The following is a 72089-nucleotide window of genomic DNA, read 5'->3' as shown; positions in this document are numbered from 1 at the left end:
ACGATCAGCACTGGTCATTTACCTCAGAATTCTGCTTGTTGAGATTACACCATTTCACAAATTCCATTGATATTTTACAGACCTCGTCACATGGTCACTGGATTACAATAATAATCACACTCTGTTTATGAGTCAGCTGAAGAAACTCAATTATGACCCCGTAATTACTGGTCTGTGACACAAGTGGAATCATCCGGCGTGTCTTTTAATATTTATGAATGACATAAGTGTGTGCTGTTAAGCAGTGCAGGCATGAGGTTCCTCTGGGAGCGTGAGTCATCAGCTGCTGTGATTTCTCTCCCTTAATTTTGAAAATGTGATAAACTGGGAACATTTCAGTGTATCAGAACACTGGCTAATTAACCTCAAGGGCCTCTTTCTTTATCCGCAAGGCAAATAAAGTTCATAGTTGGAAAGAAAGAGCAATGCCACATTCCAAAAGACGTAGAGGAGCACAGGCATCTTGAGAGTGGCAGTAATAAAGGTACAACCCTTTAGCCTTGCTACTGACAGATAGAAAACAAGACTCTGAAGCTGGGAGATGCATCAGTGCACATCACAAAGTCACACTAAAATAGAGATATTTATGGTTTTATAGAAGACCCTACAGCAACTTCAAAGCCCCAGTTCACACTCCTCTTCTATTACAAGGGCGGTTCAATAAAGAATTGCCCTCAGCTACTTCCTCATATCACAGAAACATGACATTTTCTCTGGAGTAGGATACATATCTCGGTGCTAAAACTATGAAATCTCATCCCTGTGACTCATTTTGTTTTTTTTTCTGTTGTGAAGCTGAGCTTGTGATGAAGTAGCATTATGGATAAAACTGAAACCATAGTGTTAATCCACTATCTGTTCTTGAAGGGGGGATCTTCTAAGAAAATCCAAAAGGAGATGACTGCTTTTGGTAAGGAGTAAGTGCCATACTATGGCATTCTGAAACACCAGAATAGGCATTAGTAGGAGGAGCAGATACAAATGGTGCAGGAAGAGTGCCAATAAAATGGGTGACCATCACGGGTGGCAATCGTAAAAGCTATGATTAGTGGCAAGGAAGTTAAACTATAGTGCCCGAAAAATAGCATTCGCTATTTATCAGGCACCATAATTTTACCTCCTTGCCACTAATTGTGGCTCTTTCTATTGCCACCTATGGCGGCAGGGCATAGGTACAATTTGGCAAGGAGATAAGGGTTAGGCATGGGGGTGGAGTGGTTAGGGTTATACAGCAGGTGTGGAGTGATTAGAGTTAGGCACAAGATAGGGTCTTAGGGTTAGGCATAGGTAAAGGGAGGGTTTGAAACATCAAGATAGGCATTGGTAGGCAGAGCAGATACAAATGATGCAAGATGAGTGCCGATAAAAATGGCTCCACCTCAGGTGGCAATAGTAAAAGCCGTGATTAGTGCCAAGAAAGTTAAACTATGGCACCCGATAAATAGCACACACTATTTATCAGGCACCATAATTTAACCTCCTTGCTGCTAATTGTGGTTTTTACTAGTGCCACCTATAGCAGCAGGGAGTAGGTAAAATTAGGCAAGGAGATTAAGGTTAGGCATGGGGGTGAAGTGTTTAGGGTTAGGCATGGGGGTGGAGCGGTTAGGGTTAGGCAGTGGGGTTAGAATGATTAGGGTTAGGCACCAGGTGGGGTCTTAGGGTTAGGCATAGGTAAAGGGAGGGTTCAATGTGAGAGTAGGCAGGGGTGAAGTTATACATTACCTGGTCCCGGTGATCACGTCTTCTCCACTTCAGGGTCGTAACTAGAAATCACTGGGCCTCCTGCAATATGTTGGATGGGCCACCTCCTCCTCGCTTTCTGCACTGGTAAACTAAGGACCAATGTTGATCAGTTGGCTAGTGCACACTAGAATGTGTTTTCCCCATGCAGATAAAAACAGACAGCAGTCAAGCACTGCATGCATGCATTTTATTTATTAGTTACATTAGCTTTTGTGATAAAACGTGCATGTTTTCACACATACAGACACAAATGGTTTGCAGAAAACACATACAGAAAACTGACAGACAAATGTGCTCCCAGCCTCAGCTTATTACACTCACTCTGTCCATCTCTGATGGAGAAGAACAGGCTCTGCAGACTCCTCCAGCATCACTACAGTACATAGCACTTGGGGAGAAAGTGGAGAGGCTGGGGGCAGGGTGCTGTACATAAGACCTTGCTGAACACTGAATAGGGACTGTCTACAAATCGTTGTCTGCAAAGCTTTGTATGATTCATCATCAGTGTCTGAGCTGATGCAGTCATTAGAACAATTGTAAAGGGAGCAGAAAGTTGATTCACTCCATGCCCTTAGTTGTCAGTCTCTCAGGACAGGAGGGGAAATAAACTTCTCCCCCCACCCCAGGCCCCCTGCAGCTTCTGGGCCCCCCCTGCAGCTGCATTCCTTGCAGGGTCTCTTGTTACACCCCTGCTCCACTTCCTAATTAGTTTTCAGGAGACCTGCAGCCAGCCAATTAAGTTGCAGCTTCAGTCGCCCCCATGGTGATTGGCTGGCTGCAGGACTCCTGCAAACTAACCAGGAAGTGGAGGAGAAATGATCGCTGGGACCAGCTAATGTATAATGCTAGATGCTGATAATGTCACCCTGTTACTAAGGTTATTTAATGTTTTAGAACATTTCTAAAGTAACCTTAGTAGCAGGATGCCATTATCGTTATCACCTTGAACCATGTTTTTTTTTTTTTTTTTTTTTTTCAGCGCTATTCTTAAATGTATTTATTGGTAGGACAATGGTTGAACATGAGTCCTTAATTAAATCCATTCAGCCATTGTTGACAACTAGTGATGGTCATGTCTAGGAAAATTCATGGAGAAACGTGATGTTTGGTCAGGTGATAGATATGTAAGTCTCTGTTTTGCTAGTCATGATCACATGCTGAAGCAGGATGTGATGACCGAAAATCAGAACTTTTCAAATACAGTATATCAGCTGATCGAACAAACATGCTTCTCCATGAGTTCCCCCGAGATATAATTATCACTACTGCAAACAAGATGCCAATCATTTCAAGTTCATACAGGATCATGTCAACTCTGTATGCAAACATATGCAGTTTGAAAACAGACCAATCAAAATGCCACCTTGCTGAGTTTTGGTTGGTCTGTTTTCAAGCTGCATACATTTGCATACAATGCAGTGCATTAAAAGGTCCTGGAGCCATTAAGAGGCTCTAGCAGGATGTTTTAATGCGGCGGTGTGTCACTAAGTTGTGAAGCTGTGAAAGAAATCAGTTTCACTTACCTGGGGCTTCTTGCAGCTCCCTGGAGTCATCCTGTGCCTGCAACTTCCTACCGAGACCCTCTAGCGAGCAGTGGTGATCCCCTCAAAGCTGGCCGGTTGTGGGGAGTTGGAAGCTACTGCACATGCATGGCCCCGAGCCGCACACACCAAGATTGCGCTCCAGGGTGCGTTCTACACATGCGCAGCAGTGATTTTCCTGTAATGCTGCAGTGCATGGGGACGTGGTGAGGTGGTGCATGGCTGGCCAGCTTTGAGGGGGTCACCGCTGCTGGTTGGAGGGTCTCAGAAGGATGGCCCCAAGGGGCTGCAAGAAGCGGCAGGTAAGGAGCCCCAGGTAAGTTAAAATTATTTTTTTCCTCTCTTTCTGGTAAAGTCCTCTGCAATCTGCATAGATGGTTCTGTTGAAAAAAGATTGAACGTATAATTTATGAGTGCCACGGAAAACGTTTTGACATAGCTTTGACCCGAGCATACAGTAAGTTTGCCTTATTCTTTGTTGATACTTTCCGTTCATCTACATTTATAGTCGTAGCTGCGTCACACAGATAACCTGTGCTCATTATTGCAGCAAACCTGACATTTATAAAGGAAATGCCCAAAATACAGAACAAAGCATGGGCATTGGGATATAATTTTATGAGAATAAAGGTCTGTTGAATTGAATGGGACCTTGATTGCAAGGATGCTAAATTGCCTGACAGTATGTGACTCCCGGTCCACATTTTCAATGAACAAAACAAGACCATTAGCGAGACAATGCTCAATCCACTCCACATCCCGTACATGAAGCTCTACTGACACATGCTGTGTTCCAACCTTTGAAGTCAACATTTTTATATTAGAATGTCACTGTGTTTTTGATCTGGAGATCACGTTTTCGCTGGAGTCCTTTTTGGGCTGAAGTGAATGAGACAATTTAGTACAAGGTGGCGCCTTCTTTTGAAGATTGAGGAATGCTATATCTTAATTACGGTTACCATCATAGACATAACTTATCAGCACAACTTCAAAGAAGCAGAAAAGTCTGTACTGACCATAATGTGAATTAGATCAGCCCAATTTACAATCTCACTGAGTAAGGCAGGGCAAACTTTTATTAAGTTTGCTTATGAATATCTCCAGATGACAGTAAGTCGATATGACGTCGGTCAAGATGGACCAAGATGTAGGACTAAGGCCATATGCATTTTGAGGTGATAAGAAGCACAAAATGTGCAAGCTTTTTATCCCATGACATCCCTCGGGATTTACCAGCAAATTAAATTGCCAGCTTCACCTGAGCGATGTCTGAGCATAAAGAGCATAATAGTGTAACGATTGGTGTCAGCACCCAGAGTGTATCTGATTATTGATGATCTGCAGTATCACCAATAATACAGATGTTATACCTGATTATATGGTGATCTGCAGAATCACCAATAATACAAGTATAGCTTGACACAGGACACCTAATGTAGTGTGACTGTTTGGTGCAACAGTAAGAAAGGATATATCGAAAACTGTTATTGCCTCTAGGGATAAGCTGATTCAGGTACGTTGGTTCCATCAGATTTATTACACCCCTATTCGTCTGAATAAATTCATCCCCAACTCCTCAAATGCCTGTTGGCGCTGTGGCACTGTCCCTGGAACATTTAAACATATGAGCTGGGATTGCCCCCTCATTCAGGCCTTTTGGTCGAAAGTCCTTACTTTCATGCAAAATAATTTACATCTTCCGTTTATTCTTTCTTATAAAGTCTGTCTGCTAGGTTTAGTGGAAGACTTACATATTAATAAGCATAAGAAATTGATGATGAGGATTCTTCTCTTCTATGCCAAAAAAACTATCTCCTTAGAGTGGAAAAAACCCTCTGAACCCCCAATCTCCTTGTGGTTTCGCCTAGTCAACCAAGCCCTTCCCTACTTTAAGCTCACCTGGGACAGACGTAGTGTCATATCCAAATTTTCCAATACCTGGGACCCTTGGCTCAACTGCACTGAATCGGCTTCTCCTGATCTTGATATCAACCCTAACATTCTGGACCTTTTGTAGTCTCTATATAATCTTGTGGGGTCAGACCCCTGTTGTGATGGCCCTTTATACTGTGCCGTTCATACCTTTCATCTCACAGTTTCTCAAACCATGTATCGGTTATTGAAGAATTTAACCTGGAAATTTGCCTCCAAATGTATTATTCGTATATTAGCCCTGTTATATGGACGATTGCACTCTATCTAACAATGCTGGACTGTATTCTATCATTACTGATCTCTAGTAATGGATATCTTTTGACATTGTCATGTGTCTATGTTATTGTTTGTATTTTTCTGTGTTTAATAATAATAAAAAGAATTTGAAAAAAAAAGAAAGGATATATCTTGAGGAGCGGGAGATACAGACACTACTGCAGCCAAGGATTCAATGAAGAGCAGGGAATTGGACTGCGCTGCAGCCAGTGGAGCAGGTGGCCTCTGACTGTGTAGACACTAACCTCCTTAAGAGGAGGAGATGGAGATTGTACTGCAGCCAGGGATTCCCTGATGGATCGGGAATTAGACTGTACTGCAGCCAAGGATTCCCTGATGGGCTGGGAATCAGACTGTACTGCAGCCAGTGGACTCCTATAGGTAAAGTCCCCTGACTGGACTGTAAGGAGGACTTCCTGTGGAGCAGGCAGCCTTTACAGCTAATGGACACCTATAGAGTTGGTGTCACAAGGAGTACAGTGAGGCTGCTCACTCAAGGGACAAGTGACAGCCAGAAGGGTCATACAGGCCAGGTTGGCAACACACGAGCAGATAAAGTACAGAGACAGAAGACTGATACGGTATCTGGGTACAGGCAAGGTTGGCAACGGGTAGACAGATAGGCAAGGTACCGAATCAGTAAGCAGGAGAGTGGTCAGCAAAGCCAGGGATCATAACAGGTATCAATATAGCACAATCTTAGTCTGAGGTGTGAGGTCCTTGGTCTCAGCACCTGGGAACTAGTCTGAAGTATAACAGTACAATAACATAATAGTGCCAGAATCTGGCTAAGTGTGAATTCCCAGTTCCAACTGGTTCTAACACACTGTAAGATCTGACTGAGGTCTGAGTGCTCACACGTGAGTATTCGCAACGGCAGACAACCTGCAACTGACAAGCAAGTCCTAAATATACTTGCAGCGCTCCGCAGTGCCGCCCCAGCCCCTCAGCCAATCCAGAGTTGAGCTGAAATTTTCGTAATTTCGCATTACTAAAATTACGCATGCGAAATTTGCGATTACGATGCGAAATTACGGTAGCGTAATTGCCATTAAAATCGTAATTGAAAATACCGTAAGCGTAATTTTCAACGTGTAATTTCGCGTTTCGTTCATGCCGTAATTTCGCATTAAACGCTACCGTAATTTCGCGTTAAACCGTAACGCTCCGTATAATATAAAAAAGCCGCCGAATTTAAGGGTTAATCGCAAAGCCCCCTTAAATGCTAAGAGCCTCAAATTTGGAGAATATATTAAGGAGATCAGGAGGAATAAGAGGAAAATTTTTTTTTTTCAAAAAGACCTTATAGTTTTTGAGAAAATCGATGTTAAAGTTTCAAGGAAAAATGTAAACATTTAAAAACCCGCCGACTTTAACGGTTAATAGCAAAGCCTGCTTAAAGTTTATAAACACCAAATTCCCAGGGTATATTAAGGGGATCAGTGGGAATAAGAGGAAAAATTTTTTTTTCAAAAAGACTTTAAAGGTTTTTGAGAAAATCGATTTTTAATTTTCAAGGGCGAAAATGTCTTTTAAATGCAGAAAATGTCAGTTTTTTTTTGCACAGGTAACAATAGTGTATTATTTTCATAGATTCCCCCAAGTGGGAAGAGTTTTACTTACTTCGTTCTGAGTGTGGGAAATATAAAAAAAAAACGACGTGGGGTCCCCCCTCCCAGACCGCTCTAACCCCTTGTCCCCCATGCAGGCTGGGATAGCCAGAATGCGGAGCACCGGCCGCGTGGGGCTCCGCACCCTGACTATACCAGCCCGCATGGTCCATGGATTGGGGGGTCTCGGAAGGGGAGGGGCAGCCAAGCTTTCCCCTCCTCCTCCGAGCCCTTGTCCAATCCAAAGGATGAGAAAAAGAGAGAACACCAAGAGCCCAATATAGTGTAGTATGTACTGGTAAGGTATAATTGATAGAGTAATAATATTAATTTAATACTCACAAACCAGGGTTACCAGGTAGGCAACCACTGTCAAAGCAGGTGGGGAGATTGTCCTGACCCCACTCAGGATTAAAAAGTCGCTCTCTGTAGTTGAAGAAGGAAGGGTACAACCCTCCACCAAGGGTGGACTTGATGTAGATAATAGGATAACAGAGGCGCCAATAGGATAAAAAACACTAAAAGAACTTAAAAACCCATTTTGGTAATAGAGGAGGCAGTGGTGGACTCACCCCCTCCAAGCAGAACACACGACTGTGGATTTTCAGTCAAAACAATTTTATTGGATACTCCAAATAAAGTGCAACGCGTTTCACGGGATACAAACCCGCTTCATCAGGCAATAACAGATAGGAGTAAACAGCTGTAACAGAGACAATAGAGTAAATGAAACTGTAGTGCTTTGGCAAAATTCATTCTGATTATTCGGACATTGATTTGGCTATGAATATATTTCAATAGTGGCATAAAAATATGTTGCATAAATCTGCATGCATATGCATGAACCTGTGTTTGAAATACATGCAAGCAACAGAGAATTGTGGTATACAATAGCAAAGATTATTTCCCCCCCCCCCCCCCAATAATCTTTGCTATTGTATACCACAATTCTCTGTTGATTGCATGTATTTCAAACACAGGTTCATGCATATGCATGCAGATTTATGCAACATATTTTTATGCCACTATTGAAATATATTCATAGCCAAATCAATGTCCGAATAATCAGAATGAATTTTGCCAAAGCACTACAGTTTCATTTACTCTATTGTCTCTGTTACAGCTGTTTACTCCTATCTGTTATTGCCTGATGAAGCGGGTTTGTATCCCGTGAAATGCGTTGCACTTTATTTGGAGTATCCAATAAAATTGTTTTGACTGAAAATCCACAGTCGTGTGTTCTGCTTGGAGGGGGTGAGTCCACCACTGCCTCCTCTATTACCAAAATGGGTTTTTAAGTTCTTTTAGTGTTTTTTATCCTATTGGCGCCTCTGTTATCCTATTATCTACCTTGTCCAATCCAAGGACAAGGGGCTCTTCTCCACCTCCGATGGGCGGTGGAGGTGGAGGCCGCGATTTCCTGGGGGGGGGGGGTTCATGGTGGAATCTGGGGGTCCCCTTTAAAAGGGGGTCCCCTGTGGTGATATATTGGGGTGCGGATGCTGTTAAGGATAATACAGTAATATATTTTCATTTTCCCATTTTTATATCTGCTGTGGTATGTCAAAGGTGTAGATATGCAGGCTAGATTCATGGACTGTTCATGTATTTGTGTGGGTGGGTCACTAGACCTACATTTGCATCTAAAGAGGTCTTCAGCGAATAAGACCAGTCACCTTCAATAGGCAAGGAAGCGGCTCATTAAGCCACTAGCAGTCACTTTTGATCTGCTGTCCCAGGTGTGATTGTCTGCGTCTGTCTACAGGATTACAGGCAAACTGCTACCTGTAACCAAAATTCAATCTTTTCATGGATGTGCTAAAATACACTTTAACCAAGGAAATAATGTGGAGGAAGCTTTTTGATGTCTGCAGAGTTCAATGGGTGAGATTGTATCCTGCCAAACTTCAAGAAGCTAAAACAGGAACCCCCTTTGAAGTTTGCATATCACAAGAAAGATTATGACAAGCGTTCGGTGATGTCACAAATGGGGAAACTGCATTAGTTCCTGGGGGCTGGACATTAAATGCCCCAGGGGACACTTCGGACTATTTAAGCTGGCCCAGGACAGCCACCGGTATCTTCTCTCGGAGGTAGCGAATAGCTAGGGATGATCGCGACTCCTGGTCGAAACGGCGTCCTCCCGTCAAACAACGTTCTAACCTAAGCTGGTAACGTTCTTTTTTCCCCCGTTTATTTTTACGCAAATATCCGTGTGTTTTATCTTTGTAACTTTTATCTTGTAACTATTTTTACTTTGTTTTTTGTAATCTTTTTGTATATATTAAGTTCTGCACTGTTCCATGTTTTCTGGAATATTAAATTATTATTTAATAAGCTTGACTTCTGCCGTACTAAACTAACACTCATAGCCTAGAAGAGACTGAAGTGTAACCGTGTATAAGTTTCATGCCTAATTGTACGCTTGAGCAACACTACCGTATGAAATTGTAATTGCATTGTGTGTGGGGGCGTTTGTCATACGTTGGCCTAAGCGCACAGCTGACCCAACGTACGAACAACGCCAGTGCGAGTAGCGACAGCAGAGGGACTAGCAGTATCGTTCGGAACGACTGTTAGTGGGTCTTTGTTTCACGACAGTGTAAGATTGCAACTGTGTGTGTGTGTGGGTGCGTGGCGTTCCCGTATTTGGCCTAAGCGCAAAGCTGACCCAAATACGAAAACGCGGAGTGCGCGCTGAGGACTCGACAGCAGAGTGGAAGTGTCTAGCGAACCGCTAGTGGTGGCAGTGAGAGGTGTTCTGAGAGGGCCTTGTTTTAGCTTGACTAAGGCTGCTTCCCCTCTCAGTCTGGTCAAACCCGCAGTCGGGAACCGTATGCGCAGGCGTGCCGCGGGCCGGTTCCTGACATAATTGGCTGGCAGTGGTGGCATCGTTTAGTACATTAGTACGCAGTTTAGCTTGCTATTCTGAGTACTAAAGGCTGGAAGCTTGCTAGAAGCAACTAGCCTACAGAAGTCTACTCAGTGCAGAATCTATATACGTTTTTTTTTTTGTTCAAAGATACACACTTGGTATTTGCTTTCCCTCCCCCCTTTTTTCTTTTTCTTTTGCAACACGATGGCTCAGAAAGCATCCAGCTATGCAAGGCAAAGCAAAGAGATACTACTCAACCTGTGTGAGCACAAAGGCATCGAGACGGTGAGCGGCCAGACTAAGGAGCAGTTAGTTCGTGCGCTCGAGGAGTATGATGAGGCAGAGCAAGCCCGTGCTTCAACGTCAGCGGATGCAGCTCACGACACGCCAGAGGAGGAATCGCTCCCGCTGCAGAACGCGAGTGGAGACGATGTCCTGGACGATCTGCCGAACACGGAGATGACATCTCTGGAAGCCGATCTACAGCTACTGAACTCAGCGGATCCTGAACTGCGCCTAAAACTGATCCTACTGCACCGACAGGCAGAGAAGGAACAAGCGGCACAGCGACACCAGGCCGAGAGGGAAAGTGCTGAACGGAGACACCAGCTGGAGCTGGCTAAACTTCAGCAGCAGAACCGGTCTGCTGGACCCGCAGAACGCGAAGGTGAGCGAGTCCACAGAATCCCCCTGGATAAGTTCCCCGCTATGGACAAGGACTCTGACATAGACACTTTCCTACAGGGGTTTGAAAGGACTTGTCGGCAGTATGGGGTGCCCCGTGAGCAGTGGGCAAGATACCTCACACCAGGGCTGAGAGGCAAGGCCCTGGAAGCGTTTGTGAGTCTCCCCCAGGAGGAAGAAACAGACTTTGAGGCAATTAAGAAAGCCATTATTGCGCGATACCACCTCACGCCAGAGGTGTATCGCAAACGTTTCAGGACAGTGCAGCGAGGTCCTAATGACAGTTACCTGGATCATGCGTGCAACCTGCGCACTGCCTTCCAGCAGTGGTTAAAAGGACTGTCAGTCAAAACCTTGGATGCCCTGCAGGAGCTGATGATAAAAGACCATTTCCTACACAGGTGTCCTGTTGATGTCAGGCTGTTTGTGCTGGATCAAGAACCAAAGACAGTGGATGAGGCTGCGGAAATGGCCGATTCCTACACCGCCCATAGAGCACCTGAGTCCCGGAGGACTACTACGCCCAGCTGGAGGGGAGAACAGATTGCTAAACCTGTGTCACCCAGCACCCAGAGGAGGCAAGCACCGCTGTCTCCTGGATTCAGGCAACCAACCACTGACACTCGGAAATGCTTTGTATGTGACAGGGTGGGTCATATCAGCATGACTTGCCCAGAGAGGAAGAGGGAGGCCCCAAAATCCAGTGAGGCCTCAAACCCCTGTGAAGTCCCAACTGCTCTGTGTGCTACCAGGAATGCCACTGGCTATGCAGAGAATCTGCAGCTTGTCACGGTTGGGGATACAGTTGCCACTGGGCTGAGAGACACTGGAGCAGAAGTGACTCTCATACATCCCCAGCTTGTGAACCCGGAGCAGTACATACCTGGGAAAATGATTGCTGTCAGAGGAATTGGGGGTGTCACCCCAGCCATACCCACCGCCTTGGTCCACCTGAATTGGGGGGCCGGCAGTGGACTGAAATAAGTTGGGGTAACTGACAAAATCCCCACCAACGTTTTGCTGGGTACTGACCTGGGACGGTTAGTGGCCCGGTATGAGCCTACCCCAAACCCTGTGGGGCCTGCATCCCCAGCAGAAGTTCAGGACTCTTGCAAGGTACTGTTTGATAATGCTGTGCAAGTGGGGAATGCTGGCGAGGCCCCAGGGGCTATGGACTGTGTACTAGGAGCCAGCCCTAGTGATTCTCCAGTGCCTAGGCCTGGAGGGGGACATGTTGATACGGAGAATGCAGAAACTGATGATGTCATTTATGACGCACGGGCTATCGAGGCGATCGATGCAGGAACTGTTGATGATAATTGTGAAGTGCTGAGTAGAAATGAGTGTAATGATACAGATAATGTGGATGTTTTATGTGATGTTCTAAATGTCAATATGTATAAGACGGATAATGTTGATGTAATATGTGATGTGTTGCATAATGAAATGTGTCCTGTGGACACTCCGTCGGCTGCAGGAGTAGCCAGCCATGGTCGCTGGGCTGCAGCAGGTGGACTGTCCACTGAAGGGGCAGATGGCACCAGGCCAGATCTTTCCCCTTCCGATGGTTTCAAGACCAAAAGTGATGTGGTTTACGATATGTGTAAGGTGGGCGCTCCCTCAGCTGCCGTGGTAACCCGCAGCGCTAGCAAGTCTACAGCAGAGGGACTGTCCACTGAAGTGACAAATGTTGCTGGGTCAGCAACATCCAGTTCGGAACCTGGCCCTGAGGGCCCAGGGGCCTCTCCGTCTGCAGCCTTCCTGGAATGCGTGTCAGGCAGCACTGAGCTCTCTGGGGCTGTTCGATTTGACAGCCGCCTGGAACAGCTCAGGGGTCTGGCCAGCAGGTCACCAGCTGGGAGGGGCGGACTGAGAGGGTCCTGGGAAGTTATTCCCTCAGAGCTGTCCGAAGGGGAAGAGGCAGACCAGCAGATAATCATTCCCCAAAGGGACCGAGAGATAACTCCTGTCACTATAGAGAAAGTGCGTGTAGCGACTGTTGGAACCCTTCCCCAGCTGCAGCACCGTCTCTATGGTTGCGAATTCACGGTCGTCACTGACCCTCATTCCCCTGGTTGGTTACGTCCGGTTGCCAGGGGCAACGACACATTGCAGCAACCTGACCTAGCTTTCCGGTCCTGTAGCTTGGAGCTAAAGGGTTACCCCACCCGGCCAGGCCGTCAATGTAGGCTTTGGCAGGATGATTCGTTAGACTCACCTGCAAGCGCTATTAGGAAGGGGAGCAATCATGGGAATGCGGACGGGTTGTCCCGTCAATCAGAACCAACAATGTAGGCGCAGGCAGGATAATCTGGGAAGATCATCTGCCTTGCCCCATTCTAAAGAGGGGAGGTGTGGTGATATATTGGGGTGCGGATGCTGTTAAGGATAATACAGTAATATATTTTCATTTTCCCATTTTTATATCTGCTGTGGTATGTCAAAGGTGTAGATATGCAGGCTAGATTCATGGACTGTTCATGTATTTGTGTGGGTGGGTCACTAGACCTACATTTGCATCTAAAGAGGTCTTCAGTGAATAAGACCAGTCACCTTCAATAGGCAAGGAAGCGGCTCATTAAGCCACTAGCAGTCACTTTTGATCTGCTGTCCCAGGTGTGATTGTCTGCGTCTGTCTACAGGATTACAGGCAAACTGCTACCTGTAACCAAAATTCAATCTTTTCATGGATGTGCTAAAATACACTTTAACCAAGGAAATAATGTGGAGGAAGCTTTTTGATGTCTGCAGAGTTCAATGGGTGAGATTGTATCCTGCCAAACTTCAAGAAGCTAAAACAGGAACCCCCTTTGAAGTTTGCATATCACAAGAAAGATTATGACAAGCGTTCGGTGATGTCACAAATGGGGAAACTGCATTAGTTCCTGGGGGCTGGACATTAAATGCCCCAGGGGACACTTCGGACTATTTAAGCTGGCCCAGGACAGCCACCGGTATCTTCTCTCGGAGGTAGCGAATAGCTAGGGATGATCGCGACTCCTGGTCGAAACGGCGTCCTCCCGTCAAACAACGTTCTAACCTAAGCTGGTAACGTTCTTTTTTCCCCCGTTTATTTTTACGCAAATATCCGTGTGTTTTATCTTTGTAACTTTTATCTTGTAACTATTTTTACTTTGTTTTTTGTAATCTTTTTGTATATATTAAGTTCTGCACTGTTCCATGTTTTCTGGAATATTAAATTATTATTTAATAAGCTTGACTTCTGCCGTACTAAACTAACACTCATAGCCTAGAAGAGACTGAAGTGTAACCGTGTATAAGTTTCATGCCTAATTGTACGCTTGAGCAACACTACCGTATGAAATTGTAATTGCATTGTGTGTGGGGGCGTTTGTCATACGTTGGCCTAAGCGCACAGCTGACCCAACGTACGAACAACGCCAGTGCGAGTAGCGACAGCAGAGGGACTAGCAGTATCGTTCGGAACGACTGTTAGTGGGTCTTTGCTTCACGACAGTGTAAGATAGCAACTGTGTGTGTGTGTGTGTGGGTGCGTGGCGTTCCCGTATTTGGCCTAAGCGCAAAGCTGACCCAAATACGAAAACGCGGAGTGCGCGCTAAGGACTCGACAGCAGAGTGGAAGTGTCTAGCGAACCGCTAGTGGTGGCAGTGAGAGGTGTTCTGAGGGGTCCCAGCCTTGTTTTAGCTTGACTAAGGCTGCTTCCCCTCTCAGTCTGGTCAAACCCGCAGTCGGGAACCGTATACGCAGGCGTGCCGCGGGCCGGTTCCTGACATCCCCCAGATGCCCACCCCCCCTACCAGGAGAAATGAGTATAGAGGTACTAGTACCCCTTACCCATTTCCTTTAAGAGTTAAAAGTAAATAAACACACAAACACTTAGAAAAAGTATTTTAATTGAACAAAAAACATAACCACGAAAAAAGTCCTTTAATATTCTTAATTAACCATTAATACTTACCTGTCCCTTTAAATAAATGATCCCTCGAAATAGCCTCGGAAATGTTCTATCAGTTACAATGTAACAAAGTTATTACAATGTAACAACTTTGTTACATTGTAACTACGCCGCACCCGACGTCACTCGCCGCCGCCGCATACGCGTCTGCGCTGCACGGACCCGACAGAGCTCTGAGCTATATAGCTCAGAGCTCTCTAAAGCATCTTTGTATTTTGGCTCCAAGGAGCCCCATTGGTCCTTAGCAGACCAATGGGGTTCCTTCAAATCAGAAGGAACCCCATTGGTCTGCTAAGGACCAATGGGGCTCCTTGGAGCCCAAATACAAAGATGCTTTAGAGAGCTCTGAGCTATATAGCTCAGAGCTCTGTCGGGTCCGTGCAGGACGCTAAGTCCCCGCAGCTCCCGCTGCCCTCCCCGCCTCTCCCACATGTCACCCACATGTCACCCACATGTGGGTGACAGATGTGGGCGGGGTGGACAGCGGGAGCTGCGGGGACTTAGCGTCCTGCACGGACGCGTAAGTGTATGCTGCGGCGGCTGAGCGGCGAGTGACGTCGGGTGCGGCGTAGTTACAATGTAACAAAGTTGTTACATTGTAATAACTTTGTTACATTGTAACTGATAGAACATTTCCGAGGCTATTTCGAGGGATCATTTATTTAAAGGGACAGGTAAGTATTAATGGTTAATTAAGAATATTAAAGGACTTTTTTCGTGGTTATGTTTTTTGTTCAATTAAAATACTTTTTCTAACAGTTTGTGTGTTTATTTACTTTTAACTCTTAAAGGAAATGGGTAAGGGGTACAAGTACCTCTATACTCATTTCTCCTGGGAGGGGGGGTGGGCATCTGGGGGACCCCTTTTTAAAGGGGACTCCCAGATTCCACCATGAACTCCCCCCCCAGGAAATCGCGGCCTCCACCTCCACCGCCCATCGGAGGTGGAGAAGAGCCCCTTGTCCTTGGATTGGACAAGGGCTCGGAGGGGGAGGGGAAAGCTTGGCTGCCCCTCCCCTTCTGAGACCCACCAATCCATGGACCATGCGGGCTGGTATAGTCAGGGTGCGGAGCCCCACGCGGCCGGTGCTCCGCATTCTGGCTATCCCAGCCTGCATGGGGGACAAGGGGTTAAAGAGGTCTGGGAGGGGGGACCACACGTTTTTTTTTTTATATTTCCCACACTCAGAACGAAGTAAGTAAAACTCTTCCCACTTGGGGGAATCTATGAAAATAATACACTATTGTTACCTGTGCAAAAAAAACTGACATTTTCCGCATTTAAAAGACATTTTCGCCCTTGATACTTAAAAATCGATTTTCTCAAAAACTCTAAGGTCTTTTTTGAAAAAAATTTTTCCTCTTATTCCCACTGTTCCCCTTAATATACCCTGGGAATTTGGTGTTCCTAAACTTTAAGCAGGCTTTGCTATTAACCGTTAAAGTCGGCGGGTTTTTAAATGTTTACATTTTTCCTTTGAAACTTTAACATCGATTTTCTCAAAAACTATAAGGTCTTTTTGAAAAAAAAAATTTTCCTCTTATTCCTTCTGACCTCCTTAATATATTCTCCAAATTTGAGGCTCTTAGCATTTAAGGGGACTTTGCTATTAACCCTTAAAGTCGGCGGCTACCTAACATTGATCCATGCGTCAACTTTTCCGCTTCGGGAGCATGGCCATACGCATTAATTTCGTAATACCCGTTGCAATGCGAAAATTAAGCGAAAATTACGCTTACGCGAAATTTCGCGAAATCCTTCTTCATTACGATTATGTACTTACGGCCATAAACGTAATTACACTAATTACGCGAAATTTTGCGAAATCGTAATTACGCCATTACGCTCATCTCTAATCCAGAGTCCAGCTGGGATCAGCTGATCGGCCTGATCAGCTGATTCCCCTTCTGCTGGCATAAAGGTCCTGTCATCTGGCACGCACGCGCGTAGCTCTCCATCTGTGTGCACTAGAAGGACCAGGCGAACCAGAGACATGCTGCAGCGCGGAAAAGGCCGCCGGCTTGTACGCGGAGACAGCCGCCCTGCCGCTTGCCCGTGCGGCGGCATCTCCGCTATTCATTACAAATAGTATCTATAATGTGATGCTGCTGTGTCCTGTGCAATGTTGAGTGATAGGGACAGAGGCACTTGTACCTTGGAGCTTTCCTTCAGCACCACTGCACTGCTGCCCAGTGATGATCGGAATTAACTCATTACGATTACGCAACATTTTGTGTAAATTTTCGCATTTACGCTTACATGGAATTACAATTTGTAAATTCAATTGATTTCATATAGTGAATCATAATTTTGTCTGAAATTTTGCGGCATTTTTGCATAATTTCGTGTCAAATTTGGCAATTTGGCCCCCATACATAATAGTGACACCAAAATTGCTCAATAGCAATAGTAAGAGAATAGTTGGTACAAGTCAAAAAAAGAATTTTCCAAAAAGACGTAGTTTTTGAGAAAATCGATTTTAAAAATGCAAAGAAAAAATTGTTTTTAAAAAAAAAAAAATAGTTTAAAAAACATTTCTTCTTTGCATATTTAAAATCGATTTTCTCAAAAATTACAATAGCTTTGATTCATAAAGCATTACCGCAAGTGTTATCGCCCAAGTGGTAAATTACCGCATGGTATGTTGTTGATGGTGGATTCATAAAATTTAACGCACGATTTCAGATGCGGTAATAGTGTGGTAATGAAAACGTTGTTCGTGTCGGTAAACTGAATGAAGTGTATTCATGTAGGAAAAAAAAAGGGGGAGTAAGGAAGCGATAAATAACATGTTGTTATCGCCAACAAAGACCTGGCGAGTTTGCTCTACACTGTAGCATTTTAGGTGACAAATGGAGCCCTTTCAACTTAATGTTATGGAATTTTTAAGGATACAGAGGGGGAAGGGTGGTTGTAATATCACCCAGGCTTTTAGAATTCGTACAGAGTTAGATAATTTATAAGAATATATATATATATATATATATATATATATATATATATATATATATATATATATATAATTTATAATTATAAAAAATAAGTCATGTGTGTCTAAAACTGCCGACTTCTACCCAGCATGCATCTTGTCATTAGGAAGTCAGTGGCAAACTACCGCACTCAGCAAATAATACCGACAGCTTTCCGCACACTTACCGCACACTACCGACTGTTATTGCAATCACCTGGAACTCAGAATTTTTTTAATGAATTCACTGCAAAAACCCTCATTTACCGCTAGCGGTAATTTTCCGCCCGTCTCTGAAGTACCGCACTCACTTTTATTAATCAAGGTCAATGTCTTTTTGAAAAATTCCCTTTTCAACTTGTACCCAATATTCTCCTCAACATAAGTACCAATTTTGCTAGCAATAGCATGTATGGGGGCTTTGCTATTAACTGCTAAAGTTGGCAAAAAAATTTGCAAAATTATGAAATGCTACTATTACATATGAAATGAATTACTGTTTTCCCTGAAATTTTGCATTACGATTACTATGCGTAAATGCAAATTTCGATGTGAATGCCCCACCACTGCTGCTGCCCTCCTCACCTGGAGATTTACATGTGCCCAATGGGCCCATTGCCTAATTGTAGAAATCGCCAACGCTCACTGCAGGTAAGATAAATGTATTAACTTAAACAACTGCAACTCAAGGCTTAAAGCCTGGCACACACTTTCAATTGTCAATTTTACCACCTCCATGTAGTATGAGGGGTTACCCTTCTACTTCATAGAGGTGGTAAAATTCATCAGTGATTATTATTATTATTATTATTTAGTATTTATATAGCGCCGACATATTACGCAGCGCTGTACAATGTATATATATATTAGCCAATCATAAATAAATGTGTGTACCAGGCCTAATAATTTGCCTACCCTGATTAAATATTAAATATATATTATTCTACTAGCAAACCTAAGCCCGTTTAAAAACGGGCTCTAGGTCTAAGCTTCTCGCTACGCGCGCCCGCCACCCGCCGTGTGCGTATGCTGCACAAACGCCCGCTCAGCGCTCGCACGCGCCGCACGCCTGCCCGCCGTGCGCACTGACTGCGTGCACACCTGCCACACTCCTGGCCACCCGCACACCCGGCCGCCTGCTCACACGCATGGCTTTCTGGCCCCGTCCATGTCCTACTGTCTCTGTGAAGCTGGCTCCGTGCTGCGCACTTGCGCAGTAGCAAAAAGCATGGACCCAGCTACACAGGGACAGCGTGACGCAGGGACACTTTTTCTGCATGAACTGGCAGCGGCATCTATAGATGCTGTGCCAGTTCATTGCCTGCAGCCCCGCTCCAGCCTTCTTAGTCTTCCGGTGTTCCGACACCGGCAGGCGAGCAGGACTACGGCAAGATGGCTGCCGAAGCCCTGCACTGGAGACTATTTGTGTCTCCAGTACAGAGCTTTGGGTGCCATCTTGCTGTAGCCCTGTCAGCGTGGGAGACAAGATCATGAGCAGGAGCAAGATGGTCCCGGGAGCAGCGCACCAGAGGCCGGAGACTTTTTCCAGCTGAGTAAATGCTTTCTTTTCCAGGTGAAATGTGCTCCCATTGCATTTATTTTCTAGTGAAATGTTTCTCACATTACGTTTATTTTGTACTGACATGTTTGCCCACATTGCGTTTATTTTGTACTGACATGTTTGCCCGCAGTGCGTTTATTTGTACTGACATGTTCCCCGCATTGTGTTTATTTTGTGCTTACATGTTGCCCACAGTGCGTTTATTTTGTACTGACATGTTGCCCACATTGCGTTTATTTTGTGCTGACATGTTGCCAATTGCGTTTATTTTCTGGTGTCCGGGGTAACTATTACTGCATTTATTATTTAATGGTCATAGATGGCTATGTTTGCTGCTTTGTGGTTACGGTATACTATTAGCATCACACAGTTTCTGCACACCCATGGTGCGAAGTCTCGTTTGACCACATCATGGCGTAAACACTGCTTTCTTATGCCTCGTTGTTACATAATTACGTTAGCTCTGCCCATACAATGTCATGGCCATGCCCATTTTTCGCCGCGCCCCCCCCCCCCCATCTCAAGTTGGACCCACAAAAATCCAGTCACTCTACTTGAAGGGATACTGTAGGGGGGTCGGGGGAAAATGAGTTGAACTTACCTGGGGCTTCTAATGGTCCCCCGCAGGCATCCTGTGACCACGCAGCCACTCCCTAATGCTCCGGCCCCGCCTCCAGTTCACTTCTGGAATTTCAGACTTTAAAGTCTGAAAACCACTGTGCCTTCATTGCCGTGTCCTTGCTTCCCCTGATGTCACCAGGAGCGCACAGCGCAGGCCTGCTTAGTACGCTCCTGGTGACATCAGCGGGAGTGAGGACACAGCAACGCAGGCACAGTGGTTTTCAGACTTTAAAGTCTGAAATTCCAGAAGTGAACCGGAGGCGGGGCCGGAGCATTAGGGAGTGGCTGCGTGGTCACAGGATGCCTGCGGGGGACCATTAGAAGCCCCGGGTAACTTCAACTCATTTTCCTCCGACCCCCCTACAGTATCTCTTTAAAGGGAATCTGAGATGGGGGATAGAAGAAATGTATACATGCCTGGGGCTTCCTCCAGCACCTTCCGGCTTGAATGCTCCCACACCTCCATCCTCTGCCTTCTTTATCCTTGGTAACGGGTTGCATATGTTTTGTCAGTCGAGGCTTACTGCACATGCGCGGCCAAGCCTTGTGCATCCCCCGTCGCGCTTCCGTGGCTGGGAACATTCTGTGGCTGCACAATACTACTGCACAGGTGCAGAATGCTCCCAGCCACGGGAGCTAGATTAGGAAGCACGCGCAGCCGCACTGCTCATGTGTCGACTGGCCAAACATGCAGGACACGATACCGAGTATCCAGAAGGCGGAGGATGGCGGGGTGGAAGCGATCAGACCGGAGGGGGCTGGAGAAAGCCCCAGATATGTATACATTTTTACTATCCCCCTGTCTCTGGTACACTTAAATGTATTTCTCCTTTAGTAAATCACCCCCTGAGTTGATCTGATATTACCTTTACTATTCAGAACACTCTGATGTACTATAGATGATCTTAAAATGCTCTCAAATCCCACTAGTTAAAAGTCAAATGCATGGAAACTGACATTCTTCTGAAAGGTTTGTTATAATAACCATTACCTGGAAAATGTCAGATACCCAGTTCAGTCAAGTCCTTAATTTCAGCTCCTTTCAAAGGATCACGGTTTGTGCAGATGGTAGTAAAACATCATATATATATTTCCAAATTCACAAAAAGGACATTAATATTCAAACTCTGCAATTGGCAAGCACATTCATATCAAGAGGAATCTGGAGAATGTATCTTTCACAGTCACTCCAGCCATGTCTCTCTGCAATTACATCTGAGCAAAAAGAGGTTAAAGGGACTCCGAGCAGTGCGGAAACTATGAAAAGATGCATATCATTTTAAAGCTCTTTTTCTCCTCTTTCCAATGATATATAAACCGCCACCCTACGCCTTTTAGTTTTCCCTATTTTCTCGATTGAATTTGCCGCGGCCGCGATTTCAATCGCGAAAATACAGAAAACTAAAAGGCGTAGGGTGACGATTTAGGTGTCGCCAGAAAGAGGAGAAAGAGAGCTTTAAAATGATATCCAACTTTCCATAGTTACCTTGTATTACCCACACGTACTAGTTGCCTGGAGCACACACTGTGAGACTCCTCTGGATCTCCGGAGAGCCGGTGCCTTGTCTCAGCCGGATTGCTCCTACGGCTTCAGGGTATTTTCCATAAAAACAAAAAAGAGACGGCACACCACTGGCTGCAATAAACTTGGCTGTATTGGGAACAAGTGTACACTACATGTTACGGATATTACATCCTTCCTCAGGTGTATGTCAACAACTGAAGATACATACAGCTTTATAGACAATCAAGGTGAGTCGCCACACCTCCTGTGCTCAACCCCACCCGTTCTCTTAACCCATTGTGTAATGTCCATCAATCCATCTTCACGGTCACATGGCACTCCTGATAGGCTACCAAAAACAAAAATGTAACTGACCGTACTCTAGGCACTTCCTTCAATGGACTGCCACTGACCACCTGCGAGAAACATGCAATACACAACATGTAAAAATTGCCGCAACATTAACATCAACACATATTGTTAGCGTTATCATAAAAAACATTTGAGAGGTAACCTCTCATTCATTCCTCTCGGGGCCACCACGTCCAGCATGTGGATCCATCTAGCTTCCTTCTGTTTTAATATTTTTTCTGTATCGCCCCCTCTGTTAGATGGGCTCATAGATTCCAATACGCACCACCTCAGCTGCGCGGCACCGTGCCCCATAGCAGCAAAGTGCCTCGCAACTGAGGTGTCGTAGCCCTTGCGCTCACCTTCGGCGTATTTAGTAATTGCTCTTTTGTGTTCCTGTATCCTTGCACGGACTGGCCTAGTGGTCTCGCCCACATACATAAGCCCGCACGGGCATTTCAGCCCATAGATGACCCAGGGTGTCGAACAATAATGTCTACCCCTAATAGCAATTTTCCGGCCTGTGTGTGGGTGACACACGGCCTCACCTTTGATGATTCCATTGCACACATTGCAATTGAGACATGGATGTGCCCCCCCTTTTCCTGTGACAAACACTCTTGGTGTGGGGGCAGTATCTGTATGCCTCACACTATCCTGAATAGTTTTACCTCTTCTAATAGCAAACACAGGTTCCTCTTTAAAGAGTGGGCCTAACTCTTTATCAGTGCTTAACAGGGGCCAAAACCTACGAATAGACTTTTTAATCAACTCAGTGTTCTTACCAAAATTAGTGACAACTGGTATTCCCTTGATCTTCTTATCACCAATTGCTCTATGCATCAAGGTGGATCTATCAAGGGCTGACACCTCTCGTCTAATTTTCTCCACTTTGGCGCTGTTGTACCCCTTCTGTTCAAACTTCCTACTTATGACCTGACTAGCATGGTTATAATCTTCCTCTCTAGTGCAAATACGTCTGGCCCTAAGGAATTGCCCCCTCGGTATGGCTTTGACCACATGGCCATGATGATGGCTATCATATCTCAATAGATTATTGCGGTCGGTAGGTTTGCGGTACAACTTAGTGACCAACCTCCCTCCAGATGCCTTAATGGAGACATCCAAGAAATTGACACTCACTGCGGATATCTCCGCCGTAAACTTAATCGTAGGATGTACCCGATTAGCTTGGTCCACCATCTCAAGGAGCAACTCCCTAGGGCCTTTCCATAATAATAAAATATCATCAACAAAACGAAAATATTGCACAATGTGTTTCACATATACAGGATTCTTTAAAAACATGGCCTGCTCCAATGACTCCACAAATATATTCGCAATTGATGGAGCTGCTGGTGACCCCATACTCGCTCCCTGCCTTTGCACATATAAGTCTTTGTGGAACCTGAAATAATTTGATTTCAGTGTCAATTCTAAAATGTCCAATAAAAAATATACCAGCCCATTGGGCAGGCTGGTTTCCAACAGCCTATCCTCTATCACGGTAATCGCCTCGTCCTGCGGGATGGCTGTAAATAAACTTTGAATATCAAGACTGCAAAAAAGCAGATCATCTGGGATGTCACCCATATTTTCTAACCTTACTAGCAGGTCCGTAGTGTCCTTGAGACAATGGGGAAAAGATGCTACAATAGGTTGCAAATGCACGTCCAGAAACCCTGCTAGAGGATACAACACTGACCCCCTACTTGCCACAATCGGTCGTCCTGCTGCTTGTGAACTTTAGGCAACAGGTAAAGTAAAGGAACTATCGGATGATCGACCGTGAGGCCCTTTGCTGTACTGCTATTGATAACATCATCTTCTACAGCACATTTTAACAAAGTGTCCACTTTTTCTTTTATTTTAATGGTCGGATCTCCGTCACATTTCACGTAGTGTGCCTCATTCTGCACCTGGCGTAATCCTTCCCGCAGATAGTCTTGCAGATCTTGTACTACAGTGGCTCCCCCTTTGTCTGCTTTAGTGATAATTAAATTGGAATCTTCACTAAGTCTTTTCAATGCCTGTCGCTGTGCATAAGTGAGGTTAGCCTGCGTGTATTTACTACTATCCCAATTATATTTAATCTCCTGTTTAACTAGTTTCTCGAACAGATCAATCGCTGGGAATTGCTCATCAGGTGTCCAATTGGATCTTGTCAAATACCTTGAGACTCAGAACACTGAGTTGATTAAAAAGTCTATTCGTAGGTTTTGGCCCCTGTTAAGCACTGATAAAGAGTTAGGCCCACTCTTTAAAGAGGAACCTGTGTTTGCTATTAGAAGAGGTAAAACTATTCAGGATAGTGTGAGGCATACAGATACTGCCCCCACACCAAAAGTGTTTGTCACAGGAAAAGGGGGGACACATCCATGTCTCAATTGCAATGTGTGCAATGGAATCATCAAAGGTGAGGCCGTGTGTCACCCACACACAAGCCGGAAAATTGCTATTAGGGGTAGACATTATTGTTCGACACCCTGGGTCATCTATGGGCTGAAATGCCCGTGCGGGCTTATGTATGTGGGCGAGACCACTAGGCCGGTCCGTGCAAGGATACAGGAACACAAAAGAGCAATTACTAAATACGCCGAAGGTGAGCGCAAGGGCTACGACACCTCAGTTGCGAGGCACTTTGCTGCTATGGGGCACGGTGCCGTGCAGCTGAGGTGGTGCGTATTGGAATCTATGAGCCCATCTAACAGAGGGGGCGATACAGAAAAAATATTAAAACAGAAGGAAGCTAGATGGATCCACATGCTGGACATGGTGGCCCCGAGAGGAATGAATGAGAGGTTACCTCTCAAATGTTTTTTATGATAACGCTAACAATATGTGTTGATGTTAATGTTGCGGCAATTTTTACATGTTGTGTATTGCATGTTTCTCGCAGGTGGTCAGTGGCAGTCCATTGAAGGAAGTGCCTAGAGTACGGTCAGTTACATTTTTGTTTTTGGTAGCCTATCAGGAGTGCCATGTGACCGTGAAGATGGATTGATGGACATTACACAATGGGTTAAGAGAACGGGTGGGGTTGAGCACAGGAGGTGTGGCGACTCACCTTGATTGTCTATAAAGCTGTATGTATCTTCAGTTGTTGACATACACCTGAGGAAGGATGTAATATCCGTAACATGTAGTGTACACTTGTTCCCAATACAGCCAAGTTTATTGCAGCCAGTGGTGTGCCGTCTCTTTTTTGTTTTTATGGAAATTACCTTGTATTACACAGGGTGACTTTTTCTCAAAGTCAGCAGCTCCATTCAGCAGAAAAAGTCGCCCTGTGTAATACAATATAACTATGGAAAGTTGGATATCATTTTAAAGCTCTCTTTCTCCTCTTTCTGACGACACTACGCCTTTTAGTTTTCTCTATTTTTGCGATCGCGGCCGTGGCAATTTCAATCGCAAACGTAGCGAAAACTAAAAGGCGTAGGGTGGCGGTTTATATATCATTGGAAAGAGGAGAAAGAGAGCTTTAAAATGATATGCATCTCTCCATAGTTTCCGCACTGCTCGGAGTCCCTTTAAAAGAAGTATATATATAAGTATATAAAATAAGTATATATATATATATATAAACAAACATGATAGGGACTGTAGGTTCATTCTTAACCTGAATCAGTTCTTAAGTCAGAACACTGTGCCATCTCTGTCCCCTGTACCTCCTCTGTGCCCCCCTGTGCCTCTACATTCCTCTCTGTACCACCTTTGCCTCCACTGTGTCCCTCTGCCTCCACTGTGTCCCTCTGCCTCCACTGTGTCCCTCTGTCCCACCTTTGCCTCCACTGTGTCCCTCTGCCTCCACTGTGTCCCTCTGTATCACCTTTGTCTCCACTGTGTCCCTCTGCCTCCACTGTGTCCCTCTGTACCACCTTTGCCTCCACTGTGTCCCTCTGCCTCCACTGTGTCCCTCTGCCTCCACTGTGTCCCTCTGCCTCCACGGTGTCCCTCTGTACCACCTTTGTCTCCAATGTGTCCCTCTGCCTCCACTGTGTCCCTCTGCCTCCACTGTGTCTCTCTGTACCACCTTTGCCTCCACTGTGTCCCCCTGCCTCCACGGTGTCCCTCTGTACCACCTTTGCCTCCATGTAATGAGCTAATTTCACTTATTGAAAATGTAATGTAAAAATTCTTCCAAACTTCCAGAGAGCCCCAGCACTGGATCACAGGTTTGCTTTAAAATGTATATAAACAGAACTTGGATCTCGCTATAGAGTGAAGTGTACCACAGGAGCATATCAGTTTACCGAGTTCAAAAAAATATATATCTTTGATTTTTTTAAACTATTTTCTCAAAAACAAACAAAAAAAGACTTGTTCCTGCAGAGTCAGAATTCAGTCCATTCAAATTGATGGGTCACTCGGAACTCCGTATATATACTCCTGTTATCCTATTTGTATGTTTTGGGAAAGTACACCGAGCTGAGCCAATCTGGGGTCAGTCCTATAACCATGTAAATTCCATACAGGCAGAACCATTGGTGGGATTTAGTCCCAAGGAGCTTTTCCCACAGAGTTTGGCTTAGTTGATAGGTTTACACAGTATAAAGTGAATCATTTACCAGCATTGTTTCTTGTATTATGTAGTAGGTAAAATTGACATCCTCCCACCCAATCAATGAGACAACAGCAGCAAGTACTAATCTTGGTGTTAATTATTATTTAATATTTAATTAGATGTTCCAGTTAATTGAAATTGTATAAAATTTGGGCATTGGCTCAAACCAAAAGATTTGTCATTATCAACAGGCTGGAGAGACAGTGTTAATTATCCATTGATTTTTGTGCTTGCTGCAACATCAGCTAACTGATCATCCTAAAATAGTTCATTTTTCACACTGCGGAAAAAAATTAAGAGAAAACTACATCCAAGAAAAGACACCAGGCTGGGATAAAGCAAAAATACAGTATTAATAGTGTTGGAAGTGGTTCTGAATCAATTTACAGAACCCCATTCTCCTGTAAACAGCCTCCAATACAGATCCAGGACAGGGTCCTCCAGCACCCAAGGCTGAGACACCAAAGTGCGCCCCTCCATCCCTCCCACCCCAGCTGTCACACACTGATTGCTATTAGACTAAAAGGCGCCCCAGAGCCTCCAACACCTTAATCTCTAGTTATCTGGCTTGCAGTCACTGCCATGTCTCCCCTTTTCTTATTTCTATTTGCTTCAAACACAACAGGGGAATGATAGCTGAATGAGTTGTGCGCTCCCTTCTACACTGCGCCCTTAGGCTGGAGCCTCTCTCTCCTCTGCCTGGCTCTGCCCCAATAAGATATACATTGAAAAGGGCAGAATGGTGATTGGGGGTTTGAGATATTGCCAATAGTAGAATATCTGTATTATTACAAGCATTCTACTGTCCCCTGATATTGACAGTAAAATATATTGCTATTGTAACCAATATTCAACTATACTCACACTCAGTTCCCCCCTGTCTATGCTTAACACTAACTGAACACCTACTTACACCTAACACTAAGCTACCTCCTACCTAACACTAACACCAAGGCTATCCAGCACTGCTAACAGGACTCCCTGTTGCTACCTAAAGTTTGGCTACTGTGCATCCAAACTCTACCATCACCAGTTTGAAACTAACTTAAAGGACAACTGTGACAAGAGGGAAAAGGAGGCTGCCATATTTATTTCCTTTTAAACAATACCAGATCCCTGGCAGCCCTGTTGATCTATTTGGCTGCAGTGTCACACCAGATGTGTCTGTGCCGGAATCACACCAGAAACAAGCATGCAGATAATCTTGTCAGATCTGACAATAATGTAAGGAACACCTGATAGGCTGCTGTAACGATTAAGGAATCGTCTCCATGGTCAGCGCACCAGACGTGCGCTGACACGGTGGATTTCCTCCACAAGCGTATAAATTTGCAGGAACCCAGCAGTGGGTGCAATGAACCTGCAGAGGGAAATTCCTGTCGGCAGGTGGAGCTGTGGAGTGCAGAGGAACAGCTCCTCTGCCCTACCACACACGCCAGACAGGAATTGTACGAAGGCAAGAGAAGCGATTGAGAGTGAGCACAGAGACAGATTGTATGTGTGTGCATAAAACTAGTCGCCAACCCGCGACTGTGCACACACCACAGCAGGTATGAAGTAGGAACGCGATCGCGAGAGGTGCGATCGCCAGACGTGACACAAGGCTACAGCAAGGCGGAGCACGAGAGTAGCAAAGGCACAACAAAACATACAATGAGAAGATACGGAAAATAACAAACGCTAGCTAACCGAGAACACCGCACTCATTTGCAACAGTGCACGCGGTTATGCGCGGTCTCCACGTGATAAGCACAATAGAGACAAGCACGCCTAACTAACCATCGACAGACAAACATGAAACAGAGGACGCGAACGCTTGCTTAACGGTTACCTCACCGAACCTCCAGCAAGCGTCCGTAGCAGACAAGACAGACACACGAAAACAGGGACAAGCGAGAGATAGGATCCACAGCACTAGCGAAAGTGGCTAGCGCGATCCAGGTACAGAGTAGCAGAACAGAAGGATCCACAGCACTAGCGAAAAGTGGCTAGTGCGATCCCAGGAGACAGAACAGAAGGATCCACAGCGCTAGTGAAAAGTGGCTAGCGCGATCCCAGGTGACAGAACAGAAGGATCCACAGCGCTAGCGAAAAGTGGCTAGCGCGATCCCAGGAGACAGAACAGAAGAGATAGCTGGTAGCAACCGCTGCACCAGCTATACTCCAAGAACAGAGATCAGAACCATTTCCTGTCGACCACTGCTGGGACAGGACAACAGCAACAGAACAAACAAACAGATAAACAATCCTAACTGCCTTAGGGAATCTGCCTAGCACAGTTTCCAGGAATTACTCTAAGCTGATCTTCAAACAAAGAGCATGGCTGACACTCCCCAGAGTGGTTCACAGGAAGACTGCTTATGACCAGCCAAGCATTGTGGGAAAGACATAGTACTTATAGTACACGCCTCCAATCAATGTGGCCAGGCAATTTGCATGACAACGTATGCAAATTCCTCTGCAAGCACAAGCTGCAAAACTGACAGAAGCTCTTCTTTCCAGAGTCCTGCAGCATGCAAATCTACACAATGGTCAAAAAGCTGCCTGCCTGCACAGGCAGCTGAGCAAATCATCACAGCTGCATGCCTGTTCAGGGTCTATGGCTAAAAGTATTAGAGGCAGAGGATCAGCAGGATAGCCAGGCAACTGGTATTGTTTAAAAGGAAATACATGTGGCAGCCCCCATATCCCTCTTGTTGCAGGTGTCCTTTAAATCAAATGTCCAGGTTAGTGATGCAAACTGTATCACCTACCTAAAATATATCTACAAAAATGTTTCCTGAGATCCCCTGCAATTAGGTACAAGTTAGCAATAGCAAAAAATATTTGTCAGGGAGACATGCCCAGTCCCTTAACAAGAATGGTAAATGTCAGCATTTTGTGCTGAGATTCTGAGTACAAGATTCTGCAGAATCAGATATCTTACATTAGCATGCAAAGAACATTAATTATGTTTTCTGAGGGTCCCATGTAAACACTGAGCTTAGTAAGTGTTTTCCAACAAGCCACAACCAAATATGCTGCAAGAATCATCTCATTAAGGCTTGATCAGGTCTAGTTCGCCAGTGCACAATCAGACCCGGATTTGTACTTTTTGCCGCCCAAGGCCCACTATCACCAGCCGCCCCCTGACCAACAGCATCGCAGGTACCGGTGTTCCGAATGCCTCAGGACAGAACTCAAATTTAAACTGTTGCACATGGGTGGGGGAGTTAACTCCTCCTTGTCACTGCTTCTGCACATTCTCCAGCTACTTCCTCCTTCAGCCAGAAGGAGGATGTAGCTGGAGAGCTGATACCCAACATGGAGGGCAGCACACGGAGGCAGCAGCAAGGGTGAGTTAAACCTCTCCTGCTACCATGCACAATTTTAATTTGAGATCTGTTCAGAAGCATTTGGAACACCAGTACCAATCAGAACACTCATCCCTACTCCCAACAAAGGAAAACCGTTAGTCTGATTTTAAAGCATACCTTAGATGGGAAAAAGATTTTACTTACCTGGGGCTTTTTTCAGCCCCCACCTTAGTCTTACAGATCCCTCTGTTTCCTCCAGGTCCTTTGTTGTCACTATCCCCATCTGAAAGATCGCCAGTCGTGAGCTACAGAGCATGCATCTCCTTGTTTGGCCTCCCATGGCTGGGGGCATTCTGCTCATGCACAGAATGATCCAGGTCACGGGAGCATGATTGAGGAGGCACACAGCCTGGGTTGGATCCTGCGCAGTAGCCCATCACTGGTCTAGTGGGTGTGCTTTTGGAAGGGGACAGTGGGACAAAGTAATGGCCCGGGAGGAAACCCAGGGACCTGTAAGGCTACAAGGGGCTGGAAGAAGCCCCAGGTAACTAAAATAGAACTCCCCTTCCCCCCGATTCAGGACAAAAAAGCCATTACCCTCACACATGCGATTCATGGGGTTCTTGCAGCTTAATGGATATGCACAGCAGCTGCATCCTGGAGTGTCACGAGCATGCGCAGTTTGGATCCTCTCAGCCATAGTTGCTGTGTACACCTGAGTAGAATTGTGATATCACAGGGCATGGAGAGGATAGAGCACAAAGGACCACAGAAAATCAAGAGTATGGGGACTAGTAAGATGCCCCCAGGGTGGGAGGGAAGGAGAGAAGTCACAGTAATCACTACTAGAATAAATATTGTTATTTTAACGTGCAGAAGAAGTTCACTTACAGCTGCCTAGAGGAGGAAACACCTAAAGGCTGGAGGGCTGTGCGCAGCCCAGGCAGCAAATACATTTTTCAATAGAGGCCAGGGGTTCTCTATCTCCTTAGTGCCTGCACACTGGGGCTCTCAAGTATCCATCAGCCCCAGGGGCACCGTGAGACCTCCCATCCACTACACACTCCTGTGAGCCAGGCGCAGTCATGTCATGTGACTTGATTGACTGCGGACACCAGGCAGAGATGTGCCCATTGCTTGCTGCTAGAAGTTGGACTGCCTGGGACTCAGAGTGAGAGTCAGCCTGCAGGGTTGCTCGTTCGAGCCTACAGTCCAGCTTCACTTCATGCTGCACATACTCCTCACAGCCGGCTACCATGACAGCCCCCACCTGACCTGCTGCTCATGTGACATGACAGTCACTCACAGAGCAAAGGGGGTGGGCAGCTGCGGACTTGAGGCAGAGTGAAGGGCCATGGTTACATCACGTTTATGGAGGGTGACAAGTGCATTTAACCTGTCACCCGCCCCACAGACTTTAGGTAATTTTGGCGTAATTTTGGCTTTGGGGGCCTTCCCACAAATCCTGCCCTGTGCAAAGTCATACTATGGGTCACCACTCCACACAACAGTAAATCCAAAACAGAAATAAAAGAGGCACTCCAAGGACTCACATTTATCAAATTTAATGCGGAACTGAAGAGTTTGTAAAATCAAGGTGTTTCACTTACCTGGGTCTTCTCCAAGCCCCCTGCAGCCATCCTGTCCCGCACCGGTTCTCTATGATCCTCCGTTCTCCTGCCGCAGTGCAGTTTCATTGCCACCGACTTGTACATCAATGGCAACTGTGCCTGCGCAGCCCTGGCCACGCGTATTCTTCTTTGCGTTCCTATCTTGCAGGATGCTATTGTGGACAGAAACGCAAAGAAGGATACCCATGGGCAGGGCGCACAGGCACAGTCGTCGTCAACTTGAAGTCAGCGGTAATGAAACTGCACCATGACAGGAGAAATGAGGATAATCGAGGACCGTTGTGGGACAGGATGGCTGCAGGGGGCTTGGGGAAGTTAAGTGAAACAGTTTGATTTTACCGAATCTTTGGTTCCGCTTTAAGCAATTACACAACATGTTTCAGGGTTAACCTTGTCATCAGGTGTACAAGCTTCAAATAAATCACAGTGAATATAGACAAGTGTTAATGCACCACGCCCAGTACTGGGCAGCCCCTTCCTGTTCAACTGACCATAGTGACATCATCATCCAAGTACATTTTAACCCCTCAGGTTTAAGTTCCAGTAGGCAGTGGCGTACCTACCGAAAGGCTGCAAGTGCGCACAGCCCCTGGTGCAGCCATGGCTAGGGGTGCCACTGTGTTGCTCAGCCATTGTGCTCTTCTACCGGGGACCTTTTTTCATAGTTCAGCAACATTCAGGAAAATAGCAGCAGAAAGTGCATGAGACTGTACTACGTCCTGTACTAGATGGAGCAGCCCTCCCCCTTCCTGTCCCATGGGCAATGTGTCTCCTCGATCTCTACACACAGGCTGTAGTGAGTGAATGTGCAGCGTAGCAGGGTAAGTAGAGAGAATGATTGCTGTGCTGCAGCTGGGACTTTAGCAAAGAGAGGTGGCAAGATGTGTTTAGTGCTTCAGAAGTTCCCTGTCATTATAAGCCATGTGCACTGGATGCTGTAATACCAGAGTGCCCAGGACTATCTATTGATTATTTATCCTGATCAGAGTAATTAATCAATAATGCAGGGTAGTCTGCTGTTGCAGAAGCCAGTGATACAGGTGCTGACAGCCAACTTCTGTGGTGAGCAGAGAAGCAAGCTCCAGGCAAGCTAATTTAGATTATCTTAATGTCAGGTAATCATATCTCTTTTCCCAATTCCCCCTCCCACCCTGTTGTCTTCCCCGTGACCCTTATGCATCCCCCTCTTCCGTATGTCCCCCTTTTCTTACTGTCCTCAGATGAGCTTATAATCTAATCGTACCATACTCATAGTCTAATGTCCTACCATATTATTATTGTGTATTTTTATAAAAACATCTTCTGCAGCACTTTATAGAGTTTCCTAATAGTTAGCTCCGTCCACATGCTGATGACTTATTTTCCCAAAATATTTGCAGCAACATGCCCCAACTCATCAACCCCTCATCAAAAAAATTGTTTTTGTTTTTTTTGTGGGGTGTTTGTCTGTAAATAATCAGCACCAGGGGTGCTCGGATACCCCTTTTTAAAATCTAAATTGATTCGGATCCGATACCCAGATATACGGATCCGAATCGGATATCAGAATCCGAACTTTTTAGTATCCAAGTAAACTCGGATATCTGAACCCAATGTCCGGCCGGATTCGAATATCTGGATAGAAACCCGGAAGTGACTTGAAATTGGATTAAAATGGCAAAAATCCCTTTCGGATCTCTCTCTCTCTCTCTCTCTCTCTCTCTCTCTCTCTCTCTCTCTCTCTCTCTCTCTCTCTCTCTCGGCCTGGGTGCCTTCAAAAGGGATTTTTTTGCCATTGAAGGTGATTTTAGCTTCTGCTCGGATATCTGAACTAACTATCCGCTCGGATTTCAGATGGGAAATTTGAGTTTGCTCGGATAGTCTATTCGGATTTAAAAAAAAAAAAAAAAATCCGAATTGCTATTCAAAGTTCGGATAGTGGAAAAAGATCGGATTATCTGGGTAGTTCGGATATCCGAAATCTTGCTGAGCACCACTGATCAGCACCAGGTGTCAAATTCCCTAGGTACGCCACTGCCAGTAGGGCACAAGTTCCAACAAGCCACAGTTCTGAGACCAGGTCTTGAAATAAATGGTGTGTAGGCCAAAACAAGCTAACTCCACAAGTATTACAAGTCAATACAATACAAAGAAGCCTATAAAAAGTCTTAATATATTGTGCAGGTTATCTGTTTAGCATTGCAAGTGTTGCTGAACAGTGAACATATACATTTTTTTCCTATTTGTAGAAGTTGGGATATTGTTCAATTGTTGGAGTAATGTGCTTTTTACTGAGTTTATTTAAAGAAAAAGTCTAAAGGTGGCCAGCAATACTTCTAGTGATTTGGCAGCCGATCTACCATCCAATGTAATAATTATTATCAAATCGAGTGAAAGTCGGTGCCACCACAAGCATTCAAATGACTTTGGCCAGCAAAGTGGATCGGGTGTGCAGCGGTAAAGATGTCTGATATCACGAGCAGCTTAACTCCAAGCCACTGTCCCTCCCAAAAATACTTTACCTGCCATGCCGCCCTAATTCCTCATTCAAGTCCGACGGCCTATAGCATTACACACACACACCCCACATGGTCAAATGTCAGCAGCCATGTGGGGCACCAAGGAAGAAGTACAGCAGGTGGCATGACAGATAAAGTATCTTTAGGTACAGGCATATAGAACATTTGGGGGGACACAACTGGGGTAGTGTGGCAGCCAACAGTCGTCTCTCTGTTTGGATTTGACCAGAGACAGATCTGTCTCTTGGTCGAATCTGCCCATACATCGCTAGATGTATGAGCACCTTTAACGTGAATGCAACTGCAATCAGGGATGCTCAGCAGAGCTTGAATATTCGAGTAGTTTAAATATTCGAGCTCTTTTTCAGCTATTCAAGCTCGGTATTCGAGCTCGAACAGCTGCAGCTATTCGAATGGGCTATTCGAGTTCACTCGAATAGCCCATTCACTATTCGAGCTATTTGAGCAAACAGCGGTATTCGAGCTCGAATACCGAGCTCGAATAGCGTCATAGCCCAGATTGATGTCCCTTAGAGCCAATCAGAGGGCTCCCAGGCCCTCTGATGGCAGCCAATCACAGAGGGGGACCCTGGCCAGCCCCTACCCTATAAATAGCGGCCGCCATGTTAGTTTTTTCCGTCCTTGCTTGAGACTTATACAGAGAGAGATCTGCTCCTTTGTGCTTTGGCTTAGCAAGTGCTCTATTGTGGTCAATCACCTAGCGTTTTTGCTCACATACACCTGCTATACACACCTATATTGTTGTTAGCTAGATAGGGATTGTATTTTAGTTAGTAGTTTGTGTGTCACATAGAGACAGCTGCTGCTGCAGGCAAGCTTACAGCTTTAGGCCTCAGGGCCTTGCCTGTGTGGGCAGCTGTCCTCCTGTACTGACTGTTCTCTGTTTATTTCTCATCTATTTCTGCTGTGTATTCTACCCTGTGTTGTCCTTTACTACTGATTATTGTAATTTGTAGTTGTACTGTACTAGGGACACTCACTGTCACTGTTCATAGCTCCTGCGTGTGTGTGTGCGTGCACTGTCTGTAGTGTACAGTACACACACTCTATTTCCTTCTACTGAATCTGATTACTACTGATTGATTATTGTATTTTCTAGTTGTACTAGTGTACTAGGGGACACACTCACTGTTCACTGTTCACACTCACTGATTACTGATTATTATATTTTGTATTTGTACTGTACTAGTAATCACTTAGCGATCTAATCACTTAGTGATTAGTGTCACCTCACCCACCAACCCACTCCATTAAAGTACCCCACTTTTTCACCCGCCCTTTTAAAAAACTTTTTTGTTTATGCCAAAAACATCTAGGATGTCTGGAAGTGGCAGCCAGCGCGGTTTGGGCAAGGGGAAGGGCAGCAAGGGAATCAGGAGGAGAGGGAGCAGCATTGTGGCAAGCCGTGCCACCATGCACAGTTCCGCAGCAGCAGCAGCTGCATCAGTGGCTAACATTCCGCCTATAGCCACTGGCCGTGGACGCCTTGGGCGCCCAGCAGGACCATCTGCAACTCACGCTGCAGAGACACAGCAGCAGCAGCGTGTAGTACCTGCTCCTATTTTCCTCCAGCCGGGTCGGAAACGTCCCATTGAGGAAAAGGATGCAGCCACTGTGGTGCAACTGATGACGGAGGATGAGCAGCCCGCCATCAGCTTTGCATCCGAGGCCTCCACCCTCACCACCACCACCCCTTTTCGCAGCAGCCACCCAGCAGGGCCTGGGGAGGAGGCCAGTTCACCATCACAAGTTGGCGACCTGTCATTCAGCAGTATTTTGACCCCCAGGTATCATGAGGGAATTGTCTGCTGTTGTTGGCGATTTTGAGGAGGAGATGCTGGTGGGCACTTTGGGGGAGGAGGGATTGGACAGCAAGACTGTGGCGACAGTCAAGCAGCCCATCCAGGCATCAGGAGAGGAGTTTGGGGGGTCATCATCCCAGCAGGACATGTTTCAGGAGGGGGAGGATGATGATGATGACAGGGTGACGGACAAAGACTAGGTGCCACCACCTCCTGGGGATGTCATCATCATCAGCTCTGAGGAGGAGGAGGAGGATGCGTTTGCGGGCCTTGCAAGGAGGCGCATCATTGCAAGCATTGGCAGCAGTAGGCAGGTCCCACAGCCTGCTGGTGTCTCAGGCTCAGCAGCAGCAGCAGCATCTGCCAGTACCACCACCGGCCGCACCCAAGCCCCCCCCCCAACCACCACAGGGAGACAGGCAGCAGCGGCTCCAGTCCGTAGGGGGTATTTCACGTCACCAATCTGGCAATTTTTCACCATGCCCACAGTTGACAGCAAGTACGCCACTTGCAACCACTGTCAGCGGAAGCTGAGCAGAGCTGCAGACCCCTTAAAGTTCAGCAGCAGCTCTCTTCTAAACCATCTTGCTGCTAAATATTACCACCAGCATGAGGAGTTCAAGAGGCTGAAGGCATCTGGCGCTGGCAGTGGCACCACACCCACCTTCAGCAGCAGCAGCAGCAACAGCAGCCACCCGCCCTCCTGCTCCTCCAGCACCATCAGCAGGAGTGCGGAAACACACTGCTCCTCCCCCGTCTGCAACTCCTGCCGCCGACACTGAGGCCTGTTCTGGCAGCCAGTCCTCAGTGGCCTCCTCTGCTCCCTCCAGTGATTCCCATGCCAGCAAAAGGCGACGCCAGAGCCTTTTGAGCGAGTCCTTCCAGGGGGTGGTTAGGGCTCTGCCTCCCAGCAGCCGTCGCGTGCGGCAGCTGAACGGCTTGCTGGCACGGGCCATGTGCTCCCAACTCCTGCTGTACACGCTCATGCAGGAGGGGAGCGACATGCGTGTGCTGCTTGCTTGTGCAGCCCCAGACTGGCAGCTCCCCAGCAGACACTTCTTTGCCCGCCAGGTCATGCCTGCACTGCACCGCTTTGTGATGGCCAATGTGGAGCGAGGGCTGGAGCATGCGGTTGGTGAAAGGGTCCACGTCACCATGGACTCCTGGAGCAGCAGCTGCGGGACAGGCTGCTACCTGTCCTTCACTGTCCACTGGGTCAGCTTGGTGGAAGGGGGTGAGGATGGGAGAGCAGCAGCGGGCACAGCAGCAGCAGCAACACAGTGGGTGGTGCCACCCCGCAGGGTCAGGGGAACTGCAGCAGGTTCCTCCGATCCTCTGCCATCCTCCGGCACACCTGGCCAAACCCCCCGCCTCAGCAGCAGCGTGAAGTCACTCCACTGCCAAGCGCTGTTGCAGTTGGTCAGCCTTGGGAAGACCAAACTGACGGCAACCCATGTGTTGGCCAAACTCCAGGAGCAGGAGAGGAGTTGGCTGACCCCCAGAGGCCTCAGAGTCGGAGAGGTGGTGGCCGACAATGGGGCCAATCTGGTTGCCGTAATCGACAGGGGAAACCTGACCCACATCCCCTGTCTTGCCCACGTGCTGAACCTGGTGGTGCAGAAGTTCTTGCGCACCTACCAGGGGATGGGTGAACTGCTGGAAATGGCAAGGAATGTTGTGTGTCACTTCCGGCGCTCGCCTGCAGCCTCTGCGAGCCTGGAAGACGTGCAAAAGGAGCTGGAGCTTCCACGTCATCGGCTGATCCTTGATGTTCCAACTCGCTAGAACTGCACCCTGGCGATGTTGGATCGTCTTGTTGAACAGAAGCACGCTGTCAACCAGTACCTTGCCCAGGCCACTGTGTCCGCCGCTCAGAAAAGGGACAAGACCAGCAACATCCCGTCCATCGTCCCTGATGACGACTGGGGGCAGATGTAGCAGGTGTGCTTAGTGCTGGCTCCCTTTCTGCAGGCCACCAACATGGTGAGCAGGGACCATGCTATGGTGTGCGAGTGGGTGCCCCTGGTTTGTCTGCTGAACAGGGCCCTCGATGCTTTGCTGGAACAGGGAGCGGCAGCCTTGGCCCAGCAGGAGCGGCATGCAGCTGCACAGTCCACCTCTGAGGGGGAGGAGGAGGAGGAGGACTTGGTGGAGGTCCCTGACCTTGCTGCTGATGAGGGGGATCAGCACAGTGCAGCTGAGTTGGTGCGGGGGTGGAGAGAGGATGAGGCGGCAGAGGAGGAGGATGAGGACAGCACTGCCGTCGATGTGCCAGCACACGTGGCCCGCCTCTTCCCAATGGCAGCGCACATGCTGACGTGCCTGCGCAGGGACCCCAGGGTGATCCAGATGAAGCAGAGGGAGGACATCTGGATCAGCATGATGTTGGACCCGCGCCTCAAGGGGAAGTTGAGCCAGTTCCTGCCTCCTGCAGGAGGAGACCCAGCGCAACAAATAAGGAGCTTGCAGCAGGCCCTTGTTGAGCGCTTGGAGGAAGCCTTCCCCCAGCCTTCCACCCCCCCCCCCCCCTGTCCAGCCAGCACAGAGGCAGCAGCAGGTGCCTGCATCCAGCAGCAAGCGCACCACAGACCTGCTGTCTCTCAGCAACGAGCTCTACAGAACTGTAGAGGCTCCAGCAGTGACTAGAGAGGAGGTGCATGCAGCAGCATCCTCCTCCGGTGACAGCCAGCATCTGACCCGCATAGTGGCTGACTACATGGGGTCCTACAGCGGGCTTGACAGCGATGCCCCTGTTGATCCCATGGAGTATTGGGTCAAGCGCCTGGAGATCTGGAGCGAGCTGGCACAGTACGCCCTGGAAGTGCTGTCCTGTCCCCCTTCCAGCGTGCTGTCCGAGCGCTGCTTCAGTGCAGCTGGTGGCGTGGTCACCGAGAAACGCTCAGGTCTGTCTCACAAGTCTGTAGACAGACTGACGTTTCTCAAGATGAACCAGGTGTGGGTGGAAGGCGAGTTCCTGGCCCCTGTTGTCGGCGAGAGGGGAACATGAAGTGGCTGCCGGAACCATCGTTAATATGCCTTACCACCCTTTACCACCTCCTGGCTCCTGCTTACTAAGCCAGCCTGGTTCACTTTGACTATTACGTCGCCTGAGTAGCCACACATTTTACAAGTACAGTGGGCTGCTGTGTACTGCCCTTCTGCTGTCTGTCTGTGTTTCCCACTGCCAGGGTACACAGAATTACCATCTGCTGCCACTCTGCCACCAGCTATTACGTCCAACAATAGCTATATCTGTGTAATTTGCTGTAAAAAAAAAAAGAAAATAAAAAAAAAAAGGTTTAATTTTTCTGAGGTGCCCAGGTTGAAAACTGTGTTGTCCCAGTTGTGTATTGGACACGATGTGGGCTGCACGACCGCTGTCTGGGACCTCCTGTTGTGTTTAGTTACGCCCTGGTATCACCGCTAGGTACCAGGGCTATTATGTCACGCTGCCTGCCTGCTGCCACACTCACACTACTCCTCCATTCCTCCTGCTGCTGCTTTCTGTCTGTCTGTGTTTCCCACTGCCAGGGTACACAGAATTACCATCTGCTGCCACTCTGCCACCAGCTATTACGTCCAACAATAGCTATATCTGTGTAATTTGCTGTAAAAAAAAAAAAAATACAATAAAGAAAAAAGGTTTAATTTTTCTGAGGTGCCCGGGTTGAAAACTGTGTTGTCCCAGTTGTGTATTGGACATGATGTGGGCTTCACGACCGCTGTCTGGAACCTCATGCTGTGTATTTACGGCCTGGTACCACCGCTAGGTACCACAGCCTATTATGTCTCGCTGCCTGCCTCATTGACTGCCTGCTGCCACACACTCATCCTCCTCCTCCTCCTCCTGCTGCTGAATTTACCTCCTGCTGTCTGTGTGTTTCCACTGCCAGGGAGCACATACAATGGCGCTTCCACCATGCGCCACCAGCTATTTATTACGCTCAAAATTAGCTGCATTTCTTAAAAATTTCTAAAAAAATATATATATATAGAAGAGAAAGAAGTGAAGAAGAAGAAGAAGAAGAAGAACATATAGAAGAAGAAGATATAGAAGAAGAAGAAGATATAGAAAAAGAAGAAGAAGATGATATAGAAAAATAATAAGAAGAAGAAGATATAGAAAAATAATAATAATAAGAAGATATAGAAAAAGAAGAAGAAGAAGATATAGAAGAAGAAGAAGAAGAAGAAGAAGAAGAAGAAGAAGAAGAAGAAGAAGAAGAAGAAGAAGAAGAAGAAGAAGAAGAAGAAGAAGAAGAAGAAGAAGAAGATATAGAAGAAGAAGATATAGAAGAAGAAGATATAGAAGAAGAAGAAGAAGAAGAAGAAGAAGAAGAAGAAGAAGAAGAAGAAGAAGAAGATATATAAGAAATAGAAGAAGAAGATGAAGAAGAAGATGATGATAAGGAAGAAGAAGAAGAAGAAGAATAAGAAGAAGAAGAAGAAGAAGAAGATATAGAAGAAGATATAGAAGAAGAAGAAGATATATAAGAAATAGAAGAAGAAGATGAAGAAGAAGAAGATGATAAAGAAGAAGAAGAAGAAGAAGATATAGAATAAGAAGAAGAAGAAGAAGAAGAAGAAGAAGAAGAAGAAGAAGATATAGAAGAAGATATAGAAGAAGAAGAAAAAGATATAGAAGATAAAGTAGAAGAAGAAGTATATACAGTACTGAACAGAATTTTGGACACACCTTCTCATTCAAACTTTTTTTTTTTTTTTTAAAGGAACATCCCCACATAATCACTTGCTGTTGTTACTTGGAAAAAAGGATGTTTCTTGCATCATTCACCCCCAAAACAAGTGTTGGAAGCTATTTAAGGCCAATTCGAATAGTCAGCTCAAATAATGAGCTCGAATACCGACTCGAATAGTGAGCTCGAATACCGAGGTCGAATCGAATAGTAAAAAATATGCGACTCGAATATTCGACCTAACTCGAATAATTTACTATTCGAATTCGACCTAACTCGAATAATAAAAAGGGGTATCCGAGCATCCCTGACTCCAATCACACATGCACTAATTCCCACACCTTTCCGCAATCTTAACTATGATCTCTTAGAATTTATGCCAGGGTGGCACATCCTTTCCAATCAATAGCAGATCTGTTTTAATAATCTAGTCCAGTTTTGCTAAAACATTTATGGTATTTCAACTAGAGATCTTTGGGGATGAATCAAAAGTCTTAGTAACTAGAGATGGCCCGACCAGTTCGCCGGCGAGCTGTATTCTGCAAACATCGGCTGTTCGCATTTCCGGCAAACATTTGGCATGTTTGATTCGCCTCCTATACATCATCATTGAGCTAAACTTTGACCCCTTACCTCACAGTCAGCAGACACATGGCAGCCAATCAGCTAGCACCCCATTCCTGGACCCCCCACCCACCTATCAAAAAGCAGTTGCGGTGGCCATATTGGATCAATTCTCTGCTGGCTGCTGACTGTTAGTGAGAGCAGGGTCAGACTTGCTGCAGATAGGTAGGGAAAGTATTAGCTAGGCCTGTATCCTTGTTCCTTACTTGCTGTGAAAGCACTCAAAACAGCTCTTTTGAGGGCTAGCACATCAGTCTCCTGTGGTTTTTTTGTGTGTGACACTCCACCGCCCACTGACACCCAGAGCTGTGTGCACACTACTGCTATTGCCTCATTAAGTTGCAGGCACAGAACTACTCCAATGCATTATTATTTCACTGTATTCTGATAGTACTATTGTATCTCTCTGTGTGAGACACTCCACAGCCCACTGACACCCAGAGCTGTTCATAATGCGATTCCTGCCCATTAAGGTTTAAAACCCGACGTTGCATCAACTCTGTTATTTTTGGTGAGACTTTTGGCATGGATCCCCCTCTGGCATGCCCCAATCCAGAAGTTAGACCACTTGATACAACTTTTTCATCACTTTTGTGGCAAGAAACAGTGTTTGTAGGTTTTAAAGGAAACATCCAAGATAAAAAAAAAAGATCCACTTACCTGGGGCTTCCTCCAGCCTGTGGCAGCCATCCTGTGCCCTTGCCGCAGCCCCAGAGGCTCCTGGTCTTCTCCGCTGCAGAACCCGATGTCGCCAGGTTGGGTTCCGGGTCTGCGTCTTCTGCGCTCCACCGCACGGGTCATGTGGTCCAGCCGACGTCATCAGGAGGAAGCCCTGGAGGTGGATCTTTTTTTTTTTTTTTGGCTTGGACCTTTACTTTAAAATTCGCTTGCCCATTGAAGTCTATGGCAGTTTGACTGATTTGCCTGTTTGCAAACATTTTCCTGAAGTTCGCGTTTGCCGTTCACAAATGGAAAATTCTATGTTTGTAACATCTCTATTAGCAACTCAGGTTTCATAGTAATGATTGGCAAATATGGCCATTTTTTATTTTGCCAGGATTTTCATAAAAATGTCATGTTTTCCCACAAATAAGAACATTTGCAAAAATTATATGGGCATGAGAAAATGCAAAAATGTCCATACATTTTTGCATTTTCTCAAGAACACATATTTCCCAAATTCATTCAAGTCAATTGATATGAGAAAAAATGTTTCCAAAAAGTTCTTATTTTTGCAAAAAAAATTCCATTGTATGTTTGCAACATTTTCAGGAAAACATGCAAATTTTGATGCAAAAAAATAGTTTGGCAAAAATGTTGTTTATTTTACTGTATAGGTCAATTTTGATTCAACTCTATAGGGAAGAAAAAAAAGTGAGAAAGGGAGAAAAAAGTATAATGAAAGGCAAGACAAGGAAAATAAAAGAATGTTAAAAAATGGTATTAATGCAAAACCACAATTTGTGCTTATTTTTTTCTTAACTAGAATTGTCTTTTATCAAGTACACAAAAAATAAAGATTAAATAATAGAGTAGAGATACTGGATGTCAAGAAGACAGGCTGTGGTTTCTGCTACATCTACAGACATGTTAACACTTCCAGTTCCCCGTGGAGAAATCATCACAGCAGTGGACCTGGAGGAATTTTGTGGCCAGAAGCAAACTCCACAATTTGGAACATCAAGCATGCTGAAAATCAGCTTCCCTTGTTGTGTTAGTGCAGCAAGATGAAAGTTTGTAAAGATGAAAGAATTAGCATGAAAGATATTAGAACAAGTCATTTTCCTCAAACGCAGCATCTTGTTTTCAGGCGACATAAAAGATAATCCAAAGAGCCAGCATGGTCTGTCACCATCTGCATATTCTAGACACTCCAGAGATAACCTGCATTGACATTTGCATTTCATGCACAACATTTGATACACCAGTCTGATAAACTCTGGCACTGTTAATGTATACGGTGTCTTGGCTATTCCACATGTCATGAGTAAATAGTGAAATTATAGGAGAGGAAGGCTAAAAATATTTGCATATTTTTTTTAAAAAAAATTACACAAAAACAGGGGTTTAACAAGTACCGTATATTCCGGTGTATAAGACGACTGGGCGTATAAGACGACCCCCCAACTTTTCCATTTAAAATATAGAGTTTGAGATATACTCGCCGTATAAGACTACCCCTCTTCCAACGCATACCAAATAAAAATAAAAATTAAAAAATCATGTACTGGTGCTGTGTATGAACAGATACTGGTGATGTACTGTATGTGTTACCCAGTATATAACAGTATATAGTCAATTGACTTGTTGCATTGGTCAACTCTCCTTAAGTAGACTGGTCAGCTCTCCTTGTCTACCTGTTTATCAGAGCGGTAAGGAAGAATAGATTGCGCTCCCTCAGCAGGGAGATCTGAGAGGCGGTAACAGGATAGGGCGTATCACCCGGCATCAATGACACCCGGCATATAAGACGACCCCCAACTTTTCAGAAGATTTTCAAGGGTTAAAAAGTAGTCTTATACGCAGGAATATACAGTACATACATTTTCTGTATAGTTTTTCCTTTTTGATGCACTTGATCCAGTGGTCCAAAAGTTTGCCTACTCCCTCCAGGAAGGTTTTAGGTTGGAAACGCCACCATTTAGGCACTCCATATTCCATGGCCCATATGCAATTAGCTTTTTCTCCTGAGTTATCTCCTAGGAGATAATGTTTATATTATCTTTAACATAACTTTAAACTAACGTTTAGACATTTTACAATTGAAAAAGTACCCCAAATTCTTGCCTGTTGGAGGCTTAAAAGACATTTTATGACAAGGTGTGAAAATATCACCTAGGAGATGTATTCTGACTAATAGTGATGGGTCCTCAATTCATCAAATCCTGTGACTATTCTGCTGAAAAAAATACCTTCATTGTTGTAGTGGTTGAGTAAGCGTTGGTAGATTGATTGTTTGTGCTTGTGTTCTTCAATAAGCTCTCTTGGCAGAAGCAGTTAATTTGAACGCTTGCGGTTTGTGGCCAGTATCGGCACAACCATAGACGCAGGGCCGGCCCGCTCATGAGGCGGGGTGAAACTTTTGCCTCAGGCGGCAAAGTTCTAGGGGCGGCATCCGCCCGTCCGTGGGTGCGAGGGGGCCGGCTGCCGAGCTGGAGGGGTAGCCGGCAGGATGGGGGTATTGGGCCTAGCGGTGGGGAGGGGGGGTCGGACCCCCCCTCCCTTGCCTGGGTCCCCCGATCTGTGCCCCCCTCCAGCTTTAAATGTAGTGTAAGCAGCCGACAGTTGTCACGATTGTGGAACTTTCCCCGTGATCAGCGCACAACGCGTGCGCTGACACGGCGGAAATCCTCCACAAGCGTATAATTTGCAGGAACCCAGCAAAAGGTGCTACGCACCCGTAGAGGGAAAATTCCTGTCGGCAGATGGCGCTGGGGAGTGCAGAGGAACCAATCCTCTGTACCTCCACAAGTGCCAGACAGGAATTGTACGAAGCGCAGAACGCAATCGCAAGAGAGGCGATTGCGAATGAGATTGAGCAAAGGGATAGGTTGTATGTGTGTGCGCCAATCCAGTCACCACCCTGCGACCGCGCACACACAACAGCAGATACAAAATAGGAACGCGATCGCGAGAGGTGCGATCGCCAGACGTGACACAGGGCAGAACAGAACAGAATACGAGGTTAGCAAAGGCACAGCAAATAATACAATGAGGAGATACGGAAAATAATAAACGCTAGCTAACCGCGAACACCGCACTCATTCGCAACAGTGCACGCGGTTTATGCGCGGTCTCCACGTGATAAGCACAACAGAGACAAGCACGCCTAACTAACCATTGACAGACAAACATGAAACAGAGGACGCGACGCTTGCTTAACGGTTACCTCACCGAGCCTTCAGCAAGCGGTCGCAACAGACAAGACAGACACACGAAAACAGAAACTAGGCAGAGAGGATCCACCGCTCTTCCGCCAGAGCAAGTGTGATCCGAGCAGGAACACAGATCAGAAGGATCCACAGCCGCTACCGCTAGAGGCCAGTGCGATCCAAACAAGACAGAACGATTCGCTATCAACCGCCGCTGGTGACAGCGCAATCGCGACAGACAAGACAGAACAGAAGGATCCCCGGCGCTAGCAAAAAGTAGCTAGCGCGATCCCAGGAGACAGAACAGAAGGATCCCCGGCGCTAGCAAAAAGTAGCTAGCGCGATCCCAGGAGACAGAACAGAAGAGATAGCTGATAGCAACCGCTGCACCAGCTATACTCCAAGAACAGAGATCAGAACCATTTCCTGTCCACCACCATAGGGACAGGACAATGGCAAACAGGCAAGACAAGACAGAACAGGCAATACAGATAATACAACCTGACTGAGCTAGAAGGGGAGCCTAAAGCAACCCCCAGGAATTAACTATACTAGATAGCAATGGCTGACACTCCAGCAATGTCCATCAGGAACAGACCACGGAAGGGAAATGACCAGCCAAGCATTGTGGGAAAGACACAGTACTTATAGTACATGCCTCCAATGAATGTGGTCAGGCAATTTGCATGACAACGTATGCAAATTCCTCTGCAAGCAAAAGCTGCAAAACTGACAGAAGGACCCCTTTCCAGAGTCCTGCAGCATGCAGACCTGAGTAATGATCAAAAGGCTGCCTGTCTGCGCAGGCAGCTGAGCGGATCATTACAACAGTAAGAGGCAACGGGCGGGGATCACTCACCTCTTCCTCGTTCCAGCGTGCGCTCCACTGACGTCACTTCCTGCAACGCCGCCCACTGTATTGTACGTGGCCGGCGTTGCAGGAAATGATGTCAGTGGAGCGCACGTTGGAACGAGGAAGGTGAGTGATCCCCCGCCCGTGCCTCTTACTGTCTGTCGGCTGCTTACGCTACATTTAAAGCTGGAGGGGAGCGCAGATGGGGGGACCCAGGCAAAGGAAGGGACCCCCCTCCCCACCGCTAGGCCCAATACCCCCGACCTGCCAGCTACCCCTCCAGCTCAGCGGCCCCCCACGGGGGGGGGGGGGGGGCAATTTTTTCAAAATTTGCCTCAGGCGGCAGAAAGTCTAGGACCGGCCCTGCATAGACGCTAATGCAAATATCAGCTATTGGATGACAAAAGCAGAATTTTGGGATACCAATAATTAGCTACTGTATTTATCGGCCCTGGGCCTGTCCAACCAAAATTTTTCGTTTTTGAAAATCATAGTTTTGAAATTTTTCTTTTTCAATGCGTATTGCTTTTTAAATTGATTGTTTTTGACATCCAGGATTTTTTAGTATTTGCATTATTTGCGGCAAGGGTAGGGATGGGAGGGGTGTTAAAGCTATGCATCAGAAAGGAAGTTTAAAGGTTTAGCTTTAAGAAGGGGGTTTTAGCATTTGGCGTCAGGAAGGGGCATTTTAGGATTAGGCATCAGGAAGAGGTGGTTTAAAGTGTCCCTGAGACCAGGGGTGTAGCTTGGGGTGGGCAGGGTAGGACATATGCCCCCAGGTGCTGACTCCCTAAGGGCGCCCAGCTGCGTTTTCTTTTTATAAATCTCCTCTCTGTGCTGGAGTCTGCCGCTGCTGCTGCCTTGCTCGGGGCTCTTCCTGTGTGACATCACAAGCCGGATGGTGAGTGAGGAGGAGCGCCGAAGGCAGGCAAAGAAGTGGAGTGCAATTGTGGAGGGGAGGGGGGGCGGATGAGTAGTGTGAGCGTAGCTAGCACTGCCTGCAGCCAGCCAAGTCCAATTTGTCTCTGCACTGGCTGGGACCTCCCTCCAGGCTCCTGCAATCTACATTATGTGGCTACTGTGGAAGAGGTTCTGCAGAGTGAACAGCCAATGAGGAGAGAGTAGCGGCTGTGCCAGCGCACGTCATTAAGTGCTGTGCACCCACGTGCAGGATGCTGTCACTGTAGCCCCGGGAAGTTTGAGTGCTGGAGGCCTGGCTGATTGGCCTGTGCTGCCTGGTATAGCCGTGTGCGGCATCCACATTGACCAGAAGGAGCTGCGTATGGTGTCCAGATGGAGCCGTGTGTGGTCGCATGGATCGGAGGGAGCCCCGGGTGCTGTTGTATGGATCAGAGGGAGCCATACACTGGAGACCAGTTGAAGCCGGATGAAGAGGGAGAGACGAGGGGAGCTGACTTTTTGGAAAGTGCTGTGCCCATGTTGGATGCAGAAGCTGTAACCCCGGGAGAAGTGTGTTGAGGGAGGCCCGGCTGACTGGAGCAAGGATGGACATGTGTGGAGTGCTGGAGAGACTGCTGCTGCTGGGGCTGGCCGTGTGGAGTTATGAAAAAGTGGAGACCAACGGATGGACTGAACCAGGGGCTGAAGGAGCGTAAGTGAAGACTTCACCTTACTGTACTGTATCTTAAGTGTATGCGAAGGAAGAGAGAACCGAGAGCCCAATATGGTGAAGTAAGTATTGACAATTGATAAATTATTTAAGAGTAAAATAATACTCACAAACCAGGGTTACCTCCAGGTAACCACTGTATAAGCAGGTGAGGAGTTTGACCTGTCCCCACTCAGGATTAAAAAGTCGCTCTCTGTAGATGAGAAAAAGGGTATCCCCCTCCACCAAGGGTGGATGTAAAGTGCAATATAAGCTGAACAGAGGCGCCAATAGAATAAAAACAGTAATTAAAACGTTAAAAGTTCGCTGAGGAGGCTAGGGTGGCTCCGCCCCCTCCAAGCAGACACAGAAAACTGCGTAATGTAAACAGAACAAATTTATTGGTACACTCCAGGGTAATAATATACAACGCGTTTCGCGGGTATGGGCCCGCTTCCTCAGGCAGTAGAAGTTGGAGTAAACTAATGGGGGGAACAAACAAAGGCACGTATTGGTGTGTGGTAAGACAAAAATGCTCAAATGATCGTTAATCTGCTTGTACTTAAATGTGCGTTATTTGCTAGAAGGCTATGGGAGAGTATTAAAGTGATTGACATGCTGCAGGGGATTTAGGGTTTTGATGTGCAGTTAGATATACCCGGGGTGTGGGGAAGGTATGGGGGGAAGGTGAACTTTGGAAGTAGGAAAGGAAAGGCTCGGATAGAGTGGGTTTGGGTAGCCGGGGGGAGTAAATGAAGGAATGAATCTATCTGCAGTTTAAAAAGGGGAAGATGGGCTGCTCAAGTGGATAAACTTAATAATTTTCAAACAACAAGCATCAAAAGTAGAAAAGTTTAAATAGTATGTCCATAAAGGAGGGATAGGGTTTTTTATTCAACACTTTTTTGCATAAAAGAGATACATGTGAAGGCAGAATAAAATGAAAAAGGAGAATGACTTACCAGCAATCTGTCAGCAACACACCTGGCGCCAAAGTGCCTAGGTGTTGCTGGCTGGTCTCTTAAATAGTGACTGGATTGCTCCTAATAGGTTGTGCGGGCGGGCAGTGTGATTGTGGTAATGATGCGTGTCATCAAAGGGCGCTGAGGTGTTGCCCTGACAACGCATATGCGGAAGACAGAGGCACACAGCCGTGTCTAGACTGTGCGTCTGCTTCCGTGATTGGGCGGAGCTGGAGGGCCAGCGTCACCACTATCCAGCTGGAGTCCGTCTGTAGACCGGGGGTGGGCGCTCGAACTGCGCATGTGTAAGGCAGTAGACGCCATGTTAGGAGAGGGCAAGACGCCAGGAGGGGTGTTTGTCGTTACGGAGCAGGGCTGAGGGGAGCATATGCCCATAGTGCTGGGTAGGGGCCTTCGGTGGGGTTGTGAAAAATTGCTTATTACAGTGTGTTTCAATATATAGCATTAAAAGATATGTACGTAGTTGGTAGCTGTTGAAATAGTGACCCCATGTGGCCAAGAACGGTACTGTCATTGGGGGAAACATACTTCAGCTTGTAAAGACACAGATGTTTATCCATAAAATAATGAAACAGGTGATGTGTATAAGTACAGATGCATACATATTTTCAGGAAAGTAAGGACCATGTACAGAATAAAATTACATAAAAACCATTAGAAAAACAACCTACTTAAATTTTTAAATACAAACATGGATACCAATAATGGAGTATTCCAATGATTGGATAAACAAGCGTTCTTATAATGTTATAAAAGCGATGCTTAACATATGTGGTTGAACATGGGGATCCGTGTTATGGGAGGAAAGCTGTTAGTGCCAAAAAAGTTACACGTGTATGGTAGAAAAATAAATAAATATAGCGAAAAGATTGTGATCTTCTTTGGAATTAATAGACCATCAAGTAAAAACAACATACGTGAACAGAACAAGTAAAAATGTACCAATATTAATAAAACAAAGGATGATAAAAGAGGCGACTACTCGAAATAAAAATATTTATGGTGTTGTTTAGTAAATTTTTTCTAACTGTTCATTGAGGCCCTCAGGTGTGAGGGTTTTTAATATTTGTATCCAGAACATCTCCCTCGCCCTCAATTTTTCAAAAGCGTCCTTTTGATGTTGTGAGATGGATTCGATAAGGGTGATCCGGAGCAAGGAAGGGTCGCTGTGGTGGTGAGTGCCAAAGTGTTTTGATACGCTGTGGAGTGGGAAATTTTTGAGTATATTTCTTTTGTGTTGTCCAATTCTACTACGTGCTGGTTGAGTGGTGCGCCCCACGTACTGAAGGTGACAGGGACAAGTGATAATGTAGATGACGTATCTGGAGGTGCAAGTTAAGTAGTTTTTGATAGAGTATTGTAATTTGGTGTTGAGGGATTGGAATAATGTGGTGGTTTGTACGAATGGGCAGGCCATACATCTAGTCTTATTGCAGGGTGAACATCCGGGTTTGGGTGAGTCGTTCATGTCACTGTCCGTTGTTGGTATTCTTAACCGGCTAGGTGCTAAAATGCTTTTCAGATTAGGAGCTCTTCTGAATGTGATGGCGGGGTTGGGGGGGATGATAGGACGGAGGTATGGATCTTGCAGCAAGATGTCCCATCTATTCTTCAAGATAGAACGGATTTGGGGATGCTGGGCATTGAATTGTGTAATGAAACGAGGGCAATCAGAAGTGGGTGATGGTGTGTGATCAGGAGGGGGGTTGGTGTTCTTGGGTTTTTTGGCTTTGAAAATAGCATCCTTTATCAGTTTTTTGGGATATTTGCGGTTATGGAATTTGTCTGCAAGTAATTTTGATTGTGTGTTGTAGTCGGTAACATCAGTGCAATTCTTGTGAATTCTTCTAAATTGGCTGTAGGGAGTATTGATAGTCCAGGGGCGGTAATGGAAACTGTCAAAGTGTATATAGTTATTGGCATCTACCGGTTTAAAGTATGTTTTTGTTTTGATGAGATCCGCTTCGACGAATAATGTTAGATCTAGGAATTCGATGCTCCTAGTGTCGTGATTGGATGTAAATTGTAGTCCGGCCTGGTTATGATTTAAATGTTTGAGAAAAAGAGGGATGAGATCGGTATTGCCTTGCCAAATGAAAATCAGATCGTCGATGTATCGTTTGTAAAATATGATGTTTTTGGAAAAGGGGTTATCGGATAACATTTTTTGAATTTCCAGAAGACCCATGGACAGATTTGCATAGGAGGGAGCGAAGGACGAACCCATCGCTGTCCCGCTAGTTTGATGGTACACCTTATCCCTGAAAGTGAAAATATTGTTATGTAGGATGAATTCGGTGCAATTGACTAGGAAGGTCTGTTGGCTGGGGGGCATTAGAGGATTTTTGGACAGAAAATGAGTGATGGCCGAAATTCCGTAAGTGTGAGGTATGTTGGTGTATAAGGCAGTGACATCACATGTGAGCCATGAATAGTCCTCCTGCCATGGTATAGGACTGAGGAGTTCAATGAGGTGTGTGGAATCTTTGAGATAGGAACTGAGTGAACGTACAATCGGTTGTAGGTGTTGGTCAACAAAGCGTGAAAGATTGCTGGTGAGTGAATCGATTCCAGAAATGATGGGGCGCCCTGGAGGGTTTGTTAGAGATTTGTGGATTTTTGGCAGGTAGTAGAAAAAAGGAGTTTTAGGATTTTGGTTGATAATAAAATTTCTCTCGTTTTTGGAAATGATGTTGCTGTAGAAAGCGTTATTGATGAAGGTTTTAAGATATTTGCTAAGTTCAGAGGTTGGGTCTGTGTCAAGAATTTCGTAATGATTGGTATCGCCGAGTAGGCGTTCTGCTTCCTCCAGATAGTCTTTGGTGTTGAGAATTACAATCCCTCCCCCCTTATCTGCTGGTTTGATGGTGAGGTTGTGGTTGTTCTGTAGTGTTTTGATGGCTGTCTTTTGTTGGCGAGTGAGGTTGGATGGGGGGTTGGATTTGTTGGTGTGAATGTTTTGTAAGTCCTGTAGGACTAATGCATAAAATGTATCAATGAAATTTCCCTTGGATGCTAGGGGATAAAAACGAGATCTTCCTTTGAGTTGAGTGGTGATGAAACGTTCTGTATTGATCTCAGAGGTGGATATGATACATGTTGGTATGGAGTCATTATTGGTTGTGATGAGGGTTACGGGGTCCTGGGGGGCTAGGGGAATCAGTTTTTTAATGGCAAAATGTCGTTTCAGAGTTAATTTACGTACATAGGCATTCAGATCTGCGAAGATTTGGAACATATTGGATTGGTTGGTGGGACAAAAAGATAACCCTTTCTCGAGGAGGGTTGTTTCGTTGTGGGATAATTGGTAATCGGAAAGGTTAAATATGCATCTGGTTTGTGTGGGTTGGGGATTAGGAGCTGTTTTTATTACTGTTTGTTGCGTTTTCCTTTTCCCACGCTTTCCTCTTTTTCGGATTCTGGGAGGGGTCTTTTTTCTTTGGTTGTAATATGGTTCGTGTTGCTATTGGGCTGGGTAATTGGGCCGTGAGTATGTTTTGGGACAAGGTAGCAGGAAGTTCTAAAAAAGAGGAGGTGAGGGTGGTGTCGGCGCTGTTGGGATTGAGGATGATTTTGGGCGTTAAAGGGTAATTTTTGTTCTGTGGAAAGAAGGTATCGATCGATGTTTGTGTAGTGATGGTCGGTAGTTTGTGGGTACTGTTAGTATTGTCTGTAGGAGGGGTCTTATGGTTATCAGCCCCTAATCCTGTGGGGCTGACCTGTGTGTTGGGGGTGGGCGTGGTAGGTTCTGTATCGTAGATGCTGATCTGTGATGCTCTAGTGGGTGAATCGTGGTCTGGATCTGGGGGGGAGGGATTGTCACTCTCAGGTGTTTTGGCTCCCAAGTTTGTTATGGGTCTGAGAGACGGTGGAGGATTCTTTCTGGAAAAATTATATTCCGGATTCATGGAAGGATTATGACTAATGGCCCTATCACCATCAGTACGTGGAGTGGAAGTGATGGATATTTTGGATTTGGTTTGTGTGTTTGTGTGTTGGTGGTGACCGTTTTTCTATTGTGGTTTGGACGCTGTGGTTTTGATGGCACATTGGGCCCTAAGTTGTAATTGAAACTATTTGGTGGGGGTGTGGATGCCGTGCTTGCTGCAAGATCCATACCTCCGTCCTATCATCCCCCCCAACCCCGCCATCACATTCAGAAGAGCTCCTAATCTGAAAAGCATTTTAGCACCTAGCCGGTTAAGAATACCAACAACGGACAGTGACATGAACGACTCACCCAAACCCGGATGTTCACCCTGCAATAAGACTAGATGTATGGCCTGCCCATTCGTACAAACCACCACATTATTCCAATCCCTCAACACCAAATTACAATACTCTATCAAAAACTACTTAACTTGCACCTCCAGATACGTCATCTACATTATCACTTGTCCCTGTCACCTTCAGTACGTGGGGCGCACCACTCAACCAGCACGTAGTAGAATTGGACAACACAAAAGAAATATACTCAAAAATTTCCCACTCCACAGCGTATCAAAACACTTTGGCACTCACCACCACAGCGACCCTTCCTTGTTCCGGATCACCCTTATCGAATCCATCTCACAACATCAAAAGGACGCTTTTGAAAAATTGAGGGCGAGTGAGATGTTCTGGATACAAATATTAAAAACCCTCACACCTGAGGGCCTCAATGAACAGTTAGAAAAAATTTACTAAACAACACCATAAATATTTTTATTTCGAGTAGTCGCCTCTTTTATCATCCTTTGTTTTATTAATATTGGTACATTTTTACTTGTTCTGTTCACGTATGTTGTTTTTACTTGATGGTCTATTAATTCCAAAGAAGATCACAATCTTTTCGCTATATTTATTTATTTTTCTACCATACACGTGTAACTTTTTTGGCACTAACAGCTTTCCTCCCATAACACGGATCCCCATGTTCAACCACATATGTTAAGCATCGCTTTTATAACATTATAAGAACGCTTGTTTATCCAATCATTGGAATACTCCATTATTGGTATCCATGTTTGTATTTAAAAATTTAAGTAGGTTGTTTTTCTAATGGTTTTTATGTAATTTTATTCTGTACATGGTCCTTACTTTCCTGAAAATATGTATGCATCTGTACTTAAACACATCACCTGTTTCATTATTTTATGGATAAACATCTGTGTCTTTACAAGCTGAAGTATGTTTCCCCCAATGACAGTACCGTTCTTGGCCACATGGGGTCACTATTTCAACAGCTACCAACTACGTACATATCTTTTAATGCTATATATTGAAACACACTGTAATAAGCAATTTTTCACAACCCCACCGAAGGCCCCTACCCAGCACTATGGGCATATGCTCCCCTCAGCCCTGCTCCGTAACGACAAACACCCCTCCTGGCGTCTTGCCCTCTCCTAACATGGCGTCTACTGCCTTACACATGCGCAGTTCGAGCGCCCACCCCCGGTCTACAGACGGACTCCAGCTGGATAGTGGTGACGCTGGCCCTCCAGCTCCGCCCAATCACGGAAGCAGACGCACAGTCTAGACACGGCTGTGTGCCTCTGTCTTCCGCATATGCGTTGTCAGGGCAACACCTCAGCGCCCTTTGATGACACGCATCATTACCACAATCACACTGCCCGCCCGCACAACCTATTAGGAGCAATCCAGTCACTATTTAAGAGACCAGCCAGCAACACCTAGGCACTTTGGCGCCAGGTGTGTTGCTGACAGATTGCTGGTAAGTCATTCTCCTTTTTCATTTTATTCTGCCTTCACATGTATCTCTTTTATGCAAAAAAGTGTTGAATAAAAAACCCTATCCCTCCTTTATGGACATACTATTTAAACTTTTCTACTTTTGATGCTTGTTGTTTGAAAATTATTAAGTTTATCCACTTGAGCAGCCCATCTTCCCCTTTTTAAACTGCAGATAGATTCATTCCTTCATTTACTCCCCCCGGCTACCCAAACCCACTCTATCCGAGCCTTTCCTTTCCTACTTCCAAAGTTCACCTGCCCCCCATACCTTCCCCACACCCCGGGTATATCTAACTGCACATCAAAACCCTAAATCCCCTGCAGCATGTCAATCACTTTAATACTCTCCCATAGCCTTCTAGCAAATAACGCACATTTAAGTACAAGCAGATTAACGATCATTTGAGCATTTTTGTCTTACCACACACCAATACGTGCCTTTGTTTGTTCCCCCCATTAGTGTACTCCAACTTCTACTGCCTGAGGAAGCGGGCCCATACCCGCGAAACGCGTTGTATATTATTACCCTGGAGTGTACCAATAAATTTGTTCTGTTTACATTACGCAGTTTTCTGTGTCTGCTTGGAGGGGGAGGAGCCACCCTAGCCTCCTCAGCGAACTTTTAACGTTTTAATTACTGTTTTTATTCTATTGGCGCCTCTGTTCAGCTTATATTGTATCTTAAGTGGGAGCAGCAGTTATGGAAGGGTAAATTATTGTTACTGGGGGGCAGGAGTGGAGAATTACTGTTACTGGGAGGATTTTATTGTTACTGAGGGTGTGGAGGAGATTACTGGGGGTGGAATTACTGTTACTGGGAGGGTTTCTGTTACTAAGAGGGCGGGGGAGATTACTGGGGGGTGGAATTGCTGTTACTGGGAGGGTTACTGTTACTGAGGGGCTGGAGGAGATTACTGGGGGTGGAATTACTGTTACTGGGTCTGGGAGGGTTATTGTTACTGAGGGTGTGGAGGAGATTACAGGGGGTGGAATTACTGTTACTTGGAGGGTTACTTTTACTGAGGAGGTGAAGGAGATTACTAGGAGGGTTATTGTTACTGAGGGTGTGGAGTAGATTACTGGGGGGGGGGTGGAATTACTGTAACTGGGAGTGTGTAATGGTCCAAAAAATAAGGTACTTGTGTGATAAAATGCTAAATGCTTGAAGAAGCCTGCAGGGTCAGGGACAGGGTCAGACAGTCAGGGATGGAATCACAGAATGTATGTATGTCATACATACATACTGTACATACATTCCCTTTCGCTGACTGACTGACCCTGTCCCTGACCCTTTAGGCTTAAAGTTTTTAGCATTTTATCACACATTCAGCCAGCCATTATCACAGTATCTGGGGGGGGGGGGGGAAAGGATAGAAGTCAAGTTCCTGCTAGCCCAGCCCAGCCCAGCCCACCCCACCCAGATCCAGGTAGTACTGTCCAGTTTCAGGCAGTGCACATGTAGCAGTAGGCTGCAACAGTGGTGCTCAGCAGAGCTCGAATATTCGAGTAGTTCGAATATTCGAGCTCTTTTTCAGCTATTCGAGCTCGGTATTCGAGCTCCGAATAGCTGGAGCTATTCGAATGGGCTATCCGAGTACACTCGAATAGCCCATTCACTATTCGAGCTATTCGAGCCACCCGGCGCTATTCGAGCTCGGTACCGAGCTCGAATAGCGTCATAGCCCAGATTGATGTCCTTAGAGCCAATCAGAGGGCTCCCAGGCCCTCTGACGGCAGCCAATCACAGAGGGGGACCCTGGCCAGCCCCTACCCTATAAATAGCGGCCGCCATGTTAGGTTTTTCCATGCTTGCCTGAGACTTGTACAGAGAGAGAGTTGCTCCTTTGTGCTTTGGCTTAGCAAGTGCTCTATTGTGGTCATTTACCTAGCGTTTTTGCTCACCTACACCTGCCATATACACCTATATTGTTGTTAGTTAGATAGACATTGTATTTTAGTTAGTAGCTTGTGTGTTACATTAGAGAACTGCAGGCAGCTGCTGCAAGCTTACAGGTTTAGGCCTCAGGGGGGCCTTGCCTCTGTGGGCAGCTGTCCTCTGTTTATTTCTCTCATATTCTATACCAGTATTTCTGCTGTCCTTTACTAATAGTATTGTAGTTATACTGTACTAGGAGTAGGACACTCACTGACTGTCACTGTTTATAGGCTACTAGCTAGCTCCTGCGTGTGTGCACTCACTCACTGTCTGTGTGTACACACACTCTATTTCCTTCTCATTACTGTTTGATTATTGTTAGTTGTACTTACTTACTACTTACTCTTACTGTACCCGTAGGGACACTCACTGTCACTGTTCATATAGGCTACTACTACCTCCTGCGTGTGCGCACTCACTGTCTGAGTGTACACACACAACACACACTCTATTTCCTTCTGATCGCTGATTGATTATTGTAATTAGTTAGTTCTACTTACTGTTACTACTTGTACTTACTCACTCTTACTGTACTAGGAGTCTAGGACACTGAGTCACTGTGTTCATAGGCTACTAGCTCCTGCCTGCGTGCACTCACTGTCTGAGTGTACACACACCCACACTCCATTTCCTTCTGATCGCTGATTGATTATTGTAATTAGTTAGTTCTACTTACTGGTGTTACTACTTACTCTTACTGTACTAGGAGTCTAGGACACTCAGTCACTGTGTTCATAGGCTACTAGCTCCTGCCTGCGTGCACTCACTGTCTGAGTGTTCACACACCCACACTCCATTTCCTTCTGATCGCTGATTGATTATTGTAATTAGTTAGTTCTTCTTACTGTTACTACTTACTCTTACTGTACTAGGAGTCTAGGACACTCAGTCACTGTGTTCATAGGCTACTAGCTCCTGCGTGCGTGCACTCACTGTCTGAGTGTACACACACCCACACTCCATTTCCTTCTGATCGCTGATTGATTATTGTAATTAGTTAGTTCTACTTACTGTTATTACTTACTCTTACTGTACTAGGAGTCTAGGACACTCAGTCACTGTGTTCATAGGCTACTAGCTGCTGCGTGCGTGCACTCACTGTCTGAGTGTACACACACCCACACTCCATTTCCTTCTGATCGCTAATTGATTATTGTAATTAGTTAGTTCTTCTTACTGTTACTACTTACTCTTACTGTACTAGGAGTCTAGGACACTCAGTCACTGTGTTCATAGGCTACTAGCTCCTGCGTGCGTGCACTCACTGTCTGAGTGTACACACACCCACACTCCATTTCCTTCTGATCGCTGATTGATTATTGTAATTATTTAGTTCTACTTACTGTTATTACTTACTCTTACTGTACTAGGAGTCTAGGACACTCAGTCACTGTGTTCATAGGCTACTAGCTCCTGCGTGCGTGCACTCACTGTCTGAGTGTACACACACCCACACTCCATTTCCTTCTGATCGCTGATTGATTATTGTAATTAGTTAGTTCTACTTACTGTTATTACTTACTCTTACTGTACTAGGAGTCTAGGACACTCAGTCACTGTGTTCATAGGCTACTAGCTCCTGCGTGCGTGCACTCACTGTCTGAGTGTACACACACCCACACTCCATTTCCTTCTGATCGCTGATTGATTATTGTAATTAGTTAGTTCTACTTACTGTTATTACTTACTCTTACTGTACTAGGAGTCTAGGACACTCAGTCACTGTGTTCATAGGCTACTAGCTCCTGCGTGCGTGCACTCAGTGTCTGAGTGTACACACACCCACACTCCATTTCCTTCTGATCGCTGATTGATTATTGTAATTAGTTAGTTCTTCTTACTGTTACTACTTACTCTTACTGTACTAGGAGTCTAGGACACTCAGTCACTGTGTTCATAGGCTACTAGCTCCTGCGTGCGTGCACTCACTGTCTGAGTGTACACACACCCACACTCCATTTCCTTCTGATCGCTGATTGATTATTGTAATTAGTTAGTTCTACTTACTGTTATTACTAACTCTTACTGTACTAGGAGTCTAGGACACTCAGTCACTGTGTTCATAGGCTACTAGCTCCTGCGTGCGTGCACTCAGTGTCTGAGTGTACACACACCCACACTCCATTTCCTTCTGATCGCTGATTGATTATTGTAATTAGTTAGTTCTTCTTACTGCTACTACTTACTCTTACTGTACTAGGAGTCTAGGACACTCAGTCACTGTGTTCATAGGCTACTAGCTCCTGCCTGCGTGCACTCACTGTCTGAGTGTACACACACTAAATTTACTTGTGATTACTACTGATTATTGTAACTGCTAGTTGTACTTCCTGACTGTTACTACTTACTTACTGTACTAGGGGACACTCACTCAGTCACCTCACCAACCAACCCACTCCATTAAAGTACCCCACTTTTCACCCGCCCTTTTAAAAAACTTTTGTCTATACGCCCAAAACATTGAAGATGTCTGGAAGTGGCAGCCAGCGCGGTTTGGGCAAGGGGAAGGGCAGCAAGGGAATCAGGAGGAGAGGGAGCAGCATTGTGGCAAGCCGCGGCCGCGGGCGCGCCACCATGCACAGTTCCGCAGCAGCAGCAGCAGCGTCAGTGGCTAACATTCCTCCCATAGCCACTGGCCGTGGACGCCTTGGGCGCCGCCCAGCAGGAGCATCTGCAACTCACGCTGCAGAGACACAGCAGCAGCAGCGTGTAGCACCTGCTCCGATTTTCCTCCAGCCGGGTCGGAAACGTCCCATTGAGGAAAAGGATGCAGACACTGTGGTGCAACTCATGACGGAGGATGAGCAGCCCGCCATCAGCTCTGCATCCGAGGCCTCCACCCTCACCACCACCACCACCACCACCCCTGTTCGCAGCAGCCGCCCAGCAGGGTCTGGGGAGGAGGCCAGTTCACCGTCAGTCGCCGACCTCTCATTCAGCACTCTTTTGACCCCAGGCATGATGAGTCAATTGTCTGCTGTTGTTGGCGATTTTGAGGAGGAGATGCTGATGGGCACTTTGGGGGATGAGGGATTGGACAGCAAGACTGTGGCGACAGTCAAGCAGCCCATCCATGCATCAGGAGAGGAGTTTGGGGGGTCATCATCCCAGCAGGACATGTTTGAGGAGGGGGAGGATGATGTTGATGACCCGGTGACAGACAGAGACTGGGTGCCACCACCTCCAGGGGATGTCGTCCTCAGCAGCTCGGAGGAGGAGGAGGATGCGCTTGTGGGCCTTGCAAGGAGGCGCATCATTGCAAGCATTGGCAGCGACCCACAGCCTGCTGGTGTCTCAGGCTCAGCAGCAGCAGCAGCAGCATCAGCCAGTACCACCACCAGCCGCACCCAAGCCCCCCCCCCAACCACCACAGGGAGACAGGCAGCAGCGCTTCCATGCCGTAGGGGGATGTTTCTGTCACCAATCTGGCGCTTTTTCACCATGCCCACTGTGTACAGCAAGTACGCCACTTGCAACCACTGTCAGCGGAAGTTGAGCAGAGGTGCAGACCCCTTAAAGTTCAGCACCAGCTCGCTGATCAACCACCTTGCGGCTAAACATTTCCACCAGCATGAGGAGTTCCAGAGGCTGAAGGCATCTGGTGCTGGCAGTGGCACCACACCCATCACTGCACAGCCTTCAGCAGCAGCAACAGCAGCCACCCGCCCTCCTGCTCCTCCAGCAGCACCAGCAGGAGTGCGGAAACGCACTGCTCCTCCCCCCTCTGCAACTCCTGCCGCCGACACTGAGGCCTGTTCTGGCAGCCAGTCCTCAGTGGCCTCCTCCGCTGTGTCTGGTGATTCCCGTGTCAGCAAAAGGCCACGCCAGAGCCTTTTGAGCGAGTCCTTCCAGGGGGTGGTTAGGGCTCTGCCTCCCAGCAGCCGTCGCGTGCGGCAGCTGAACGGCTTGCTGGCACGGGCCATGTGCTCCCAACTCCTGCCGTACACGCTCGTGCAGGAGGGGAGCGACATGCGGGCGCTGCTTGCTTGTGCAGCCCCAGACTGGCAGCTCCCCAGCAGACACTTTTTCTCCCGCAAGGCCATTCCAGCACTGCACCGCTTTGTGATGGCCAATGTGGAGCGAGGGCTGGAGCACGCGGTTGGTGAAAGGGTCCACGTCACCATGGACTCCTGGAGCAGCCGCTTCGGGACAGGCCGCTACCTGTCCTTCACTGTCCACTGGGTCAGCTTGGTGGAAGGGGGTGAGGATGGGAGAGCAGCAGCGGGCACAGCAGCAGCAGCAGCAGCAACACAGTGGGTGGTGCCACCCCGCAGGGTCAGGGGAACTGCAGCGGGTTCCTCCGATCCTCTGCCATCCTCCGCCACACCTGGCCAAACCCCCCGCCTCAGCAGCAGCGTGAAGGCCCGCCACTGCCAAGCGCTGCTGCACTTGGTCAGCCTTGGCAAGACCAAGCTGACGGCAGCCCACGTGTTGGCCAAACTCCAGGAGCAGGAGAGGATTTGGCTGACCCCCAGAGGCCTCAGAGTCGGAGAGGTGGTGTCCGACAATGGGGCCAATCTGGTTGCTGCCATAGACAGGGGAAACCTGACCCACATCCCCTGTCTTGCCCACGTGCTGAACCTGGTGGTGCAGAAGTTCCTGCGCACCTACCAGGGGATGGGCGAACTGCTGGAAACGGCAAGGAATGTTGTGCGTCACTTCCGGCGCTCGGCTGCAGCCTGTGCGAGCCTGGAAGACGTGCAAAAGGAGCTGGATCTGCCACGCCATCGGCTGATCATTGACGTTCCGACTCGCTGGAACTCCACCCTGGCGATGTTGGAGCGTCTGGTTGAACAGAGGCACGCTGTCAACCAGTACCTTGCCCTGGCCACTGTTTCCGCAGCTCGGAGAAGGGACAAGACCAGCAACATCCCGTCCATCGTCCCCGATGATGACTGGAGGCACATGCAGCAGGTGTGCTTTGTGCTGGCTCCCTTCCTGCAGGCCACAAACATGGTGAGCAGGGACCATGCTATGGTCTGCGAGTGGGTGCCCCTGGTTTCTCTGCTGAACAGGGCCCTCGATGGTTTGCTGGAACAGGGAGCGGCAGCCTTGGACCAGCAGGAGCGGCAACCAGCTGCGCAGTCCACCTCTGAGGGGGAGGAGGAGGAGGACTTGGTGGAGGTCCCTGACCTGGCTGCTGATGAGGGGGATCAGCACAGCGCAGCTGAGTTGGTGCGGGGGTGGAGAGAGGATGAGGCGGCAGAGGAGGAGGATGAGGACAGCACTGACGTCGATGTGCCAGCAGACGTGGCCCGCCTCTTCCCAATGGCAGCGCACATGCTGGCGTGCCTGCGCAGGGACCCCAGGGTGATCCAGATGAAGCAGAGGGAGGACATCTGGATCAGCATGATGTTGGACCCACGCCTCAAGGGGAAGTTGAGCCAGTTCCTGCCGCCTGCAGGAGGAGACCCAGCGCAACAAATAAGGAGCTTGCAGCAGGCCCTTGTTGAGCGCTTGGAGGAAGCCTTCCCCCAGCCTTCCACCCCCACTGTCCAGCAGCCAGCACAGAGGCAGCAGCAGGTGCCTGCATCCAGCAGCAGCAAGCGCCCCACAGACCTGCTGTCTCTCAGCCACGAGCTCTACAGGACTGTAGAGGCTCCGGCAGCAGTGACTAGAGAGGAGATGCATGCAGCAGCATCCTCCTCCGGTCACAGCCAGCGCCTGACCCGCATGGTGGCTGACTACATGGGGTCGTACAGCGGGCTTGACAGCGATGCCCCTGTTGATCCCATGGAGTATTGGGTCAAGCGCATGGAGATCTGGAGCGAGCTAGCGCAGTACGCCCTGGAAGTGCTGTCCTGCCCCCCTTCCAGCGTGCTGTCCGAGCGCTGCTTCAGTGCAGCTGGTGGCGTGGTCACCGAGAAACGCTCACGTCTGTCTCACAAGTCTGTGGACAGACTGACGTTTCTCAAGATGAACCAGGCGTGGGTGGAAGGCGAGTTCCTGGCCCCTGTTGTCGGCGAGAGGGGGACATGAACTGGCTGCCGGAACCATCGTTAATGTGCCTTACCACCCTTTACCACCTCCTGGCTCCTGCTCACTAAGCCAGCCTGGTTCACTTTGACTATTACGTCGCCTGCAGCCACACATTTTACACCTACAGTGGGCTGCTGTGTACTGCCCTTCTGCTGTCTGTCTGTGTTTCCCACTGCCAGGGTACACAGAATGACCTTCTTCTGCTGCCACTCTGCCACCAGCTATTACGTCAAACAATAGCTATATTGGTTGCAAAACCGAAACCAAACAAACCATTAAAAAAAAAAAAGGTTTAATTTTTCTGAGGTGCCCGGGTTGAAAACTGTGTTGTTCCAGTTGTGTATTGGACACAATGTGGGCTGCACGACCGCTGTCTGGGACCTCCTGTTGTGTTTATTTACGGCCCTGGTATCACCGCTAGGTACCAGGGCTATTATGTCACGCTGCCTACCTGCTGCCACACTCACACTGCTCCTCCATACCTCCTCCTGCTGCTGCTGCTGCTGTCTGTCTGTGTTTCCCACTGCCAGGGTACACAGATGTTTTACCTTCTGCTGCCACTCTGCCACCAGCTATTACGTCAAACAATAGCTGCTCGCCTACTCCTCCATTCCTCCTCCTGCTGCTGCTGTCTGTCTGTGTTTCCCACTGCCAGGGTACACAGAATTACCTTCTTCTGCTGCCACTCTGCCACCAGCTATTACGTCCAAAAATAGCTAAATTGGTTGTAAAACCAAAAACCAAAAAACCATTAAAAAAAAAAAAAGGTTTAATTTTTCTGAGGTGCCCGGGTTGAAAACTGTGTTGTCCCAGTTGTGTATTGGACACAATGTGGGCTGCACGACCGCTGTCTGGGACCTCCTGTTGTGTTTATTTACGGCCCTGGTATCACTGCTAGGTACCAGGGCTATTATGTCACGCTGCCTACCTGCTGCCACACTCACACTACTCCTCCATTCCTCCTGCTGCTGCTGCTGTCTGTCTGTGTTTCCCACTGCCAGGGTACACAGAATTACCTTCTGCTGCCACACTGCCACCAGCTATTACGTCAAACAATAGCTGCTCACATAATTACTCTCCTCCATTCCTCCTCCTGCTGCTGCTGCTGTCTGTCTGTGTTTCCCACCGCCAGGGTACACAGATTTACCTTCTGCTGCCACTCTGCCACCAGCTATTACGTCAAAAAATAGCTATATATCTGTGTAATTGGTTGTAAAACCAAAACTACAAAACCATTACAAAAAAAGGTTTAATTTTTCTGAGGTGCCCGGGTTGAAAACTGTGTTGTCCCAGTTGTGTATTGGACACAATGTGGGCTGCACGACCGCTGTCTGGGACCTCCTGTTGTGTTTATTTACAGCCATGGTATCACCGCTAGGTACCAGGGCTATTATGTCACGCTGCCTGCCTCATTGACTGCATGCTGCCACACACTCATCCTCCTCCTCCTGCTGCTAAATTTACCTCCTGCTGTCTGTGTGTTTCCACTGCCAGGGAGCACATACAATGGCGCTTCCAACATGCGTGCGCCACCAGCTATTTGTTGTTACGCTCAAAAATAGCTGCATTTCTTTAAAAAAAAAAAAATGAAAAGAGAAATAAGTGACGAAGAAGACGATATAGAAGAAGATGAAGATGAAGAAGATGAAGAAGAAGAAGAAGAAGATGAAGAAGATGAATAAGAAGAAGAAGAAGAAGATGAAGAAGATGAAGAAGATGAAGAAGAAGATGAAGAAGATGAAGATGAAGAAGATGAAGAAGAAGATGAAGAAGATGAAGAAGAAGATGAAGAAGAAGAAGAAGAAGAAGAAGAAGAAGATGAAGAAGATGAAGATGAAGAAGATGAAGAAGAAGATGAAGAAGATGAAGATGAAGAAGATGAAGAAGATGAAGATGAAGAAGATGAAGAAGATGAAGATGAAGAAGATGAAGATGAAGAAGATGAAGAAGAAGAAGAAGAAGATGAAGAAGAAGATATAGAAGAAGAAGAAGAAGATATAGAAGATAAAGAAGAAGAAGAAGAAGAAGTATATACAGTACTGAACAAAATTCTGGACACAACTTCTCTTTTCACCTTTTTTTTTTTTAAAGGAACATCCCCACATAATCACTTGCTGTTGTCACTTGGAAAAAAATATGTTTCTTGCATCATTAACCCTCAAAACAAGTGTTGGGAAGCTATTTAAGGCCAATTCGAATAGTCAGCTCGAATAATGAGCTCGAATACCGACTCGAATAGTGAGCTCGAAGTCCGAGGTCAAATCGAATAGTAAAATTTATTCGACTCGAATATTCGACTGACCTCGAATAATTTACTATTCGAATTCGACCAAACTCGAATTTTAAAAAGGGGTATTTGAGCACCACTAGGCTGCAACCTGGCTGGCTATTTTCTGTAAGTTTTCTGCCTGCCTACTGGCTGCTGTGACCCCTCACTCCCAGACATACCAGCCTCCACAGGCACCTACCACCATTCACTGCTGACCATTGTCTCCAGCCCACTAGGGTCCAGCCCACTACAGGCCTGCCTGGTGGTGCCCACCACACCACCAGGCAGGCCTGAGCCTGAGGCCTCTATCCATAGACCCCACTCACTAGACTATAGTCATGTCGCTGACTGTCCTTGGAGGAGCTCACAATCTAATCCCTACCATAGTCATAGTCTAATGTCCTACCATATTATTATGTATTTATATAGCGCTAACATCTTCTGCAGCAGCACTTTACAGATTACATAGTCATGTCCTCAGAGGAGCTCAGAATCTAATCCTTCCATAGTCATAGTGTTGTGTCCTACCATATTTGTATTTGTATAGAAGCACCGAAGACCACACTCACATTATGAATTCAGGGCCATGCCCCTTTTTGCACTTTGCTGCCATGGGGGGGGCATAAACTCTTTTTGTCCCCGGGCGCTGAAAGCCCTAGCTACGCCTCTGCCTGGGGCAAATAAATAAAAAGTTATACAAACCTTGGGCCTTATCCAGCCCCCTTCAGGCTGTTTGCTACCTTGCCCTCCTCCTGGGCCAATCTGATCCACTGCTCACTATCGCACTCCTGTAGTAGCATCTGCGCAGTAGTACTGCACAGGCACCGAATCCCAGTGGCGGGAGCGCAACGGGTCACCAGACGGTCAGCTACATGTGCACAGTACTTCCTGACTTAAGGATTTAATGGGCTAGCTAGCTGAGGCTCGAGGCAGCCCGGGAGGACGGTGAGGGAGCGACCAGCCTGAAGGGGGCTGGAGGAAGTTCCAGGTAATAGCAGCAAGAAAAATGGCATGATCAAAGTCAAACTTTGATCACATGACCACAGTATTACCAACTATAATCATGCATGCGCAAAAGGCAATGTGGCAAACTTAAATATATGTAATAGTAGAAGTTTGGATAGTTTTTTGTTTTATTTTCCCTGTATCACTTTTGCCAGTGCTGTAATAGAGCATATACCACATGCTTAGATGTCTGTGTTGGGTAGTCTAGTGGTCAACACAATTGTCATGCACTGGGCACACTATACCAGCTGCTTCTATTGTAAATTTAATGTTTCCAATTTAAATATTTTATTTTTGGAGTTTTTAAAAGACATTTAACAAGTAGGCAATAAAATAGTAATCATTGAAAGTATACAATTTCAGATATATGAACATATCCTGTAAAAAAAGAGTCAAGCTTAACATATGGAATTTTCAGTAATACAAAAATACAGAAACACTGAAGTTGTGTGATACATTTAATGTTTCCAATGCTCATGCAAATACTAATTAGAACCTTACTGTACCTGCAGTTTGGATGGAAGTGCTAACAAGACCGCTTTAAAACCAAATAGGAAGGGGGGGGGGGAGTTGGGCAGGCATGAGTGCTTGTGTTTTATGTGCTGCATCTCACAGATGTTGACTATAGTTTTACTATTTACAAATAATATCACCTAAAAACATATTTAAAACAAAATGGAAGAGAAAAAATCTCTAAAACTACTAAAATAATAAATAATGGCAAGCAAGCATGAAGTCCTTGTCCTTGAAATGAGTAGATCTGTCTCAAAAATGAGCTTTCTCTATTGGTGTTCAACCAACCAACAATAACCTTTTCACCTGGAGGGTACTGGTTAAGCCTGGATTGGCCACTGAAGGTATCTGTGTGATTGGTCACAGTCAGAACTTGCAAAGCAACTGGGAAAAAATGGATTTTCATAAAAAGAAACCTTCAAAATCACTACTAGTCAAAGAATACTGCAGTAGTTATACTTTTTGTGTAAAGTTTGACAACTGTGAAATTGACTCTTTCACTGCTGGTGATTTCAGCGAAATCAGCCTGCTCATCCCTAGAAATAAGAGAGTTAAATTCATTTTTTGACAGTTATTCATGTTTTTTTGTGTGTGTGTGTGTGTGTGTGTGTGGGGGGGGGGGGGGGTTCAGTAAATGGAAAGATTACTAAGAGGAAGTGCCTGCTTGCATCACTATTGTCCAGTAGGGGGCTATAGCTATTTTTTAGTACAGCTGAGCTATATCTTGCTAGTTCTGTGAAAAACTGACACATTAAAACGGAACAGTTTCTTTTTTTTTTTAGACAAATCTTTAGTTAATCTGCCAGCGGCTGTCAGTAAGAATGCTGTTCTCACTGTCAGATCTCACCTTATTGGTGTTTCTCTAAATTGCTAAGGATGCTGCATGGATACACAGGGGATGCTGCTAGTGACAGTGACAATTCAAATTGAGAAGTAAGTAGTGTGCTCTTGCTGGGAAGGTCTATTGGACCACCGACCAGCAAAAAAATGATTATTTTAATTAAAACTAACAGATTTTGAACACATGCAAAGACATCAAAGTTTTCCTCTTCTGGTGAGCTTGATTTTATGAATCTGACTGGCAAGGTTTGAATAATTTTCATTTCTACTGACATTTCCACTGACTTCAAAGTAGATAAAAGTAACACAGTCCTTGAAATTTTGGGCTTGAGCCCATCCCTGGTGGGCTGCATGAGACTGTACAGAAAAGTTATGCATAGTAACAAAATGAATGTCCATAAATAAAGCAACTTCAAGCCCCGGAGTCGAGGATGGCAGATGCTTTAAAGAGGAGCTGTCAGCCATACTATATCAGAAAAAAAAAACAAATATATAAGTAGATAAACACTTGCTCTACTTACATAACATGGGTATTGCACTGTCCACTTTATGATTCCTGTGAATTTTAAAAAGGAAAAGTAGAGAATCCTATTCTAGACAGTTTCCATATTTACTGTGGCTATTTTGAAGCCAGTCGTGATGTAATATCCGCCCTTAGTCTCCTCTGCCTGATTTGCCCGCCCTTCACTATAGAAAGTGCATTGTTTCAGCCTGAGAAATTTTGGGCAATCAGAGAGGAACAGAGGTGTGGGAGGGGAAAACAGGAGGGAAAGAGGCTTCATCCAATCACACTGCATTAGTTAAGTCTGAGGGGAAGTAGAGAAGCAAAAAAAGACAACCCAGCATGCCCTGCAATTTCTGTTTTGTGTACCAAATTTTGTGTGTACCAAATAAGAGTCATGTACTCTAGGGAATAATCAACAAGAAAAGTAATAGTGATTTTAACTTTTGGATTGCCTGGTTAGCATCCTTATTACTTGTTTACCAGATAAAAATAAAAAATGGATTTTTTATTTTATGCCCGACAGTTGCTCTTTAAGTATTTCTCCATGGAGCTGAAATTAAATTGGAACAGTGAAATGAATTGTGGTCAAAACAGGGGTTGGGGAGAATGAGATTCTTGGACTTGCTTCACTTACCCATTGGACAGACAGGACATGAACAGATAAAATGACCAGTGACTCCATAGTAGAAGCAAAGTCTTCCATGACATCTTCAAAAAGAGGGTTTCAGAACAAATTGGCCATATACACATGATCAAAGTAGTCCAAAATACCAAAACTTTTTTTGCAAAACACCATAGACAAAAAGGAACTCCTCATTTGGAGCCAACACACAGACTGAACATTAAAATCTTTTCTGCGCAGAAGATTAAAAATCAAGAGCCATCCCAGATTCCTCTTGCATCAACCCCAGGCTTGTGTGCAAGGAGGCCAACCAAATTTATTGGCTCAAATGCTTCATGCAGGCAAACCCGATAAAGCCTCACTGACAATCACTCACCACGTGACACACGTACAGCAGCTGCCTCCCTCTGATAGGGAAAACTCCCATGTAAGATGTACAGCGCTGTAACTTTAAGTGTTGGCCGGCTATTTCTTTATGCAATACCTTAAAGAGAATCTGTACTGTAAATTTCTTACCATAAAAAGCATACCATTCTATTCATCGGGTTCTCCTGGGCCCCTCTGTGCTGTTTTTGCCACTCCTTGCTGCAATCCTGGCTTGTAATTGCCATTTTTATGCAGTGTTTACAAACAAAAGACATAGCAAGTGAAGTAGCTCAGTGTGTGAGTCATACAAAGTGTGCAGGGGACCTGCAGAGGGTGTGTATACCTTAGCTTCTATCCAATCACAAGCAGCACAGCACATTCCAGCCTGACTGCCTCAGCCCCACAGAGCTGACAGAGGAGAGAAGATTAGATCATATAACAGAGATAGTGGCTGTCACTGTGCAAATAGGAAAGGCTGCAGTAAGACAGAGCACATTAGAACAGCTATAGGAACATATAGGATAGAAGAAATAAGGCTCAATATTTTGTTACAGAGTCTCTTTAACATGTATCACTTAAGTTCTGGTGTTAGATCATTGTCCATCTCCCATTTAGTTAAATATAACATTGTGATTATTGATACTATTGATACTTGTGAGACTTCCCCGTTCCCCGCTTGTCAGACATGCTCCCTCTTCCAGTTAGAGTGCTGCCACTCTCTCACACCTGCACTTTTAGACATGCGGAAAACACCTCCGTAGGAGGATTTCTGTTTCCAGCCACCCGGGCCGTCATAGATAGCAGTCACCGTTATTGGCAAGGACTCTGCTCAATCATACGTGGCCATAAGCTCCTATGGAGGGCAGACCAAGCCAGCGGGACAGGGCGAGCGGGGTTCGTGCGTGTACGCATTGCAGTAGATGGCTCCTCCAACCTACGCATTTCACGTCATAGGACGTTTCATCAGGGCGTGTCTTCCATGACATCTTGTGTTCTCTTCTGTAGTCAAGGCAGTGCAGAAGTGGACCAATGGTATGGCAGCCGATTGGCTGTTATCTGTATTGGAGGTGCAACATCATTCATATCGATTAGTTATGTATGTATAAATAGCTCATTCATATAGCACTATATCGTTAGCTGTATCTTTTCCAAAGGTTAAACTTGAAACTTTATTCATACTTTAACAATTCATCTTTTCATCACTCCTTCAAAATAGAAAGATATGTTTTATCATACTGGTTTTCATACTTGGAAAACACTGTTCAGTTCTATTACTTCTCAATGCCCTAAAATTCCAAATAGATGCCATATTGTAAGATGCAAACAGTAATGGGAAAAAACAACCTAAGCAATTTTGTTTACTAAAATTGATGCCAAAAAAGTCAAAAAATATTGTTTTGCCACTAAAACACTTACTGCAGATTTTTCAATCTCTCAGAAAGTATGAGACAGAAAAAAACTGAATATACAACACTATGTAGACCTATTTACTAAAACAGAGGGAATAGTAAAAATGTCAGTAGATTCCAGCTATATACATATTTTCGATAAGTAGCTCTGCAGGAACCAGGCAATGTTCCCGAAATCCCTCTAACCAAAAAGTCTTGCGGAATAATGCACAGTTTGAAATCGGTGAAATATTCTAAGTAGACGACTCATTTTTCCCCGAAGAAGAACTGTTTAGAGGCCCAAAACATGTTCGCCTCAGTTGAGAAGCCTAACTGTGCCCTGCACTTAAAAAAACATCTGCAGTAAATGATCTGTGTATGTGAAGATTTGCCAGCTTTCGTTCTTTCATCTACCCAGTAGGTCATGTCTGTTACAGCTAAAATAACATCAGTGTTTGTAAGTACATTTACTTTTTGAATTGTTTTGTGTGAATTAGCTTTATTTTGCAAATGAGAACATTTCATCTTTTAGTTTCTGATTGTAGCAAAACATGTGCAAAATCACCGCTGGCAAGTTCGCTAGATTTTTTTCTGAACCTCCAATCAGTCAGCGAGAATCTTACAAATTAGTTTAATGAAACTAGCATTAAAAAGGGCTCCAAAGCATTTGCCTTGCTTCAGTATTGTGAGCAGTGTGTGCACGCGACTATTATTTATTTACAGTATATAGTGCTGATTTATTTTGCTGCACTTTAACATAGTGTTTATTATGGTCATGTCATTAACTGTCATCAGAGGAACTTACAATGTAATCCCTGATATAGTAAGAGATTGCCTTACCGTATGTTCCGGTTGTACTCTAAAGCCACATCTACACGTGTAGATGCGGCGGCGATGTGGCTTATCAATCGAGCCGCTGATGCGGCTCGATTGATAAGATCTGACAGGACGGATCTCCCCATCGCCGATTCCCTGCTCGTTCCCCAGGAGGGGACAATGGCTGGGAATCGAGCGGAAGATAAGCGGCGGGGACGAGCGGGGAATCGAATCCGGTGCACGTGCGGCGAGCGGGAACGCGGAAGAGGCAATCCGGCGGCTAATCGAGCCGCCGGATCGCAGCCTCATCTACCCGTGTAGATGAGGCTTAAAGCCAAACTGTAACCCACCCACACACGGGGAGAACATACTGTACAATCTCCATATAGATAGTGGCCAGAATTCACTAAGCTTATCTCCTCCTCCCTGTCTTTAAAGAGGAACTTTAACCCAGGAATGAACTTCATTCCAATTAGTAGCTGGTACCTCCTTTCCCACAAGAAATCTTTACCTTTTCTCAAATACATCATCAGGGGGGTCTGTATGGCTGATGTTGTGGTGAAACCTCTTTCACAGCGTGATGTCTGGATAGTGTACTGGTTAAGGGCTCTGCCTTCGACATGGGAGACCAGGGTTCGAATCCTGGCTAGGTCAAGTACCTATTCAGTAAGGAGTTCAAGGCAAGACTCCCTAACACTGCAGGGTGGCCTCTTGAGCGCGTCCCAGTGGCTGCAGCTCTTGAACGCTTTGAGTCCGACAGGAGAAAAGCGCTATACAAATGTTCAGATTATTATTATTATTATTATGGTCCTGAAAGTGTTTTTTTTTGTTGTTTTAGTCATGGCATTAACCCTTAACATGTGGACATAAACTACATATTCTTTGAATAGAGCAGTGGAAAATAAGCAGTGAGGGTGGTATAATCCATATTTGATCAGATTTCTGCTCAAAATCTAAAAAAATTACAGTAGTGGCTGGATAGTGTTAAAGGGACACTTAAGCCAAATTTAAAAAAATGAGTTTTACTCACCTGGGGCTTCTACCAGCCCCCTGAAGCTGTCCGGTGTCCATGTAGACTCGCTCTGATGCTCCAGGTGAGTAAAACTCATTTTTTTAATTTGGTTTAAGTGACTCTTTAAGGGTTAAGGGCTCCACCTCTTACACAGGAGAGCTGAGTTTGAATCTCGCCTCTTCCTGTTCAATAAGCCTCCACCTATTCAGTTAGTAGATTTTGGGCAAGACTCCCTAACTGCCTACTGAGCATGCCCTAGTGGCTGCAGCTTTGGAGCTTTGAGTCCACCGGGAGAAAAGTACGATATAAATGCTTTGTGTCTTATCTAGTAGTGGTAAAAACATCAGTATTAATCAACTGAATTTCCATCATGGAAATGTGGATCATGTAGTGCATGCATAGCCCATCTAACATTGCCAGACTTTATTTGTGGCAAAGCAGCGAATGAGAAGTATGGGATGCAGTGCCCTATGATATTTTGCTACAACTGGCGTCTTTGCGTCTGGCAGAATTTGTGTTACGCTGCAATATGTTCCTGTGAAATTACAGTTTTTGAATACATTAGCCGTAAATGCCATTATTAGTATTTCACATAGTGTCCCCTGTATTTTTCTCATCAGTTTATTAAGCTGCAGCAGCTGATGCTGTCATCCAGTTGAATACACTAATACATATGCTATTCTAGCCCTATCATTCCCCCACTGACCAACCTATGTAGGATTGGAGTGTACGAGGCTACGTTTAATCTGAGGAGGGATCTATTGGAGTGCATCAGCCAGCTGTCCCAGGAAGCGAGAAGAATGATACTCCGCCATGTGTGAAAATGAAATAATATCGCCACAGATTGTCTAGAGAGGGAAGGGAAGGAGCGAGGGGTGGGAGGGTAAAAATAAACATTTCAAATATAAATTATCAGGGCAGACAAGCTGCAAAAGAGAGAGCCAAAGCTTGTCAGCATCTGTTGGAAAAAGTCGGAGAGTGCCAAGCTGTAACCTCGTTAAGAAACCATAGACTGCCACTGGGGCTGATCCGTTTCAT

This window comes from Hyperolius riggenbachi, chromosome 3 (genome assembly GCF_040937935.1).
Source record: "Hyperolius riggenbachi isolate aHypRig1 chromosome 3, aHypRig1.pri, whole genome shotgun sequence".
NCBI lineage: Eukaryota > Metazoa > Chordata > Amphibia > Anura > Hyperoliidae > Hyperolius > Hyperolius riggenbachi.
The sequence above is the reverse complement of the archived record's forward strand: the minus strand, read 5'-3'. Positions refer to the sequence as shown.